We start from the raw sequence: 69,551 nt of genomic DNA on the forward strand, positions 1-69,551 counted from the left end.
TATTATAATTAAATACCTACCTAAATATTTTAATTAAGGTCAAATATATATTTTTCAAGGCATCTTAGAAAATTAATAAAAAATATACATTTAAATTAGGATTTTGTCAATACAAAGAATATATAAAAATATTTCATTTATTATAACATATAGATAATATGAAACCATTAAGCATATCATAATAATATTTTTCTATACAAAACACAAACTATGGTATATCAATATTATGATTACCCTGTCGGAGAAAGTAATGATTTATATATAATTTGAGTTCCATTTATAAATACGTTGTTACACGATATCTTATTTAAAGGTGGGTGAACAAAAATATTGACGAAATATGTATAGAAGCTTGTACGTATGGTAGTATCGCATAATCCAAACACCCATCGTACATACATCATACAGAATCTGATTTCAAAGATTATGTTCAAGTGAAAATGGTTCACATGTCACAATATGCACCTGAATTATTATAATTATATTAAAGAAATATTTTTTTATGTGCGTGCGTAAATGGGTTTTTAACAAAAAATACATATTATGCAGTGGTATTTTAAAAAAATATTTCGGTGGAAATTATCTTTTTAATTTAAAGTAATTGTAATAACTGATTATAAATATTTAATTGATTAAATGTTTTTCTTGTTTCTAATTTGGCCATGACTTTAATTATGATTTTAAGGTCGAAACAATATATGATTATGAAAAAATTATAGTGTTCATGTATCTTGTTAAAAAAATCATTTTGCCCTATCGGCTTAGTGTGAAAAAATGGACTGGTATGATCTAATTCATATATTTATTTTATTTTAATCTTGTATTTGGTGAAAGGATTTCAATAATCTCAACAAATTAAAATACCTAATAATTAAATTGTAATTTAATTATCTGAAATTGAATTCTCTTTATATTTTAAATAATTGAAATATTTTATATTTTAATTTTTTTTGTTTTGATAAAACAATTTTATTTATATTTTATGACGTACTTAACTTTATATTTGAGTCTAACTTAACTTAACTCGAACTTAGGTAATTTGATATAGGTCGATTCAAATTGATTAGACCTCGACACAATTTGAATCGATTCAAACTAATTCAATCCAAGTTCACCTTGTGTCTAAGCCAACTCAACTCGACTTTCATCTCCGGCCAACCTGGTTCAAATTTTGGTCAGGTTTGACTCAGCTCAAAACCATAACTTATATACCTTCAATCCGAGATGACTCAGCTTGAACTTTGGAACTCAACTCAACATTTGACTCGAACTGACTCGACTCGGCCTTTAGCCCAAACTTACTCGACTCGACCTACAACACGATCGACTAGGCTCGACCTTCAACTTGGGTCGGCTCAGCTCAACCTTACACCTGAACTCGACTCGGTATGACCTTCGGTCTAAGCTGACTCAACTCGATTTTTGGCTTAAGCTGGCTCAACTTCACCTTTGGCCCAAATTGACTTGGCTCGACCTTCGACCTTGGTCGACTCTGCTCGACTTTCCTCCTAGGACTGACTGTACTCAACCTTTGGCTTAGCCAACTCTTCTTGACCTTCAGCTCGTCCTTTGGCTCGGATAGACTCGACTCGACCTTTAGCCTGCACCGAGTCATCTAGACTTTCTACCTGACCCGAGTCGACTTTTTGGACCTGTAGACTTTTTTGGTCCTAAGTAATGACCAATTCCACAACTTGAGAAATTTCAATTTCCTTCTTTTTTAGTGAATTTCAAATTCTACTAGTTACTTAAATGATTCCCACTTCAGTGTGAGTGTGTCAGTTTGGTACTCTCTCTTGATAAAGAGGCAATTGTGTCCTAACTTTTGAAGAGTGTCTCAATTAAGTATCTTTAAGAAAAAAATAATAATTAAACTCCGGTATGCTACATGTGATCTCTCATTTTTTTTTTAATTTTTTTTTTTTGTAATTTTTTTGGTTGTCACGTGTCAAGTTCCTAGTGTTACACGTGTCAATATCAGTGTCTTAATTCCAATTTAGTCCCCATATATATTTTCTTGATTCGATTTAATCCTTACTTTTGTGTTTTTAATTCAATTTTGTTCCAATTTTTTTTTAATAATTAGAATATATATTTTTAATTTATTTTTTATAAAATCAAAACTAATTAAGTATAAATATTTTTCCAACTATATAAGTAAATTATATTTTTTATTTCTAATAGATAATAAAAATATAACTATGATTAATTATCTGTCTGAGGTATAATAAGTATTTTACGATACCGTCATTAATTGTTTAGTATGTTAATGAAAAAAAAAATCTTATCATTTTGTCTTGCTAATTCATTTCTTATTATCATGCTAATGTGTGTGAGTAAAAGAGTAGTAATATAAGTTAACTTACTTTTACTATCATTTTATTTTTGTCACTACTTTTGTATACCTCACTTTTGATCATAATTATTCTCTCCATTACTTATCTTATCATTATTGTTACTACCATTGATATTATAATCTCATTGTAACATAACATAATACTATTCAATCTCGGTCATAGTACATACGAAACATAGAATATAATTAATATTTATTTTTATTATATCATATCATATAATCTTTTAATCATATCTAATCCTGAACGAGTGTTTAAATAATTAAAAACATCAGGTGTATAGTATTTTTAATGAAAAAGGTAAGATGTAATAAAATGAAAAATACAAACATCGGAAACATAAATTGTACACTTTACTGAAACTATTTATATTCCCCGAAGACACTCTTGTAATATGAATAATAATATTTTGAGATAGGTATGTTTGTGAGAAGTAAAAAATCCGTTGGTGTTGACGTTGTGTGATGAAGATCTCACACAGTAGATTCACTTCAGAAGCCTTAGTCGACATTGCTGACCTTAAGACAAAACTTGATTTTGACCCACATGTCCTCCCACCTCTTGCTACTCACTGATATTGATGGATCAGGCTTCAACCATTTCATCACTGAGATTTTCTCATTTCATCAACTTTAACGTTTCTCACACACATCTAAAACATTCAAATCTCACAATGCAATCAACAATATTTAACAAATTTATACAATTATTAAAAATCCAATTATGAATTTAAATTTCATATTCATTATTAGTGGACTATCCGTCTCTGTCCTCTTAGGGTATACGACCCTAGAGGTTATTGAAGATTACCTAGTTGAAGAGGATATTGAGTACAAAATTTGGTCGGACACATATTGACCCTGTAAGACGACATGTGTTTGGCTTGTCCGACAAAGCCAAATCAGCTTAATCACTAAACAAGGTTACATAGCCTGTTATAATTAGTATGTATTTAAGCCAACTAAACCAAAACCTAACCAAGAAAGGCCCATGAACCCTAATATAAAAGTAACGTTTTACAAAGTACATGCTTAAGTTTTTACTTTAACATTTGACCCCTTATCTCGGACTGACTTTGGTATCAAAGTGTATTTTACATGCACTTCCCTGATTCGATAGTTGAGGATGAGATACCCTTGAAGTGAAGATTGTGGATGACCTCTTTAGAAACTTTGCAAAATATAAATTGTTTCGTAAGAACAATTAGATAATTATTACAAATTAATGAGGACACAAAATATGTTGTTAATTATCGATGGTCGCAAATCCATTGGTCATATTCATTAGTAGTTATTGAAGGATTTTGACCGTTAATAAATGTCATGATTGAGTTTTTTTCTTCTTCTTCTTTTTTGTTTTTATTTTCTTTTTCCTCCTCTCACCCTCTACTAGATCGTTGTCATCGTCGCGTTTGTCGCCTTCGACTCTCTTTTTCCTTTTTTCTTCTCCTCTTCCTCCTCCTCCAACGTTGGCCCCACCTTGTCATGGCCTCCACCATTGCTCCATCCTTGCATTGTTGTCACCGAAAAATATTTACATCAATAGTTGTAAATCTATAAAATTTATAGGTAAAATTCATGGATAAATTTGACTTTACAATACATTTGTTTTTTGTCAGTCAAATTTCGTTGGTAAAAAAATCTTGTAGTGAGCAGAAATAAAAAAAGTTGAATATATTATAAGAAACAAGATTCACAAGCTCATTGAGTTAGAAGTAGTATTATTCTCTTATATGAGTTAAACTCAAGTTTCATTGGTATTGCATCTCTTGTGCGAATCTCTTCAAAATATACCTTTCACCCATTAATGTAAAAGATTAAAAGTTACCATGCAGTAAAAATGAAAGTACAAATAAGCCATTATTGAACACACTAAACCAGAAAGTTTTGTTGAATGATGTAACTTTGGCAAGGCTTAAGGGGGGTGGAAGATGACAATGGGAAAAGTCCAAATGGTTGAAATTGAAATTGCAAAATGTTGTGTTGGGGTTGAAGAACCGAGGGGACAGTGGTTCCTCCTTGGTCCTCGCCGGTTATCTTGTTGAAGTGGTGGAGCCTGGTGGCGTGGGTGTTGTGTTGTAGCATGCTCTAGTACAACAAAGTGAGAGAGAAAGTTGGCGATAGATTGATGAGATACATGTTTTGTCTTTGCTTTTAAAGCTAACTTGCTTGCACCATGTTTTTGGACTTTGCTAACACCATTTTCACTTTTCTACTTACTCCTTCGTCTTTTTCCTATCAAGTGCAAATAATTCTCTCTCTTCTTCTTCTTCTTCCTCTTCATGTCACTTCTTCTTCTTCTTCTTCTTCTTCTTCTACCACCTTTTAAATAAACAAATAAATAATATACCTTCTTCATATATCCTCCACAACCCATGTTAAAACAATGTGTTCTACCAAACATATCAATGAAACCATCTTCATCATGTCACATGTCAATATATTCAATCATATAAAAAAAATTCATTATTTGATAAGGGTTCCTCAAGATTGTAGACTACATTTTGAAACTAGAATGGAAAGCTTAATAATCTTAATTTTATGTTTTATATTATAAGATGAATTAACTTTTTTTATTTTTAACGTGTGTTGATTAATATATGAGCTATTAATGGATGAAATTCTAATTTGATCAATTAAAGATATAAATTAATCAATTCGATCGATGTTACATGAGTTTTATCACTCATATATATCTAGTTCGTTATTTTTAGGTAATAATGGATTATATGCATCTATTTAAGTTTTTAATAGTTTTTCTGCTTGAGATAATTGATTCATAAATTAATTCAATATGATGTTACGGTTTATTTCTTTGATGTATGGAATGAGTGGCAAGTGAATATTAAGTCGATCGGAAGTTATATTATTTAAGATTAAGTTAACATTTACATTATGAGATTAATTACTAATCACGAAAAAAGGAATAAACTCATTATCGTAATTAACACATTATTATTCAAAGAAAATTTATCACTTTATGTAATTTTACCTTGTCATTTCTTTGTTGTTGTATAATCTACTTTAGTCCTTAAGAATATAAAGAATTTAGAAGTCAACTTTGTCAAAAGATGGAATAACAAAATAGAAGATGCATGAATGACACTGTCCAACAAATAATTGTGGTTTTAGATAAAATTGTCTATTCATTAATCATATCCAAATATCTTTTGGTTCTTGTCTATTGATTAATCGTGTTTGAAGAAATTTTTTTTGAAGTATATGTATTTTTTCGTATGAACCAAGTTTATTCCGAAAGGAGTTCTATATGTTTCGGAAAGTTTGATTATAGAAAACTAATTTCGAAATACATTTCATGAATCCTGAAAATTATTCCAGAAATTTTATTTTGAAAATCTTGTTCTAAATATCTTGTTCCAAAAATTCTGAAAAGCTTATTAGAAAATTTTTCAAAATATATACTCCGAAAGTTACTTTTACAGGTAAAATAGTTTTTTGAAAATTTGAGAGGGTGCACGAAGAAATTGTGGATACAGGAAGAAAAAACTCTTTGTTATAGTTAGTAGCGCCTTTGGTAAGTTTTTTGTAGTTTTTACAAGTTGTTTACCATTTTTAAATGAATATGATTTTCTTTTGGTTGAACGTGTCCTTAACTGGTTTTTGTTCAATTATAATGTTTAAGATTTTGTTTTTTGGAAACCTGGAATAATGTAAATGTTATGTTAGTCATATGCAAATAGTTTTCGCACTTTATGGAAAGTTTAGAAAATTTGTGTGATGAGAAATCTTAATACTACCATTATGATTTTTTATCACAAATTTTAATAAATTATTCAACATTTTTTTTTTAATTTTGAATATGGAAGTTGTTTTATGAAAACGTGAATAAATAAATAGAAAAATGATCTTCATGGTTTTAAATAACTATTGACAAAATGACATATCTGGTACTTATCAAGTTTTTAAGTCTAATATACTTTTTTTTAGAACTTATAACGAATAAATTTTAGTAGTTAGAAATATTAGACTATATTTTCCAGAAAGGTAAGATAAGCTTATCTAAATTAAAAATATTATTTCTAAGTTAGTTATGAGTGACTTAGAATGGATGTGCATATTTTTAAGGTTTTCTAAGTTAGTTTACCATATCTAAGATTACAAAAAAAAAACTTGTGTTCATTGCGTGAAAATCATTGTCTTATTTTATTATAGATGAATCATTATGCTTAATTAAGTGTTAAAAGTTTTAAATTCCATTATTCCTATATGACAACATTATTTAAAAAAGAACAAAAAAAACTTTTGATTACTTTTAAATTTTATCATGGCATATTACTCCCATTAAACTATTAAAAATATTTCTTATATTAAAAAATATTCTCTCTCGCACAAACAATACAATACATAAAAAAATAGATTTAAGCATATAGTCTCTGAAATATTTTTAATTTAAACTTTGTATATTATATTTATCCAAATAATTTAAACTTTGTCAAACAACTTAAAAGAAAAACATTAACTTATGAAATTATATTTAAATAATAAAAGTTTTAATTAAGACGTATTTTTACATTCAAAATTTATAAATTTAATCAATAATTTTATTACACATAACCATTTATTGACATAATTCAAAAGTCTCAATAACATAATTAACCCTAATTTATATCTTATAGAATGTCATATCTTGATTTTAAGAGGCAATGCAATGGTAAAATGTCTTGACCAAGGTTTGTTAAGAGCGACGAAGAAAAGCCCATGGGCTATAATTGGGCCTATATTTGTACCCTGAACGCAAAAAGACTATTATTTCCTGCACCTAACAACTGTTAACTGCACTCTACGACAAGAAAAAAGATTCAAACACCTTTTCCACTAGTTTACAACACCATTGCTCCTGTCGCTATTATCACCGCTGTTATCTCTATCACTTCCATCATCACCGCTACCGCAAAGAAAGAAGAAGGGAATACAAAAGAAAAAGAAAAGAGAAAATGCAGAAAAAAAAATTGTTCCAGAACATATTTTATGAATTATGAAAACACATTTAAAGTAGGGAAAACTCATTTTTAAAAACATTATATATCTGTTTAAAAATGTATTTCGAAAATTCTATTCTAAAATACTTATTTTGGAATGTACTTTTTGTATTCCAGAAATTTTGTTCTAAAAATCACATTCCAAAAAAATTATTTTAAAAATTATATTCTGAAAATATTGTTTCCAAATTTTTAAAAAAATTGTTCTAAAAGTTTCTGAAACATCTAATCTGATACTGAAGAGATTGTGGAGGTGCAGAAAGTAAAATCAATATTGATAATTTTTAAATAAGAAAAGACAAACCATGGGCTGTGTCTCGAACATGTCGGTTCGGTTTGAACAAATACCCAAACCCGACATTTGGCCCAGTTTTACGGAATCTTAGAATTAGAATTGTCGCACCAGTGCCGAATATTTTGCTTTCGCAATTCCAATTCGCTACGCTTTTCATTCCATTCCATTCCATTTGTGTGTGGTGCTACGAATGAGGAAGGAGAAGAAGCGGTGATACACAGACATCGGCATCGAGAGAGGGAGAAAGAGAGAGAGAGAGAGGGAAAATGGGTAGTTACGAGGCGGTGACCGAGAAGCCGGCGACGGCGACGAAATGGGTGGTGACGTGCATGGTGGGAGGGGTGATCGTGGGGGTGTCACTGTTGGGTGCATACTCTAGCCAGCTTGGAATGTTCTGGAAGAGCCGGAGACGCAACAAGAAACCCGTTCGTGTCTACATGGATGGTTGCTTTGACATGATGCATTATGGGCACTGCAATGCCCTTCGCCAAGCTCGTGCACTGGGTGACCAGTTGATTGTGGGGGTTGTTAGTGACGCCGAGATCATTGCCAACAAGGGTCCTCCCGTTACCCCTCTTCACGAAAGGTTTCATCTTTGAGTTCCCTTTTGTAATTTAATTTACTGTTTCTTTTGGGGTGGTGATCTTGTAGGTTGCGATTTTGGCATTGTTTTGAATGCCGTTTAGTTGTTTGTTTATTTTTGGGATCCGGTTCCTCTAATGTCCGCAATTTGAGTAATAAAATTAGTGATCTCAGTGGTTGATGAAACGGTCTATGTCATAGGCGTGAGTATAACGAATCACAGATGTGTTAAAATCAGAGTTTTACAGTGTGGTCACGGATTTTCACCTTCTTCATGGTTTGAAGTAGCTACAACGAGGTGGAATTGGCGGAAGCCCTTGACGTTGAGCGCAATGTTTGTGGACCCTTTTTTAAAAACCTTGGTTAAAGTATTCACAGTTGATTTTCTTATTAATGCCTCATATTACTCATAGTAATCTTGCCTACCTTAGAGGAGCCGGATTCTTAGTTTTTTATTGAAATTTGGTTGTTTGTTTGTTTTAATCTTGATGTGGCGTTTAGTGTGTTTTTGTTGTGTTAGGTTGATGATGGTGAATGCGGTGAAGTGGGTGGATGAGGTTATTCCTGAAGCTCCCTATGCGATAACTGAGGAGTTCATGAAGAAGCTTTTTGATGAGTACAAGATAGATTTCATTATTCATGGGGACGATCCTTGCGTTCTTCCGGATGGAACCGATGCTTATGCTCATGCTAAGAAGGCTGGTCGGTATAAGCAGATAAAGCGCACTGAAGGGGTTTCAAGCACTGATATTGTTGGTTAGACTTATACTGCTTTACATTTTTTCTTTGGTTATCATGCGACTGCTCATGCTAATTGTCTCTACTGTAGAGTTTCCATTAAATAATTGGATACAAATACTTTCGAATATGCTTTTTGTCGATTGTGTTAAAGAGATTGTGACTTTTAGATGTATGCATTGACCATTGACAGTATTCACGTGTATAAATCTAAACTGTTGATGATGTAACTAAATCTTACAGTTTATATTACTTTGACCAAAAATTATAAATAGTTAAGAAAAGTCACGTTAGGCTGGGGCCTTTCCCTTCTGCATGAACCTGGGCAAAACTAAAAGTTACTAGCAATCCCATGTAAAGGATGAATTTCAGACAGTGGCCTAGTCGAAGAAGGGTACACACTGCAGCTCCTCCTTCTGAACTGCTGCAGTGCTTTTTCTAATCTGCCAATGTGGATTTGCCGCAGGATGCTGCAACCATCAACTAGCCGTTGGATCTTCCATCATTTTTATCCCACTCCACTTGTCAGTTCGGTCTCGCTTTGTTTAAAACCAAATTTGTATTTTTGCAGGAATTTGTAATTGGCAAGAGCTGTTCTTGCATAAATTACAGTTAATAATTTATTTTTATTACAAATCAATCCATCTCAATTTCATCTATTCCAGTTCTGTTTCTGCTAATACTGCAAATCTTACTCAATGCTTGAAATCTTTTATCTGAAAATAAAACCACTATCTTTGCTGTGCTCTGGTTGGTTAGTCATGCTAAAAAAATTAAATGTTTGGAAAACACTTTCATTTTTTGTGAACTGTTTTCAGATGAATGTAACTATTTAATTTATTGTGAAGATTTCATTACCATTGGGGGTTTATTATTGCTTCCCCGGTATTGGTGGGAGCATATGGGGCAATGGAAGCAAAAAGAAGGGACAAAGATATGCTTTAAAACAAATCACATGCTATCTTTTCTTTTAATTTTTTTGTTCAAGTATTTTTGGGCCATTACATCTTTTGATATTGACAGTTAATATTTGGTACAAGTCTTTAATCTTATACCAAGAGATCCTATCCCATATATATCCGTCCATCCATTACATCTTTTTTCTGGTTTGATGGACAATAAGTTATCATCACTCCTTAAACTTTATATTCCTTTTCTTCTCTCGAATATATTTTTTCAATCTATATAAGCAAAATGTTAAATGGACCTTGAATTTAACATATTTTCCTTCCATTTGGGTTTGTTTTTCCGTGAAGCTTAATTTGGAAATTTTGGTGAATGGGTGAATCTTTGTTCTCAAATTATCTAATTATGCAACACATTTCCTTCTCACAAATTGACTAAATTTTTTAGAAGACTTTTCAGATCTTACCCTTTCTTTAGACTGCTTTCCTTACTCTGCATTGTTCCATGGACTGTGGTTATGCCCACCTAGTGTGATGAAACCTCTAGGCCATTCTCATGGTACCAGCAACTATTGTTACTAATTGTTCCATTCTAAATGATTTTTTGTTTATGTTTACTTTATGCAAGCATACATTTACACTTTAGCTGGTGTTAATGTTTTTCCTTTTAAGGTTATATTTCTTTCTGATAGGTTTCACTTATAGTCTTCACATATATTAAAAGTTGAAGTATTTAATAATTTCTTACCCAGGTCGCATGCTTCTCTGTGTGAGAGAAAGGTCTATAAGCGACAGTCACAATCATTCTTCTTTACAAAGACAGTTCAGTAACGGCCACAGTCCAAAGTTTGAAGCTGGTTCACCTGCAGCAACTGCAAGTGGAACTCGAATATCTCATTTTCTGCCAACATCTCGTAGAATTGTTCAGTTCTCAAATGGGAGGGTATGTTCATGCAAAATCTTCATTCTGATTTCTTACTACTCTTAGCTTGCTATCAACTTCCTTAGTTCTCTACAATATTTCTGAAGCCTTTAGTCTTTGCGATGCTTGAATCATGTATTTCACTTCACACCACGATTTTGGTCTATAAGACGAGTCTTTGATCATGACAAATGCATTTTTTTTTTCTTATTTCCTTCTCATGTACATTACTTTTAAGAATTTAATTTGGCTTTAGACTTGTGTATAGAAACGTGTGGCCTGGAAGAGCTAGCAATATTTTTTTTACCTGAAAATCAACTGACAGGAAAACTGGCCTGAGAATTATACAAAATTAATGTTGTTGCTAAAGGGATTTGGCGTTGTTCACTTCTCAATTTTTGGTGTAAATGGTTTGAGAAAAGTGCTAGAATTTAAATGGGTGGTTCCATTTAATTTGAGATCAAGTCGATCGCTTGGCTTCTTTTTGGTGTTCTGCCAAGTTTCTTAGTGTGTGCGTCTAGCTCTTTTTCAAGCCAGTGTTTTTTCGAAAGAGCTCAAGCAGACAGGGTTAGCTCTTTTGAGCTCGTCTCTGTTTTTTCTCCTATTCCATTTGCTGAGAGTTATGGCAGTAACTATCACATATCTCTTTGTACAAGTTGCTGATTTGGTCTTCTGATTAATATTATGGTTGGTTTATTTCTCCCCATTGCTTATAGAAATATATGTTATTGTGGTACTTTGAGATCGTGTAACATTTTTCTCCAAATAACTTTAAGTAGATCCATGCTTTGTGTTGGCTGTACCTGTATTTAGTAATTTCTTCGTGTCACTTGATAATTTATTCACGCTGTTCCAGGGTCCAGGACCTGATTCTCGCATTGTATATATAGATGGTGCTTTTGATCTCTTTCATGCTGGACATGTGGAGGTATAATTTAAAGACTCTGGTATTACATACATATACCTAAAAGCAGCCTCTTATTCAAAATCTCTCTCAGCTTAGTAATATATTGATTGTAAGCTGTTTTTATTGCTAAGTAATCCAAACAAGAACCTGTGTCAAATCAAATGCCTGTGTCTCAACATTGAGTGGTGGGTAGTGAGAAAGAAACATAAGATAACTAATATCCTGTTTTGTGGTCTTGCTCTTATTGGATAATATATTGTCATTTTCCTAACTGTTATATCTTGCAAAATAAACACCTATGTATTAGATGGAGGTTATTTTGGGAGGGTGTAATGTGGTAAATTATATACTGGGACCTTGCAATACTTTTTACTTATATGCTACTACTTCCATTTGGATTGTTTTAATGTATATCTGACTGGATATTTTGACTGACCTTTATCTTATCTAGATCTTGAGGCTTGCTAGGGATCTTGGAGATTTTCTTCTTGTTGGAATACACACCGATCAGACAGTCAGGTTGTTAACCTTTATATCTCCTTTTTCACCTTCTTTATTTATTTTTTGAAATTTTAATTTTATACCTACTATCAGTGTTATCAATGGTGCATAGAGGCAACCAGGAAATTCACCATGGAAGTTAGCTGGATGGATAATTGGTGAATGTCAGATGCATTTGGCCATACTAAATATCAGATGCATAAAAAATTTCTAAAGTGAAGCAATTAAACTATTTTTTGACATATCAAATTCATGAAAAGTATAACATTCTTGATATTTAAAGAAAGGTAAAAACAGAAAGACCAATACTAGAAAAAATTAATATATGATGATTGTGTGATCATGAAGTGTCATCTAAATGATGTGAGCAGGCTGGAAAAAACTTGTACAAAGTAGCATTTCATGGGGGCCTGACATATTAGATGACTGCGGGTGGGCGGGCAGGTTGAATTTAGTCATTGGGTTGCTATGACACTATGATGTCGTTGATGTGGAGGTGTTATTGTCAGTTGGGAGGAGGCTTATAATTAGTTAGTCTGCTATATAGCAGGCAAGAAATGATTCGGGAAGTAAGCTGATGAAAATTAATATTGGGTGGAATGGAACTATGAGAGAGACAGGGCTTTGAACTCCTATGTGTTTTTTCAGTAATTGTATATTTTCCCCTTGTCCATTCTACTATCATACTGGTACTTATTGGAAATTAGGGATTTGATTAATAAATTTTCATTCCAGTCTAGTTTCTGATCTAGTGTCTGTCAGGTGGTTGTCATGGAGCCACCCTTGTGAGGTTGCATTGCCATAGTGCTAGTGCGACGGTGGTTTATGTAAAATCTGCCATGGGGGACTTCGTATTGAAATTATAAGGGGGTGATACAGTTATTTTGGGGCCTGTTCTTGGGAGTTGTTTGCACCATTTTAATTGCAACTTTAAATGCATCTATTGTACTACGAAGGAAGTCTCAATTAAAAAAAGGTTAATGGTACTTTTGTCACCTTGTGTGTAGATATGATGCAAGTAATTGCTTAATTTCAAGCCTGTTCAGAATTATAGGGTGATATAAAATTCTAAACACAAGGTTTTATGTATGTTGTTGGCTTCTATTTGATCATTTGAGCTAACGATTTTCTCATGTGGTTGTCTTGTCTCTGAAATGCTGAAGGATTATGATCATTTTGTTTTATGTGAAATATTTGTCTGTTCTTATGTCTAACTTTGTATTAAAGATTAATGTATCTTTTCTATTTATTTGTTGCATTGTTATGGTGTTTGAGTGAGGCTCCATAGTTATTGGGCTTGCATCATTACGAAAAACTGTTTTACAGTAATAGAAACTCTTTTTGCGTTCAATTGTAAGTTTTAAATTTGAATTAGTAAAATTTCAGCATCTAATTTTGGTTGTTTATATTTCATACAGGGTGGTAATGTTTGGGAATTTTATATTGTAATTTCTTTCTTTGTAGTGCAACCAGAGGATCACATCGTCCTATCATGAACCTTCATGAAAGAAGTCTGAGTGTTTTAGCATGTCGCTATGTGGATGAGGTCATAATTGGTGCACCATGGGAGGTGTCCAAAGATATGGTTAGTCTCACTTTAGCATATTTAATTTTTCATTAATTTTTTGCATGGTGATTATTTCTTTTCTATTGCTGTAAACGTTCTTGAGACACTAGATTTATTAATATATGTTGAAATGCCAGTGCTAGTAACTAACGCAAATTTATTCACCCTTATTTATTTTGAAATTGTGAAGTAAGTAAATGGTCACTACACATGATGTCTCTCCTTTGAATTGGTCTTCTTTTAGGTGATGTTCACTATTTGATAAAAGAAGGAAACTTGGGCATTCCCTGAACCATCACTGTTTATCCTTTTAGATAAATGGTTCCTAGTTGCACTTAAATTATTTATAGAACAAGACTTTACTTATAGCTTCTATCAGGATTCTGCTTATAACTGTTTTGCATTAGTAATGATTTTTATTTCGTTAATACATAGAGATCTGGCAGTGTTGGTTTACTAATAAATTTCTTTTGTTTACCTTTTTTGCACTGGCTTTATGTTAGTTTTGATCATTCTAACAAATATTATCTGTGTAACCCTTTTATATTACACTGCATAAGTTGGTTGAGTTCATGGCATTCAAAATCTCTTGTTTCTCTCACAATTTGGTTTTCTGTGCATCTATCTAATTGTTACTTTAGTTATAAGTGCGGCAACATAGCCAGCCTACTTATTGGGATAAGGTTTTTTATTGACTATTTCTTGGTTGGTTGGTTCAGTTTGGAACATGTTCCATTTTACATATTTTGCTATTAATTAAGTAATCACTTGGTTTAAATTCATTTGAGTGCAGATCACTACGTTTAACATTTCATTAGTTGTTCATGGAACCGTTGCAGAAAATAATGATTTTGAGAAGGTACATCGTGCTACTACTATTATTACTTTTTTTTTTTTATATATATCCAACTATCCCTCCTTTTATATATATGTTGGTTTCCACATATAGGAACAATGCAACCCATATGCTGTTCCTATTAGCATGGGCATCTTCAAAGTTTTGGAAAGCCCTTTAGATATAACAACTACTACAATAATTAAAAGAATTGTCTCAAATCACGAGGCATACCAGGTACTTTCAGACCTTTGTTTGGTTAGAAGCAATTGATTAATTATTTGGCTTATTATTTTTCAATTTTGTAACACTTGTTACTATTACAATGCTAGCATATTTAGTATGCTTATTATGATGGTCTGTAGCTACTCTAAATTATAAATTGCTATGTATAGTGTATAATGAGCATGCATATATAGTCGTAGTTGGGTTAACTTCTCTTTTGGGATTTGTTAGTTTGAGATTAGTATGCAGTATGAAATTTGTTGTCAAATTATGTCAGAATTCTACATTAGAAGAACCTGTCTCAATTATAATGAGCATGCATATATACTCGTAGTTGGGTTAACTTCTCTTTTGGATTTATTAGTTTGAGATTAGTATGCAGTATGAAATTTATTGTCGAAATATGTTAGAATTCTACATTTGAAGAACCTGTCTCAATTATAATTTGCATAGGGAAAATATGAAAAAAATATAGTAACATTTTAGAAGCAATCAATTAATAACTATCAAGACTAACCACTTCATAACAAAATCAGATATACACTTACTGGTGTCTTTTTATGGAGCTCATATCTTTTCTCTGTTCATCCTTTATATATATATATGTGTGTGTGTGTGTGTTTGTTGTTCACAAATATAAATGATAGCTTGCCCATTTTAACTTTTATGTCTTGTTTGGTAACTTGGTTTAGTAGTTTAGAAACCTTTTATTTTTTAAGGCCTTCCTTGGCGAATAAATGACTTTGGTATTGATCATCTGGAGGAAATTCATGTTATAAATATAATGGCAAAGGTGGGTGAACTACTCCCTTAAAGCAGAAGTAAAAGTATTTTTTTGAAGGGGTTGATTTGTATTTGATACACCTATTTTAATCAATTCTTTTTGGTAGGTTAGGAGTGAATTGATTTTCTCACTCCTATTGAAATGAGCTTTGAGTTCAAGAATTTTGAGGGTAACTTGACACTATAAAGTAGTTGGAGCAAGTAATATAGGCAAAAGTTCCTAATGGTGGGTTTGTTTGTGGAAATATTTTGTGTTTTCTCCACAAATGACAAGAATACTACGTTGTTTTCTGATTTCAAAGAAGCAGATTATTTGAAATTGTGTAAAAATATAAAATGAAAATAGCAAACATTATCGTAAACTAATGCTTGTCAGGTTTGGTTTGAAAGCGATCTTTTATCTCATTTGGGTTTCTTTGGTACGAAGTATCTTGAATCCATTTTAAATGAATGATGATATGGAGATTGGTAGTGATGTCATACATAGGATTCTAAATTATATGAATGAATGGTAGAAACTTTTGATGGCTAAAACGCCCCATCAAAATTGAAAATTCCCAAATAGGCTGTGTGAATTTGTATGTTAGTGAATGATGATGAGGGGAAAAGAGCCTTATTGGACAGAGATGAAGATTTCAATGTGGATGAATGGAGTGACAAAAATGTCTGGTTTTCATCCAACATATGGTGTGTTAGTTTGTTTGTGTTCTCATCACTGGTTTTTGGTTTTCTTTGGCATATGCAGAAACGAAATGAGAAGAAGGGGGAGAGTGAGAAAAGATACTATGAGGGCAAGGGTCATGTGTCTGGAGACTGATTTGTGTCTCGTTTGAAACACACACACATAATAGTCTTATCGAAAAATAGGTTTTTGTTCAGACTTGGTAAACTATGTTGGATATCGTGTTCTGCATCTCTACAAGTTAGCCGACACAGTTGACACGAGTATCAAAGAAGTGTTTCCCAATACCTTGGTGATGAACTAAATTATGCAGTTGAAGTTATACTTGAATGGACTCTTGAACCCAAATGTTCAACGCAAATTATTTTTCTTCATTTTTTTATCTTTGCAATAACCTATATTGTATTATTTGTGTGTGAGAATTTGATGGAGAGTTGTGTTGTCTGATTAAGTATTATTTATTTTTTTTATCAATTAGAGAAATTGTATTCAGTAAAAATGACAGATGAATAGTTTTAGATTTGAATTTCTGGTTGTTATAGGAATTAAGTTGTGGTGTGTATGATTAGGAGTGTATTTTATGGATATGGTTTTATTACATTACATGTTGATAGCATTTGTGCAAAGATTATAAAGATGATGGAATCTAAATGTGAAAAATGCAAATTAGTAATATTCAAGACAATAAAGAATATTTTAAGTTAAGATGTATATGTTAATTAAGTAATATATTTATAATTTATTGTCAATAAATTACTGAATGAAAGTTTGATTTATTCGAATGAACTGATCGGTATAATAATTAGCCTTCCAGTGGGCTCAAGACACGAAGTTGCTAATTCAATCTTCTTGTACTGCGTGGCGATTTTTTCTATAAAAACAAAATAATAAAATATGTTTGATTACTTTAAAAATAGTAGTTATAACATTAAAATTATATGTAATATTGAAAATAATCATTTTTGATTTATTTTGTCTATTCTTACATTTTTTAAAATTGATAAATTAGTTGGCTTAAATATAATTTAAACCCTGCAAATGTTATGTATTATTGACCTTTCGTGTTTTGTTAATAAATAAATAATTTTACAATCATTGAAAATTATGATATCGTAAGAACATATGAAAACTAAATTATAGGAATTTAAGTAAAAAAGTTTAAATTATTGGATTTATATATGCGCGCGTAAAAAAGTTAACTATCTTAATTGTAGATCTTCTATTACTAACTAGATAAATTAATATTCTCCATTTAGTGAAATTTAAGGATAAGAACTGGAAAATAATAAGAAAATTTCGGGAATTTGAAAATTACAAATATTTATGCAAGAAAATCAAAATTTGCAGAGGAAAAATATATTTAAACCTAATAATAATAATATTTAAATAGTAGTAATAAGAGAAATATTAAATTAATATGAAAACATGATAATTTGTATTAAATAAATAGATAAGTTTTAGAGTATTTATGTTTTACTTCTCTTTAATAAAGTATTTCTATTCAGTTAAGCAACCTTTATTTATACTATTTTCTGCAATTTCTCTTCTTTTTTCTTCCACTGCCTCTGCTTTTTTTTCTTTACCAGACGTATCCTTGAGGTTAATTATGTTGAATCTATAACAAATTTCATGTAACAAATTTAACCTGCACTTCTGAGGATGTTAATTTCATAATTTGACAATTAGTTATTTTTTTCGTACTTATTATATTTACGTTTAAATATATTTAATATGATAAGTTCAGATAAATATGAACAAGAAATCGACACATGATAACCACAAGTGAAATGTCTTACTCGGATGATGGACTAGTTTATAAAGTGATGCTTTAATTGGACTAAATTATACAATATTATTAGCTAATTTCTTTGTTTTTGTAAAGTTGAAAATGTTTTTCCTTTCCGGTGATGCAATTTGAGTAAAGTCGAAAATGCTGTAGAAAATGAAATAATTCTTAAAGAACCAGTTTGTTATATTAAGAGTTAAAAATTTAAAGTAACTAGATGTATTCATTCGTTCAGGCTGGGGTTGTTGAACAAACTGATTATTATATTATAGCAAAGATGGTATGAACTACAAAAAGTGGAGCAAGTTGCAAGAGTTGAATGTAGAAAGGTTACAAAAAACCTTAAAAAGGTTGAAAATGACCCTCCATCTTTATTTTTTTAAAATACGAATTAGTCACTTCAAGAGACAGGATGATATAGAAATGTTAACTATGATTGTCTCTTCTTACCCTCAGTTTCCCTAATAATCTCCAATAAAATACATCATTAGGTACTTGCGTGTTTGGGTAGTCTTTCTCTTCCACTGCTGATGATGTGAGGAGGAGCCAGTTACATTAGTTCTGATGCCACCATCATTACAACTACACAGATTTCCACACAATAATTTTCCCACCCACATTAACACAAGCCCAAACATCCATACAAAAATTATGCACCGGGCTAATTTCTTGTCACATTATCATATACAAAGCAACAAAAACAAGGATGCACCCACATTTTAACAACTACTATTTCTTGAGATAAGTGAAGGTTCGAGAAGCACACCAAGAAGACAGGGTTTTTATGATGCATGAGATTTATCATCTCACCCGTAGTGCTGCAGGGGCACCTGGTGAACAATTTGGGTTTGGAGATCGACACGTAGCACCAGGACCAACATTGTTTGAGAACCTTTGACGCATACGGTAGTCAGAGATTTTGTTCATGGCGAAAGGCCCAGCAGTCACACTATTTGATCCAGATAATGAGACTTCACCTGCACTAACTCTGGAACTTTGTAAGGGTTCTAATGTCTCAACCACATCGCTCATTAAGGGCCTCGCTTTGGGATTTTGACTTAAACAGTAATAAGCCAAGCTACACGCTTTTTGTGCAGCCCTCACTGAGTATTGATTCTCCAATCTAGGGTCAATTATCTGTAGCAGCTTTCTCTTGTCATTTAGCTTTGGCCTTGCCCAGTCTACCAAGCTCTGTTCCTTGCCAGGTCTGGTCTTGTCAACTGATTTCCTCCCCGTTAAGAGCTCCAAAAGAACAACACCAAAGCTATAGACATCACTCCTAGCCGTCAGGTGGCCTGAACATTTTCCAAATGCAAAATTTAGATGCGTCAATGCACGCTTAGACATGCACCCGTGAGAAGGAGAACAATGACAATAGCTCATTATATGCAACAATATAATGTAAAAATGCTTGCTTGCTTGCTTATTTCGAAAACATTAGGACACATAATGAGAAAATGGTCTTCAAATTATATTTAAAGGAAGGTATAGATCCTTTAGAATGAGTGGAAACAATTGGGATTGACCCCTAATGCGATGACAATAGCTTGATTCCAAAATAGCTATTTCATAAACCGTCTTTCTTGGTCCATTCAACAATTTTCACCTGGCTAATGCACGTTACAAAACACGTGAGTACAAAATTCTTTTATTCCAGTTCAAGTTTTTTAAAGCAATTGTAGTTTCCATTCTTTCTATCTAAAAATTGACCATATTTGAAAAACAAAGGTCATACCAGTCATTACATATTCAGGGGCAGCATAACCATATGTACCCATGACTCGAGTGGATACATGGGTTTCGTCACCTTGTGGTCCTGCTTTTGCTAGTCCAAAATCAGAAAGCTTTGCTGTATAATCCTATGGAGTCATTTGGTATCACAAGTGAAAAAAATAGTAATTCCTTTATTACAGCCATAAAATGCAACGGAGAGAGCGATAAATTAACTTTAAAATACCAGAAACTTACCGAGTCCAACAATATATTAGACGTTTTGAAGTCACGGTAGATAACCGGCCTTTCAGCATTGTGGAGAAATGCAAGTCCTTTTGCAGCTCCAAAAGCAATCATCATTCTTGTAGCCCATGATAAAGGGACAGTTGCCTCTGAAAGAATCAAGAAAGGTCATATCCACAAGTTGAAAAACACCCGGGAACAGAAGTCTGACCTTAACTTAGTATTACAACTGATAATGAACAAAAAATCAGAACACGTTATTGTTCATGATGATTTATCTAGTTACAAAGTGAATGAAATATACAGAAGCAGATCTGTAACAACGTTTCCAGGTTACTGCATTATAAGTGTACTGCACTCAGTGGCCTAGATTCTATTACGAAGTACTATAACACTTGTATAACAGCACAGAAATTAGGCTACTTTCAAATACTTCATTGATTTTCCAATCAACACCCATAACTTCTTCGCATCAGCAAAGCCAAATCCAATCCCAATAATGCATGTTACACTTTAAGGCCCGGTTTGGTTAAACTTCTAAGTAATCACTTACAAGGAAAAGAAAAAAGCAGATAAAACAAAATCAAACCCCTACCATGAGTTAAAATCTGCCTAACTTCTCCAAAAGCCAAGTTTGATTCATTTCGCTTTCTATTTTATTTCCCCTGAAAGTTCAGAAATCCATCCAAACATAACCTAATTAAATTACCCATTCGCTATGTATTCGTATTTACTTACCATAACTGTTTTACTCTTTAGTCAAAATACTAGAAAACTTTCTCCACTTAGATCCAAACCCATTCCCTTCCTAAACTAAGCAAGAACGAAAACAACAAATTTTCATTCCAAAAGCGTAAAACTGGCCGTACTTCGGAATAAGTGATTTTCCAAACTTCCTCGGAACATGAACTCGTACACAAGCAGCCTGTGATCATCTTCACAGCAGTACCCAATCAACTTCACCAGATTAGGATGCCTTAGCTGCCCCAAAAAATTCACCTCCGTCTGCAGACACACAAAAACACACAAATCACAAAATTAAACCAACAAATTAAACAAGTAAGTAAAAAAGAAGATGCAAAAAGCAAAACGCACAAGCCACTCTCGATGTCCTTGTAATCCTTCCTTGTTCAGAACCTTAACCGCTACAGGAAGCGATTTGAGTCCCACTCTGACGTTCTCATCAATGTAGCCTTTGTAAACGGTGCCGAACCCTCCCTCCCCGAGGATGTAGTCTCCGCGGAAGCTCTTCGTTATGGTCTCCAACTCGTAGAGCGTGAACGATATCACGTGCGTGTTGCTGCTACTGTTACCTCGCGGTGTCGAACAAGCTTCGCTCAGATCCGAAGCGCACTCACTCAGATTGTGCCTGTGACCGTGACCGTGACCGTGACCGTGCTTCTTCTCGCTACCGGCATTCTGACTCCTCGCACTGGCGCCCAAGGACGCCGCATGGTGAAGCTGCTGAACTGAAGCAACCAAAATACAAACAATGTGTGTGAGTGAGCGAGCGAGTTTCGGAGTTAACTCGGTGAAATTGAACTGAAGAGAATGCCGATTAGTAAATGATGTAACTAATTAATACGAAAATTGCGAGCCCTAGATCTGGAACCTTGGGCGTTGGAAACTACGGCAGATTCCTCTCTGGTTCCGCAGTTTCCCATTCATTCAAGTGGTGGAGCGGGGAAACGACGTCGTTGGAGCAATTGTTGTGGTGGTGGTTGCGGAGTAGCAGACGACGGCGCTGACGGTGGTGGTGGTGGTGTCCGGCAGGACCAGTTTTTCATGCTTCGCCTTCTCCCCCCGTTCTGTTTCTCTCGTAATTCTTTTCAGCTCACTCGCTCCCTCCTTAATGCCATATTTAATCGCTTTTTCTGATTTTGCTTTTCATCGTACTCCACTATTTATTTCTTTATCGCTTTGCTTTTTTGTTTTTCTTTTCTTTAATTCTAATATACTTTTTCAATTGCGTCTTTATAAATATTATTATTATTGCGTTTTAAATATACAATTAATGTTCACGCTCCTCTTCTCTGCAACATTTCTTTTCTTTTCTCTGTTATTATTAATGCATGCTCCCATTTCTATTGGTTATTTTACATTTTAAAAATGTTTTCAGAAATATTAAAATCTAATAATATTTCTCGTTACAGTATTGTTGGAAATGTTATTACCGGAAATTTAAAATAATATCTAAAATAATGTTACTATATAGTTTTTAATTCTTCTAAAATGTCTGAACATTTTACATTATTACGCAGATTATGCGAGTTAATCGAAAAAGAGTTGTTTCAGTTAGATTATGATTTCATGTTTAAATTCTAGATTTTAAGATTTGTTTTCGAAGGATAACTTTATCTTTCGTAATGATTATTATTGTTTTTTCGAAGAAGGCATGTTTAATACAAAATAATATTATCATGATAACAAATATTAATTTCCCATCCTACATTTTTACATTGCTGTGTCTACATTTATAATTAATAATGAATGGCTTACTTAATAAAATAGAGAATCCCGTATTAATTAATGATTACTCGAAATTAAAACAATTAAAAAAAAGGTATATGAATTAACAGCATCAAACTAAACTGTTAATAGAATAAATGCAGTGTATAGTGTTAACTAAGTATTATTAATAGTGGGTATTGCATTGCTTTCAAGTTAACCATTTTTAGTACTCAAGTCTTCGAAATTTGGTTAATGTGTCTAAACTCACATTTAGATTATATTGAGCTTGGTATTCATGAATCACGAGTTAGGTGGATACCATATTTTGATGAATTCATTTTATACTTAAAAAACTTGTCCTGTTTTTTAGGATTATTTTTCTTAGCTTTTTAAATCATTATATGCAATACTTACATAATTAAACTTTTCTTGATTCCATTGACCTTTCAAAACGTCATTATTGTTTACTCATTGCATATAACCTTTTTCTTTTTTTATGAATTATTTCTTCTCGCAATTACAAGCACACTTATCAGCACGTTAATGGGTACGTGACAAAAAAAAAAGGGTGCTGGTGAAACCTTATGTAAATTAAGTGTTCCTTATACTTAATTAGATTTGTTTAAAACTTAGTATAAGTATGCATGTTAAATTATTATTGCTTTCTTTATATATAAATCGCTTTGGTAAATACACGTGAGTATGTAAATGATTTTCATATATTTTTATTGATCTTAATACTTTGTTACTACATCATGATAAAAATAAGTCTAGATTTTACAACTTAACAATAAAGGAAATATTTGAATATTGATAAATGGATGCTATACACTAAACCTTAGTTACTTGATGATGTAAAAGAGGAAGAATATCAAGGATATCTTCATAATTGATTTGTACCATGATTATTTGTATATTATCATTGTGTAATTTTTGGAAATAGTTATAGATGATAATGAAATGTCTTTTACAGTTTAAAATTAGAAAATGTTAATGTATGTCTTTTTTTTATTATAATAATTGACGTTAAGATATGAAAAAATTAAATAAATAAAAAATATTTATTTAATATAAATGCAATTAAAAGAATTTTTATAGAAATTAATACAAAGAATTATGAGAAGGAGTAGTAGTAACTTAAGTGATCGATTATTTATTTGTTTTACTAAGTATAAGAAGTGGTTTAATTGAATGAGTTTAATGAATATTCTAAATTTTTATGCGATTTTGGGCAACACAGTAATAATAATAAATATAAGTTTGTATTTATTTTTATTTTATTTTATTTAAAATTAGTAATATTCGGTTTAGATGTTATGATTAGAACAGGGAATCACATTTTTTCAAAATTTTCTCATTTAAATTTTTATATATTTTTAAATATATATATATATATATATATATATAAGTTTTCTTGTATTTTTTTATATTATTTATATTAATTACTTCAATTATTATAGTTATTTTTATATTTAATAATAGTGTTTTATTGTTATTTTATCATATGGCCCTAAAGGATGGAGATATTATTTTGAATTTTACTATTATGTGTATTTATTTTAAGGATATAAAATAAAAATGAAAAATATTATTATTTTTAATTAAAAGTAATATTTTATATGTAAAATAATTAATTTATCATTTTTTAATTTTCTGTTCAAATTTCATCACTTATTATAATTTTTTTGACGAATAGAAATTTATAGACGATTATTGACTTGTGTCTTTATTTAGATTGTGTAAATAATTGTTATAATGAAAATTATTGGAATAAATCATTATTTTGTTTTGATAAGGTGTAAAATATGTATTGATTTTTTTTGGTGGTTAATTTTTAGTCGGAATCTTAGTTGATCACTTTTCAATTATAATTTTTATTCTTTTTCAAAACTAAAAGAAATTTTTTTATTCTCACAAATACAAATTGGTCATTTATACTTAAAAGATATATTGAAAAGTTGTTAAATTTATATTAGTAAATTAATTTGCATAATAATGTGAAAAAAATTTGTCAATTGCATTGCATATTTGTAAAGTAATTGTCAAATAAAAAACAATGGCAAATAGAAATACTATTCATGACCCTATTATTAAAACATAAACTACTATAAATTATCACATGCTTCAGTTTTATACGTCATTTATGCTTACATATAAAACTATTGCCATTTTTTTTTTTAAATCCATGACAATTTTTTTCACAAACAATTATTTTTTATTCATTTTAGTGAGGTTGGTTCAGAAACAGCGGTTGATGGTCAAGGTTTGGTAACTGAATTTTTTTAACACTTAATAAACCAATTCTAATGTGTTTAATTACTTTAATTTTTTAATATTGCTTTATTAATTTTGGATGCAATATGTTTAATGGTGTATTTTCCTTCCATTGTTTCCAAACCTATAACAATTTCTAAGTTAGTCAAAACATCACATTTTCTTGTTACTTTTTTCTAAAACACGAATTTCATTATCATAAATAATAATAATAATGAAAAGATACTTAGAAGATCATCAACAATATCATTGGACTCATAAGGATCTCCATTTTTTTTCTTACAACAATCTCCAATATCATAACTCTAAATTTGTAAACATTTAACTTACTAAAAATTTGTCCAAATATAACATATTTTGACGAATTATATCCGGTGAAAAATTGGAAGTAAGAAAATAATTAAAGATTAGTTGAAGTGTATGATGTAAAAGACATAAAACATGAGAATGATTATTCATTCAAACTTATTAAGTTCCAATCATTTTGTTTGTATTTTCTTTTTGTTGATCTATTTCAACAATTCTTACCAAACCAAAATATTTTTTTATTCATATTTTCGTTTAATATCATGTCACCATATATATAATTTTAAGTCAAAAAATATTTATGTAAGTAAAGAATTCTCTAAGCAATCACTCGCACTTTTGTAACACTTGGCCTTATAACTAGGCATCTACCAAATAAATAAATTAGCAAATAGATATATTTAAGTTGTGCATATCTCGCAATTAAGATAGATCAACATAAATACAAGATCCACGAATGTTAACTTTTTAAAATACATATAGAGATAAAAAAAATATATCAAACCAAATAAGAAGTCATCCAAATTTTTGTTTGACATATGTTTGTAGAAGAGTATTTTATTCTTTTAAGGCAAAATTCCATGATTAAAATTGAAAGAGACAAAATTATTTTATTTTAATAAAAACTAAAACTAAATTGAACAAAATATAGGAAATATAAGATTTGAATTAGACAAAAATAATAAAAGATACTAGGAAAAAATTAAACAAAAAAAATAACACAATCATAATCTCTAACCCATAATACTAATATCGACACATATCTCAATGATGTATTAATACGTAGATAATTTTTAAAATTTAAAAATTAAAAAAAAAATTGACATGTAACATGTATTATTAATTGACATTAACCATCATTTAAACATTATTAACCAAAAATAACTAAATTGTGACGAAAATTTAAATCTAATTAAACACAAAATAAAAATAAAAATAAAGACCAAATTTAAGAAACATAACAAAAATATACCAAAAGAGTGTTTAATCATATATTTTGTCACGCAATTAATTGAAAGATAAACATTAGTATAATTTTAAACACTCTTTTTAATGTTATTTATGATGGAAAATGCTAGAACAGTAAAAAAGAATACCGAATAATATGCATTAGGTGAAGTGTATCAGACTGAAAGTGTGCAGTTAGTTATTCCGTCACAACTCATCCCAAGAAACACTGTAACGTGCCTTTTAATGGCGTCTCCGTTGAAAAGCATGTGAAGTTTAAATCTACGCATTCCCCTTCAACTGTTTTTCTGCTTTCGCATCTATATATTTTTTCTTTTTCTCGTCATTCTCGTGTTGTCCACAGCCATTTGACAACGTATCCTTTCAAGGTACATTTAGGGTTTTGAATTTTTTATTGGTTAGAGATTTGAATGCTTTGATATAGGTCTTGATGTTGACTTGAATTAGGATTGCATTTTGAGGGGTTTCATCTTCCACGAGCAGATTCAGTTTACACAGATAACCTCAATTCCAAGGTATTTCAATTTTTGTCTTTCTTGTATTTTGAGTCATAATATCCCCAAGTGTTTTAAAGTTTTTTTTTTTTTTTCAAGTTCTAAATGAATAGGGAATGATCTGCTGACAAAGAAACTGAATATAGGAAAGTTATGGTCTTTTTTCGTTTGTTAGAAAATATCTATGTCAAAGAAATGATAATTGAAAAACCAAGAAACTAAACTGTGGCTCTTTTTTCTGAATAATAATTGAGCATGTCACTGGAGAGGACAACCCTGCAAGTTATGGTATATTTTCTCTCCAAAAACTCACTATACTCTCATAAGAAACAGAATTTAAAAGTTGATGCCCCAAAGATACTTTGTAGTTAGTATGTTATCAATAATAGGTATGTCATGAGTCATTGTTTATATTTTTAACTAAAGCTACGCATTTGCTTGACTGTAAGAAGGAAACACAATGAAGGCAGGACCTGGTAAAGGGAGAAAAGTGTGCTTGATAGTGACAGGTGTTGTTATTGCACTTGTACTGCTAATTGTGATACTAGCTTTGACTGTTTTCAAAGCCAAGCATCCTACTATCATTGTGGACTCAACGAAGCTAGAGGATTTTCACATGAGTTTGGATATAGCAAGGCTAAGGGTAGATTTGAATGTGACTCTGAGCACGGATGTCTCAGTGAAGAACCCAAACAAGGTTGGATTCAAGTATTCAGATAGCATCGCCCACCTCAATTACAGAGGACAGCTTATAGGTGAAGTTCCTATCCCTGCTGGAGACATTTCGTCCGGTGAGACCAAAGGATTCAACCTCACCCTCACCGTTATGGCTGACCGTTTGCTCTCCAATTCCCAACTTTTCTCTGATGTCACATCTGGTACATTGCCCCTAAATACTTTTGTGAGGATTTCTGGCAAAGTCAACATCTTAGGCTTTATCAAAGTCCATGTTGTTTCCTCCACGTCTTGTGATGTTGCAATTAATCTTTCTAATAGAACAGTTGGGAACCAAGAGTGCCAATACAAAACAAAACTTTGATTAACAGTTTTTAATTTGGGAGTGAAACTATACTCTAGATAAGTAGACCATGTTTATTGCTTAATGTTCATATTTCACTTTGTTTTATTCGTAATTGTGGTTGATCCTACTCGCCCCTTTCCCTCTCAAGCTACTTCTGGGAATTTATTTGGTACTAATTTTCCCATTTTGGTTACTTCATAATAATGCTTACTTTCAAGTTAACCTCCATATTTATGTTATTTGTAGTTTAATCATTAGGTGATTACAATTTCTTTCCTGTCATCTTTAATCTTAATATAAGGTGTTGGCAGTACCCTAATAGATTTGAAGGTCTATGATATAAATGGAAATCATGAAGTGCATTTTTTCCAACTGAAAGAGAGGTTAAGATGATGAGAGATAGAAATCTTTCTGATCCCAAACCAGTAGACGGGGCTTTATCTTTGGCTGTAGTAAGGTTGGCATCCGATGAACCTCCATCACAATGCATTGCCCATTTTTGGGACGAGAGAACCACAATCTTATATTGGTCCATTGGCTGCACAACAGATTGAATGTGAACTCATCAGAGAAAGAAAAATGATTGCAAGGGATAGGTGTAATTCATGAAAGTCTAAACCGTGTCTCCCTCTGTGTACTGATCATGCAAATGATTTGTACAATAGGGAGAATCACACTTCAAGATATTGACTTTTGCTGCTAATATGTATTTACTCAAGTTAGAATCAATGATGAGTCCTTTATACCTTCATGAATTTAAAAAGTTTTGGCATGTTTGTTGTTTTTCCTTCGTTTATTTTGATTCAATTTGTCTACCTCCTTATCTGATTCAATTTGCAAGCAGTTCTTGTGATGGTGAATTGGTTTCAGCATGTGTTTGGAGGAGATAGAGTCTCTCATAGGTTTTTGCAGCTGGATTGGTGGAAGGAACTGTGTTGATGGTTAGTGTAAGTGTAGGTGTGATGACTGGTGTAGTTGATGTTGGTTTTGTGGGGGAAAACTGTGGTAGGGGAGTTGTCTTTATCTTGTAGGCTCCGGCCGTAGACTTTGTTTGTACATGATTTATCCGGGTTAGGCACTTTGCTGCGCACGTAATCTTACATTTGTGTCCTATGTTCTGATGTTTTTTCAATATTTATTCAATAGGTCCCTTCCCATGTTCTCAGACTTTTGCTAGTAGCTATAGACTTGCGAATTCCTTTAAAGTCTATCGTATAATATCCCTCGTAAAGGCTTGATGCAATATAGCTCTCTTTCAAATTGTCCATATTCTGCTTGATTTGTTAATCTTGATTGATAATTTTTGCCCATATTTCAACAAAAGAAATCCCAACAATATGTGACGGCGACCATACCACCCCATCGATCATACAATGCAGGTTTCGCTAAAATTGTATTGGGTGATGAAATTTCGACGTTATAAGGATATCAATTTGATATCAATAATCACACAAACCATATAAGAATAGATTATATGAAATTGGGAGGAACATAACGATTTCGGAGGGAAAGTATCATTCAAGCTTGAACCATCATTTACAATACTCAATTGTGGTAAAATTGAATCAGACCAACTTGACAAAGAAATTAAAACTACAGAATAATTCATTGTAAAATAAACTAACGTCAAAAGTTTACTATACAATGTAGTTGCTAGATGTATCATCTTAGTCAGATTCAAAAAGCGTTCTGTAAAAAACATTTTCCCTGAACAAGTTATGCTGCAAAGTAGAGATACATCGCCAAAATGCAGTTGCGAATGAATTGTTATGTATTTGGTTTAAGTTTACATCTAGATGAATCAGGGTGGATTGAGTCCGAGACAGAATTCAAGCTTCCGGCACAACCTCGGATCAATGTTTCATACGTGGAGCCGCTGGCTTCTTAGGAGCACCATGTTGGGTGCAAAGGGGTCAAAAACACCACCGTCAGGAGTAGTTCAGGGGCTATATCAATACTACCATTACCAAATATCTTTTAAGCATTAAATTATCAAAGGTATTAATAAAAAAATAATTAGTTAAAAATTGTGTAAAAGTTAATATTATATATTTATAATTTTTTATTTAGAAGTGAAGCAGGGGCAGAAGTATCAAGACAGTACCCGCTCAATTACCGAAAACACAAAAGGGAGACTTCAAAGGATAAAAGGAAGTGAACAGGTGTGATCCATGTTCAGAAAAGTGTAAGAATCGAAACTTTGATTTAGAACAAACAAAATTTGTTGGCGAACCAAGAAAAGAATACAGCAAGAAATCACTTACCCTGTCAATTGGGTCTTAACTCCCCCAACCCCTCCAAAATATAAAATTCCTCTAATAGCAGGTCACTTTTCCTTTACTAATTAAATGTCTAGAGCTTCAGATATTCTATTTGCCTTTTCTTCTTTTACCATTTTTACCAAACTTTTTACCCTTGGTCGACTTGCTCTTGATATAAGAAGTCCTATTGGCTTTTTTCTGCCTTTCCTTTCGAATTTGATCCATATCTTTGATTTCTGAACGCACATGAGCATTGGGAACTGAATGCTGCTTCTTGCTGCCTTTAAAATTCCTGCGACCTCTTTGGTAAGATCCTGTATAACAAGAATTCATAGAGTTTCAAGTTTAGCTTTTATACTAAACAAAAATATCCTTCAACAATACATCATCTTTGACATTAGCAAACAACAGTTACAACACAACTATTTACTACAAAGTTGACAAACATGCACAAATGTGACATTCAAAGGTGAGATTAATGATTTTTGATGAACCAGATTAGTTTAAAGAAGAAAATAAAACAATCAAGACCAATGACGACTGCAGCCCAGAGATCCTGAAGCATTACACCAATACAGTATCCAAATTTCAAATGTTGTATAGGAACAGCTGACAAGTGTGTAAAACAAAGATAAAATCAATTTATGGCTGTGAAAATGATTTTCAATGTAATCTCAATATAGTATAACAAGACCAATTACGTACTTAATAAGCTTGATCCTTATTCCGATTGAATAGCAAAACAAAGTACATAACGTAAACAATGTTTTGGTTCGCATACAAGTTTATTCAATTTATATATTTCATAAAGTCTAGTAAACTTCAAATCAATAATTAAAATTTTCTCAAGACAAAAACAAATATGGGCATTTTACATGCAAATGCCCAGAAAATTCTTAATTCTGTAAATAAGAGAACTCATGCAGCTTTCTACAGTATTTATCTCTTGTATGATAAATAGTAGTTACTAGCATAACAGAGTTCATCATCAAACATAAAATAAAAAAGAAGCAAACTATGTACAGTACCTGCCAAACTTGTTGATTCATGAGAATCACCATCATTTGTCCCTCTAAGTGATATCTTACCGTGTGAGCGCTCTTTCCACTTCTTATACAAACCAGTCTTGGTGGCCTTTGTTTTTGCACCACTCTCTGTCTTTATCTACACTCAACGGAAATTTTATATTTATGCTCTAATTCTTCAAGGTAGGTGAATATAAGAACCTCATCTTGCAGAGTATCAATATAAACTATGGGGTTATAAATATTGTACCTTTCCGTTTGCAGCAACTCGGTCACCATTGTTTAACTTGATGTACTTTTTACTCCTCTGGTACCAAAAGGTTTACATGAGAAACATGACACGTTTTTCTAAAAACTTAAAAAAAATTTAAAAAATAACTGACTTCTTTATATCAATCACAACTTCAGTATTACCTTATCCCAGTGATACATAGATCTTTGTTTCTGAATGCCAGTACCATCATCTGCGACTAGATCAAGGACCGCAGAGTCCAATCTAAAAATATTGAGTATCATTAGAACCAAAACCAAACAAACAAAAACTAAAAACATTAGAAAGAATGGGATTGCATAAATAAGCTGAATCATACATGTTGAAAGTCACAACACAATATACAGGCAAAAAATTAAACAACAAAGCACAGACATAATGAACTAATGATTTAGAAATGGTTGGCAATAAAATTCCCCCAAATAGCATAATAAAGGGGACTGCTACCTATTTGAAGCAAAGTCGTCATTGGCTTTTACTGAAAGGCCAGCCTCCATATGCTGAAAATCATAGTAAGATTAGTAGCAAGATTTTTTGTTTCAGAACCATAACCACCACGAATATCATAGTATGATGAAGTATGTAATTCGGATAGAAACTTACTTGATTTTTTGGTATTGAACTTATATAGTGATCCTCATCCTTGAAACTTTGGGTCTTTCTCTTAGAACCACGTGCTGCTAAAACTCAAGTTAACAGAATCAGAAACTAGTCATCATATTTTTCTGACTTAACTCTTCTAGTCTTCTTTCACTCAAATCCTAATAAAGCATATCTAAGCAAAAGTAATCCATGAAATTTTCTATCAAATTTAACCTACAAATTCTTACAATAACACAGGAAAGACATTTGCTGGATGCAACAGGGAAAGAAAATTGCATATCAAAAACTATGGCAGAGCAGGCAGATTCCACAATTTTAAATCAATTCATACAAATATAGAGTATATTCTGGGGTGCCATGTGCCTTTTTAGTGAGATATACTTGGAAGAACGTAGTTATATAACCACCACAGAATATTTAGTATAAGTTCGAGTAGCCAACTACTTTGTTCCAAAGGCATAAGGCACTAGGGGGAAGTACATCCTGATGAAGATCATTCACTTTAAAAGTTGAAAAATACAATGACAAAACTCAAAGAATATTCAACAACAATATAAATGAAATACAACCTTTTTTCCCTTTCTCCATGGAAGGACTGATTTCTGATTCGATTTCCTCCTGCAAAGGGGATACATAGAAATGAATACATGAAAAAGAAAATCTACAATAAAATTAGCTAGATGGATTCCAATTAGTCAGCAGAATATGACAGGTATTTAAAAAAATAAAAAATAAAAGGAAGTTGAATTGTCCAATCCAAGCTTCAGCAGTAGCCACATACCTTTTCCTTGTTATCCTTAGACTTCTGTTGTTCATGGACCAAATTTATAATATTCTCATGAATGGCTCTTTTCCTTTTCATCACATCGCCCCATTCCTGCAATTATTGACCATCAATTTCAATAGGAAAAGTACAAAGACATCAATATAGACATGCACATCATAACACATTTCAAGGGGGCATTTTTGGTCGCATGCAACATAAACTTTGATATCATATATAACAGAACATGAATGAAACAATGATGGACATTCAATATTGTAAATGAGAACCCAATCAGGAATACAACATACCAAAATTTTAAAAAATAATAAGAACATGCCTGGACATTGGCATAGAACATCAAACAATAAGAATGTGATAGGAGATTGGGAAATTTACATCAAAGATAAATGCTGAAATAATGGCTATGACATTGTAACACAACACATAATAAGATGCATGTGAAGTAAAAAAAAAAAATCAGAGAGAAAAGAATCTTCAAACGTTTATGAACAGATATAATGTGAGTCTTACATAGTGCATATTTTTAGGTGTTTTATGTAAAAAGGCACCAAATCATGTATGCAATTATATTTAACTGGAAAATGTTATGTTGTACAAGAGAAGCGTTGATTTTAATCACTGGAAGGGGGCAACAACAACAATGTTACTCTACATACCAAATCAAACAATGAAATTATGGAATTAGACCAGAATAAGGAACTCTACATTAGACACAATGTGGGTAAGTATCTAAACTAAAGAATTAATTCACCTGTTGATGCTTTGATTTAGCTGCTTCTCCTTCAGCTTCCAAAATGGTTTGTTTTGGCCTGAAATTGATTTAGTAAAGCAATGTAACTGTAGAATCTACAGAAAGAATGCGGGTAGAAAGGACACCTGCTTAACATAATCTTACACTCACCTAAACTTTTTCAAATGCTCAGAAAATGCAAGTGCTGTTAACTCCCCCGTTTCCAACACCTTCATGAACATTGGATGCAGCCCTTCACGAGGTAAATCCTTTACTCTTCTGATGGACTCCTTGGCAGGTAAGGGTTTTGTTTTTGAATATAAACGAAATGCATTTTTACAGGTCCTCTGCAACAATTCCAGTTCTGCAGAAGTATCAATAACTTCCCTAATTCTGTCTGAAACAAGGTCAATAACTTTTTGTGGGAAGCGACCATAAATGGTTTCTTTATTTGCCATTGCCTGGTCACATCTAGACATTACTCCATCCATATCCTGCAAGAGCTCTTCTTCAGAGGGAGCAGGTTTGATGGGTTTGGAAAGAAACAAATGAAGATCCAAGAGGTAGGCCATATCCTCAGGAGTCACAAAAGAATATGCAGTACCAGTTCGACCAGCCCTTGCAGCCCTTCCAACACGATGGACAAATATTTTAGGCTTGGGAGGGAAGTCCCAATTGACAACATTATCAAGCAATGGAATGTCAATGCCACGAGCTGCCACGTCGGTGACAATCAACAACATGGTCTTTCTAGCCCTAAACTTGGATACATGGATTTTGCGAGCATCCTGATCCATGTCGCCATAACACACAGACGGCTCAATACCCTCTTGGCGAAACAAAACATTGAGAAACTCCACATGATGTTTGGTGGACACAAAAATCAATGTCTGCTCATCAGAGCCAATATGTTCCCTGATCAAGTACAGCAGGGCGGGGTACTTCTCCTCTTGCCTCAAGGTGAAGAAGGCGAGCTTCAAGTCAGGGCTGATCCTAGTCTCCAGGTCGAGACGAACGAGCTGAGGATCTCTCAAACCAGCCTTGGCAAATTCAGCAAGAGCACTGGGTAGTGTGGCACTGAAAAGCAAGGTCTGGCGATTCTCCCCGAGCTGAGAAAGAATCTTATGCAACTGCTCGGCAAAACCCATTCCAAACAAACAATCGGCCTCGTCGAAAACAACGTACTCGACGCTGCGCAAGGACATGTCATCAACCTCTGACAAATGGTGCATGAGCCTACCAGGAGTGGCAATTATAATGTCAGGACTCTGAGCCAACTCCTCAAACTGACTCTCCATGCTATCGCCGCCAACTAACAAACTCACACGAAGGTCTGCAAACAAAACCAAAATCAATATAAAAATAAAAATAAAAATCCATTCGAAAAGTTGCATCAAAGAAAAAAAGAAGCGAACCTGTGAAGTGGGCAAGCTCTTTGGTGAACTTCAGAGTCTGAAGGGCGAGGTCCCTAGTGGGGGACAGGATCAGGGCTCTGACTCCAGACTGAGGAACGTGCTGGTTGAGGCGGTGAATCATGGGGACAAGAAACGCGGCCGTTTTGCCGGAGCCGGTGCGAGCCATGGCAACGACGTCGGAGCCAGAGAGGATGAGGGGCATGGTCTTGCGCTGAATGGGAGTGGGTACTTTGTACCCTTTGCGCTTGATTCCCTTGAACACATTCGGACTCAGACCCAGTGACTCAAAGCCCCCAGATTTTGCGTTCTTCTTCTTCTTCATCGCCGCACTTCGTTCGCCTCCCATCTTTCCCCTTCGGAACACCGCACTCTTTCCGTTCTCTCCTCTTCCTTCCAACAATTAGGGTTTTATTCACTGCTATATAATACAGGAAAATGTTTAGCTTCGGCAATTACAAATGCATTCACCTAAGTTTTCTGGATCGATGACGAGCTCAAGTCATCAACGCGAGCAGACTGATTAACAGTGATGGCGTTTTCAGAGAATAGATCCTTCTGGGGGATTTGGGATTTCTTCGGAGTGATATTGATTAGGGCTTTGGTTTCTCACAAGCATTTTCAAGTTGCAGAGGGATTGGGATTTTCGTTTTGGCTGAAGGCATTTTGGGCAACGTGTTGTGTTAATTTTTTAGGGTAAAATTTTCAATTTTTGACAAATTTTTTATTTTTTGTTTTTTTTTAACACGATTTAAATTATGAATAAGGTTACAAAGTGATTGATATATGTTACTTCCTGATTTTCTTTAAACTTTTTAATTTATTTTTTATATGTTTAATTTTTTTTAAAATATTTATATGTGAATTCAACTGTATGTCAATGTTTTATATTTAAGTTGGTCTTTGTATCGATAATATGAATTATTATCCAAATTTAAAACTAAATTTAATTTTTATATTAAAATTTACATTTTTTTATTAAATATTTTTATTTAATATATTAAAATTTATTATATAAAAATTAAATTTAATCTTATTTTTGATAAGGATAAAATTGCTTAATTTTAAACAAAATTGTTTAATTTTAAATAAAATTGGAACTAAATTAAATAAAAATAATAAATATAGAAATAAAATAGGATATAAAACATTGACTCTCACATGTAATTGTGGTACATTGTTGGGTTGACATATATACATTCAAAAAAAAAGTTAACAAATTAAAAAGAAAATACAAAATACATGTATCAGTTACTGTTTATAGTCATTAATTATTTAGACTATTTTATCAAAAAAATGACCAAATTAAACAAGACAAAAATTTTGATTTATTTGAACAGAAAAACAAAATTACGACTGATTTGACAAAATTTAATAAAAATTGAGACTAAAAAATTATTTTAATTTTTTTTAATTAAATTCGTTCTCAGTATATTATATTAAAAAGTGTTTTAAAATAATAATTAGACATAGCTTCCGTCAATAATAAAATATTTTAATATACTTTACTATTATTAAAATTTGTGATAAACTGTGAAAAATATTTATTTAATCAAGTTAACTCAAAATTTTATAATTTAAAATAAAATTAACTATATTATTATTTAATAAAATCAATTTTAATTATATTTTCTATTATCTGTAAAACGTTGGTTAATACTACTAATTCTAATATTCAACAAATGAACATTTTAAATATGTTCTTAGAACAAAAAAAGGGGTCTGTAGTCATTAAATAAAAAATAACACTCATGTTAGAGAAGAGTTTTTTTAAATTGAAATTAATGATATGGACCAAATGAAACAATGCTTTATTGTATGCGAGTAATTGTTCTAATATTAAATAAATAAAATAAGAGTAATTTTCGTTTTACCTGCAATATTTGTTGATGACGAGGAATCAGTACAACATGTTTATAATTTGGCAACATGAAAATATTAGGACTATAATAACTTCTCACATTTGTATTTACAAAATTATTTCAAGAACGTAGACTTTTTAACTCGTTTGGTTAGGACATTTTTTACCAAACTTTATGTCAAATATTCATGTCGAAAGGTAATAGCTTTTTTCTTTTTTTTTTATTGTTATGAGATCCTACAGATAAAGAAAAATAATGAGTGAAATATAAAGTATAAGAACAGGTATTAATTGAAGTTAGACTCCATATAATAGTGTGCTCTTTTTTAGGCTTATAAACTATTGTTTTTAAGGTAAATGATATAATAATATACTAATAATCATTCAAATAATTATTATAATTAATATTACATTAAAGATATAAAAAAATATATTACGGAGTTTTTTATATATTTTAAGATTAAATATATTTTTAATCCTTAAAATATAACGCAAAATTAAATTTATGTTCAAAACTTGATTAGTGTTTTGTTCTAAATTTTAAAAATGAACGAATATCCTCCTCACTAACTACGATAAGGATTCGTTGATGTGATTAATGATATTGTATGTCCATGTTCTCACATGTATTCACTAATGGTTAGAAACATCACCATATATGGTTATAATTGTTTTGATGATCACCATCATGTACGGCGTATATAAAATGTACTATTATATATAAACATTTTTATTTATTTTATTTATTTATGAAAACATATAATGATAGTTCATTACAAGAATGTAAGGAAATAACATGGATCAAAAGCAGACACAAGGAAGTCAAAGTCGACACTATAATTATTGATCTAACGTAAAAATGGAACAACGAAGAAATGTTTAAAAACTAAGTCCTCTTAATATTTGATTAAATATGGACTTCACTTCGGTCGGAACTAACATAAGCTAGACCAACACTACTATATTGAACTATAAAGTAAAATAATTTATTTTAATATATTCTTATTTTAAAATATAACTTATATATATAATTATAATAAATTTAAAATTCTTTTAATTTTTTTATTTTTCAAAAAAAAATTATATTAACTACATTTACAAATATTTAATAAATATTTTTAAAATGTATTAATGTATTGCTAAATTTATTTGATTACCTCAAATAAGTTAATTACAAATTTTTCGCTCATTTTTTTTAAATTCAAACCATCTCACCTATAATTTCTTTTTATTCTTTTCTTTATTTCAATGAATCCAAGAAACTATATTAAAGTTGTCACTAGGCATGTCAAAGCAAGCCAGGTCTGCCAGCCCGTCAAGTAAAAGGTAGGCCGGGTTGGAGTTTTCAACCAGCTGTGGTCCGGCCCGCCTAACTCGCCAAAGTGGCGGGCCATTCTACCTTGACCTGTCAACCTGCCCTGCCTATGGCCCGCCAAAAGCAGATCGGGTCGGGCTGGCCCATTACAACAAAATTGGTTGAATTTTGTAACCTACCATGTCCCAAGACAGGCCAACTCGCAATTTTTTTTTATTTTCTTTTAAGTTTTTTTTAATTTTTGTTTATAAATGTTTTTTATATATAAATTTGTTTATATAATATAAAAAATTATTTATATTATTATTTTTAATTTTTAAATTTAAAAAGAATGGGTTGGCAAGCCAAGGCGGGCTGGCCCGCCTTTGGCCCACCACTTTGGCGGGTTGGAAACTCCAATCTAGCCCGCCCTTTGCTTGGCGGGCTGGTTGGCTGGCCCGACGGGCCTGACCAACTTTGATAGGCCTAATGACAAATGAAAAAATAGGAATGAGAGGAGTAGAGTCTATGCATCTAATGTTCAATTTTTTTTAATAAAACAGGTTGCAGGCTAACCCGACTTGACCCGTAGGTTGGCTCAACAGGTTTGCGGGTTTAGCAGGTTAGGTTGGATCAGGTTCACAAGCTAAAAACATTATTCCAACCCATTTCCTTTTTGCGGGCTGGCCCATCGGGCCTAATCCATTTTTCCATTCCTACACTCACCTCCATTGCGAAGGTCACATTGACCACTGAAAAAAAAAACAAACTATTGGTGTACATCTTTTTGTGATGTGGGAGGTAGTCTCGGTACACCACTTGTTAGCAAAAATATAGCTACACATTTATATTTATGATGGATAGACCTGGTAGTTTGTTGGAAAAGGTATCCATGAAATTGAATTGTTGTTTCTCTTGCCGCTGTCATACACATTAACAAAACCATGGCTCCAAGTTCCTCCGACTTTGTCTTTCTTCCTTTATCACAGAGAGACACCAATGTTTGTCTCCTCTTCTTCAGTTATGTCTCTTAATATAACAATGGTTGAATTAATTTAGCATACTATCAAACAATGTTGTATCTTGTTTTCCATTATCTATGAACAACAAAAATCCCATCCAACTGCCATATCAGAGTATTGTGGAAGATGAACTAATTTATTTATGATTATGTTACAAACAAGAGGTTGGACTTCTTCTTATTTGATAAGATGCTTTACACATATTTTATTTTTATTAATTTAGCATTAGTGAATTGTGTATTCATGATATTTAATGAATTGTATCTTAAACTAATTCAGAAATTTACCAAACACATGTATCACTTACATATATAATGATTGTTTTTAATAGATATTAAACAGGAACAAGTTTTAAATTGGAGTGAGTGTCACAAAATCATAAGTGAAATTACTCGAGGAATTGTATATTTACGTGAACATTCCCGACTTAAAGTTATTCATCGTGATCTTAAACTTAGTAATTTACAACTAGACGAAAATATGAATCCCAAAATTTCAGATTTTGGACTTGTTAGAATTGTTGAAATAGATCAAGAAGAGGAAAGTACAAATAGAATTATTGGAACATAGTACGTTTTTTATTCTATTTCACACATTAATCATCCTTTGCATAATATTTTTGAGATTTGTTTGATTTTTTGTTGATTATGTAGTGATTACATGTCTCCAGAGTATGCTATGTTTGAACAATTTTTTGAGAAATATGATGTTTACAGTTTTGGTGTTATGATTCTCGAGATTATTAGTGGAAAAAAGAATATAGGTTCACATGAATCACATCATGTTGCTAACGGTCTTCTAAATTTTGTGAGTGCTAAAATTTTGCTATTTATCTTACTTAATTATTTTTCATGGATAATGTATAAATAAAACAATTATTATAAACGTGAGAGTGTAATTACACATGCAAGTATAGAAATGTGTTATAGGTTTGGGACATTTGAGGGATCAAACAACATTGAACACATTGGATCCAAAATTAAAAGAAAATTATTCTAACATTGAAGTCATGAGATGCGTTCAAATTGGTCTATTGTGTGTTCAAGAAAATCCAAATGCTAGACATACAATGGTAAAAATTGTCTCATATCTTAGTAGTCACACAATTTAGTTGCCATCTCCACAAGAACCGACATTTTTGGCAAACCATAAAATAAATCCAATTGTTGTATATGAATCGCGAAGACAACAACAATTCTATATTATCTTCTACTAATGTCATATCTATAAGTGAATTTTATGTTCACTTTTTTATATACTATTTATTTATGTTAACATATGTCACATAGTTTAACATATAGTTTAAATCATGAAGTTTGTTTTGTCATGTGTTTTCTTAGATAGTGTAAGACTTTTTTACTTAACTTAGAATACTTCAACTTTATGTCTTTAGTGTTCGTAACTTTCTTTATTAGTTTGATTTATGTTGACATATGACATGTTTTATGTTTTATTATTGGTTAAATTACTCTTTTGATCTCTCTATTTGTCATGAAATTTCAGTTTGATTCTCAAGTTTTTCGTTGTCTCAATTTAGTCCTCATTTTCTTAAAAATGACTCAATTTGGTCATCACCGTTAACTTTGATCATACGGTGTTAAAGTCAACGACACGTATCAATTTTTGATTTTTTTGAATTTTTTTAATATTTTTTTTGAATTTTTTATTTTTGGCACGTGTCACAGTTGTGTCACGTGTCAAAATGACTTAATTTGGTCCATATATTTATTTTTAGTTTCAATTTAGTCTCAATTTTTGTAAAAATGAAGTAATATTGTCTCTCCTTAGATTGACACTCAATTTAATCTTTGTATACAACTTATGATGATATTCTTAATATTCTTAATAAAATTGACGTTTTTATTAAATATTTGTAAAAAAATTTAAATAAGTTTTTTTTTTAGTTTTATTATTAAACTTAAACCCCAAACTTAATTTCAAAAATTAACAATTTTGTCATCATATATAAAGGTATCAAGTGTATCATATTATACAAACTTAGTGAAGATTAAAAATCAAATCACTTGTCACACATAAGTTTAGGAACTAAATTTCAAGTTTAAAACAAAACCAAAGTCTAATGTTTTGTGTAGAATTTAAAATTAATTTAAAATATCTATAGAAATATTTAATAAAAACGTTAATTTTAGTAAGAATATCACCATAAAATTTATAAAAAAGTAAATTTAGTGTCAATTTAAAGAAGGACAATATTACTTCATTTTTACAAAAATGGGACTAAATTGAAACTAAAAATAAATATAGGGACCAAATTGAGTCACTTTGACACATGATACAACTATGAAGTGACACGTGTCAAAAAAAATTTAAAATTTAAAAAATATATTAAAAAAATATAAAAAAATCATAAAAAACTAAAAATTGACACGTGACGTTGATTTTAACACCGTCTGGTCAAAGTTAACGGTGAATATCAAATTGAGTCATTTTTAAAAAAATGATGATTAAATTGAGACAACGAAAAACTTGAAGACCAAACTGAAATTTCATGACAAATAAAGGGACAAAAAAATAATTTTAACCTTTATTATTTAAGTGATAAAACTCGCAGTATTTAAAAAGAATATAAATATAGAAAACTTATAACAAGTAGTTTATTTTTGTTTCAATTTTTAAAATATCACGTTAAAAATTGGTGACTAATTTGATACAAAATAAATTGAATTTGGACTGCAAAACAAAAACAAAACATTCTGATTGATGAAGTAATGGATAGAATCAAAGGCTAATTGTACTTTTGATCTACTAGATTTGTTTAAAAGCAGGTGATCATAACGTAAATGCGTAATAGAATGTCATCGTAAAAGATATTATTTTTTCTTTCGATTGCCAACACTCGTCTTTATCTTATTCAACAAAGGAAGACAGTTTTTCTATTAGTGCATTTATTTTCCAATTGCAAATATGTCTAGCATGAAGCTCTGTAAGATATGCATTCATATGTTCCTAATATGTTGTAGAAAAAATAATAATGAAATTAGGGTTTCGTAGAAAATTTGAAAATGGAATATGAAACTTTTTATGATGGTTGTAGCATAATTGACATAAAAAGTAAAATTACAAATTACAAATTTTTATTTCATAGTTAACTTAACTAAATTCTTTAAAAAAATGAAATTTATATATTTTATTTTAACTTTATTTCTAAATATTATGGGGTTACTGAAATGAAAGAATATTGTCCTACAATTCTATACATCGGTATTGTAGATGTTGTGTTTATACAAACACAATATAGTACAATTATAATTTTTGTAATAAAATCATCATTAAATAGAATAAATAATATAAAAAATAAAAAATAATAATGATTGTACATGCACAAATAAAATATAAAAAATATTGAAGTAATATTATCAATATAATATCTCTAATATTAATTTTAATAATTAAAATTACTACTTTTACCGGCACCTGGAAGCTTCTGGTGGGAAATACAGGAGTTTGAACTTTCTTTCTTCTTGGCATGAGAAGCATTACATTTTGAGTTGAACACGGCAGTGAAAAATAAATGCAAACAAAGTCATTGAAGTAGGTGAGTCAATCATTCGTGGATATTTCCCTGTATTTAATGCATTTGTAATGTTAGTTTTGATAGCAATTTCGAGGAAAAATTCATGGGCAACAAGTATATAAATGAGAACTAAATTTAATTCATATAAGAAATTAACAGAAAGAATGATAAAACCATAAAATAACTTTAAAAATATAATAATACTGACATTTATTAATACTGAATCGATATTTAAAATTCAATTTTATTTTCGGACAAAAAGTTGCTAAGGCCATTAAGGTGTATGTAATATTAACCGATAAAAACACACAAAAATGGAGTCTGGCATTAGATTTTAATTCTTTTAGCTTTAAAATTATTTTTTTATTAATTTGAAATTGATTTTGACATTTTAAGTCTCTATAATTTAAAAATATTTGTTTTATTTTTTTATTTAAATTACGTCGAAAGTTTTGTTTATACAAATAATAACTAATGATTACATGTTGATGAAATAACACATTTCTTATATTTTCATCATAAGTACATCTACATATCTGTTACACTTTTTTTTTTCAAACAATTTAGTGTGTACTATTTAAGTAGTGGAAATGAAGTAGAAAAATCAATTTAAAATTTAAATCACTAAAATTAAACTTAACTCAATTGAAAAAAACAATATTTATTTTATCAGAAATTGTGCAAGGTCCTTTGTATTTATGTTCTCAGTCCGTGTTTGGTTTTGGATAGGTGGAATCTTGATGAGGATTAAGTTTGGAAATGTAATTTGACACTCAAATAAATTAATATTTTATTATAATATAATATTTTATTGAGAAAAATAAGTATTAAATGGGAGTTATTCGTGAACAATCAGCATAATTTTTTTCATTCAATTTTAAATTTGATTTTTTGACAAATATTTTATTAATAAAATTGACAAAGTTATTAAATAAAATGATTTTTTACTTTTTTTAATGAAAGTTACATAAATAAAGTAGTAAAATAATAAAGTTTGATTTTTTTTTTTTTTACCAAAAAATGAAATTTTGTAAAACTATCATTTCCCATTAAATTTATACATAAAATGGAATGCAGGGCAATTAAAGATGGATATATATTATGGCAAAAACATCTTAAACCGTTAAGATGGTATAATTTTAAAATTGTGATAACTGGCACAATTTTAGTTTGTTGCAGATTTTTTCTTTTAATTTTAATTGAAATTGTATTAATTTGGTAGGATTTATGACTTTGACATGTTATAATAAAATCTGAAATTATATAAATTTGATACGATTTTAGTTTGGCGTAATTTCATTTTAATTTTAATTAAAGTCGTGGAGTATATTATGTATAAATATCCGGCCAGTTTAATACAACTTTCGATTTGTTATAGTACTTTTTGAATTTTAATTAAAGTAAGTGAGGTTAACATGACTTAAAAATCACATAATTTTAAGTTTAATTTAATGCAGTTATCTCTCACTTTTCTTTATTATATTGGATGAAAATTAGATTGAAAGAAAAAATATATAACAGTGGTCGATTTAACTTGTCACATTTGTGTGGAGGAGGATGGGTGTCATACTTTTCAAACAATTTTCTTCAAAATATCACTGTCCCATTATTAAGGTTGTATCTTATTTTCCAAGAAAACTAGGAACAACAAAAATCCATCCAACCAGCAATTGAGAGCGTGGTGGAAGATGAACAGAAGCATGAGCTGGAATCCCTTCAAGCTCATCCTCCTTTGTGTTACCATCTTCCATTTCGTAACTGGTAAAGCAAAGGGCGCCGACGTTGATTATATTGGCCGCGTTTGCAGTGATCAAGAAAGAAGCAGTGACAACAGCCCGTATCAGACGAACCTCAACACCCTCCTCTCTTCCTTATCTTCCAACGCTACAGCCAATGCCAACGGATTCTACAAAAACACAATCCTTCCCACAAGCTCCTCTGATACAGTATATGGTCTTTTCATGTGCAGGGGTGATGTTCTTTCTGACGCCTGCAAAGATTGTGTCGCAAACGCAACCCACACTCTGTCCTCAGACACAAACTGTTCCTTGTCCAAATCGGGTGTGATTTGGTACGGAGACTGCATGGTTCGGTATTCCAACCGCTCTTTCTTCTCCACTGTGGACACATCTCCCGCATATTGGATGTGGAACGTCGCCAATATCTCCTCAAACCTATCAAGCTTCAACACTTTGTTAGCCGACACCATACGAGAAACTGCTCGTGAAGCAGCCAATTCTAATGAAAGGTATTCCGCGAAGCAACAAAACTTACCGGAATTTCAGACTCTTTACTGTCTAACTCAGTGCACTCAAGACCTTTCACCCCAACAATGCTCAGACTGTCTTGATTCAGCAATATCAGATATTCCATCTTGCTGTGATGGAAAGCAAGGAGGAAGAGTTCTGTATCCCAGTTGTAACATCAGGTATGAATTGTACCCTTTCTACCGCGTCACCGATGAGGGACCGAAAGGACTCGTCCCAGAAACAAAATATGGAAACACAGATTCTGAGTATTCAGAAGATCCTGGCTATATTTCTCACAACTGCTCAAACGACAAAACTGACGCTGCTTTGGAATCAAATCTCAGAACCCTCCTCTCTGGCTTGTCTTCCAACGCCACCTCTAGATATGGATTCCAGACGCAAGAGGGAACAGCGTACGGCCTCTTCAGGTGCCGTATCGACATTCCTGCTCGCCTCTGTCAGCAATGCATCCGAAACGCAACCGACAGAATAACCTCGGAGTGTGGTTTGGCTTCTGCGGAGGCTGTAATATGGTACAATCACTGCTGGCTTCGCTATTCCGACAGAAATTTCTTCTCCAGCTACGAAACAAGTCCGAGATTTAGGAATCTTAATATCAGCAACAGCAGTCCGATACAGTCCTCTGTTGCTTCTGAGTTATCGAACCAGTTAGCTAAGGTGGCCAACATGACAGGGAACACTGATAACAAATTCCTAACAGATGAATCTCTGAGATTGAACGATGAGCAAAGAGTGTATATTCTTGGTCAGTGCTCATCGGGTCTATCAACCGATGGTTGCAGTGGGTGCCTCAATGATGTGATTGGAACGGCAATTCCATGGAGCAGTTTGGGAAGCTTGGGTGGACGAGTTCTGTATCCTAGCTGTATTCTTCGCTTTGAATTGTTCCAGTTCTACGATCTCAAGCCTCCTCCTCCACCATCCCCACCAGGTTTTTCTATTTTTGTTCACGTCTCTAAAACTTCACAATGATTCCCATGCTAATAATAGGAAGGACAATGATATATATCCATAATCCAACAAATTTATCTCGTCGCTTAACACCCTTATTTTACTCCTTTTCCTTGTAAAATGATAAAAGTTTATCTTTTCTAATGAACAAGTTCTTCTTAAAATCATGATTTTCCTTCCTAACAGAAAAGCTTCTTATGCTAAGAGTAAATAATATAGCAGAAAATTATAAAATTAGCAGGGTATTTTTTTGTATACAAACACACGTTTTATATGTCATTATGAAAATTTGGAATTGGAAATAGATTGACTTTACAATCTCAACAATTATAAGTTATCATATATGTAAATAAAAGATACAAAAACATGAGGCCAAACTAGATTCATGTCAAATAATACGATCTAAAAAATTCGAAAAAATATCAGGAGCACAGCATATCCTTTTGTAATCGATTATGCACTTTGGAATACGAGTTTTGTGGCTTTTGTTCTACAATATTATAAATCTTGCATCAAATTATCTATGTTCTTAGCATATAGTGTGGTTCGAATCAAGGTTGATTTTCTTCACCAATATTTTTTTTTTAGTTTATGCAACTAGTTTTTTTTTTTTATCAAGTTACTATGACTTATTGACATGTGTTTCTATAATGTAGGTGAAAGTCGGTCAAGAACAATTATCTTGATCATTACTTCCAGCATAGTAGTATCAGGAATACTTTTCACCTTTTGTTATTATTTTATACGAAGAAAGAACAGAAAAGATAATAGAACTATTCTTCAAGAAAATTGTGAGTATGATTTTTTTTACTATCTTTTCAATAAAATAGTTTTAAAACATAGTTTAAAAATTGAAATATATTTTTATTTAGTTGGACAACAAAGTTCAACTATAGAATCTTTGCAATTCAATATGCCAATAATCGAAGCGGCAACAAATAACTTCTCACATGACAACAAAATCGGAAAAGGTGGATTTGGAGAAGTTTACAAGGTAGAAAGCTTGTTAAATTTTATTTCTTATAAGTTTCTACATTTTTAATAAATACTTATTTATACTTTAGGGAATTCTTTATGATGGACGATCCATCGCTGTGAAGAGACTTTCAAAAAATTCTAGACAAGGCATACAAGAGTTTAAAAATGAGGTTCTATTGATAGCCAAACTTCAACATAGAAATTTAGTGGCTTTCATAGGATTTTGTCTTGATGAACAAGAAAAAATACTTATCTATGAATATGTACCAAACAAGAGTCTAGACTACTTCTTATTTGGTAAGATGCTTTATACCTACTTTATTTTTTCTTAATTTAGCATTAATTAATTTTGTTTTATGATATTTAATATATTGTATCTTGAACCAATTCAAGAAATTTACCAAAATCATGTATTACTTACACATATAATGATTATTTTTTGTAGATACTAAACAAGAAAAAGTTTTAAGCTGGAGTGAGCGTCACAAAATCATAGGTGGAATTGCTCGAGGAATTGTATATTTACACGAACATTCCCGACTTAAAGTTATACATCGTGATCTTAAACCTAGTAACATACTACTAGATGAAAATATGAATCCCAAAATTTCGGATTTTGGACTTGCTAGAATTGTTGAAATAGATCAAGAAGAGGAAAGTACAAATAGAATTATTGGAACATAGTAAGTTTTAAATACTGTGTCCCACACTTCTCATCCTTTGCATAATATTTTTAAGATGATTTTTTAAACTTTTTGTTGAATATGCAGTGGCTATATGTCTCCAGAGTATGCTATGTTTGGACAATTTTCTGAGAAATCTGATGTTTACAGTTTTGGTGTTATGACTCTCGAGATTATCAGTGGGAAAAAGAATATAGGTTCATATGAATCACATCGTGTTGCTGATGGCCTTCTAAATTTTGTGAGTGCTAAAATTTTGTTATTTATCTTACTTAATCATTATTCATGGGTAATGTATAAAGAAAATAACTATTAAAATTACAAAAGTGTAATGACACATACAAGTTTAAAAATTTGTTATAGGTTTGGAGACATTGGAGGGATGAAACAACATTGAACACATTGGACCCAAAATTAAAAGAAAATTATTCTAACATTGAAGTCATGAGATGCATTCAAATTGGTTTATTGTGTGTTCAAGAAGATCCAGACGTTAGACCTACAATGGTAGAAATTGTTTCATATCTTAGTAGTCACACAATTGAGTTGCCATCTCCACAAGAACCAACATTTTTATTGAACCATAGAATAAATTCAATTGTTGTCCTTGAATCGAGTTCGGGCCAAGATGGCAGCAGTTCCATACCATCTTCTACCAACAACATATCCATAAGTGAATTTTATCCTAGATAGTTTACTTTTTTTATATATACTACTTATTTATTTTAATATATTTTAATATATGTCATACAATTCAAACTATGAAATTTGTTTCACGATGTTTATTTTCTTAGATAGGGTAAAAAATTTCCACTTAATTTGTAATACTTTAATTTTATGCCTTTAGTGATTGTAACTTTCTTTATTAGTTTACTTTATGTTGACATATGACATGTTTTATTATTTAAGTGATAAAACTCGTGCTTAAAAAGAGTACAAATGTAGAAAAGCTATAGGAAATTTTTTTTTTTTCAAATTTGAAGATATTACGTTAAAAATTAGTGAATAATTTGACAGAAAATAAAATAAATTTTATTGCAAAACAAAAACAAAAACATTTTGATTTATGAACTAGTGGACATAATCAAAGTCTAATTATACTTTTGAACTACTAGAGTTGTTTAAAAGAAAGTGATAATTATGTAAAGGACAATGATATTTTGACTCTTATAATTTGATTCTCATTTTTTACTTTTTAGCGTTGTTTAATTTTGGACATTGATCCTTCAAAGAAAAAAAATATACATTAATCAATGTTTTACACTAAATCATATCAAGAAGTACAATATAAAAATCAAATTATGGAAGTCAAAATATGATTTTCTTAATATAAATGCTTGCGTCATCCTAAGAAATTTGAACCAAAATACAATGATGACTAAAGCATGACCAGCTAATTTTTCTTCCCATTTATAACACCTATGTCATCACCTATTAAGGCATTTTCATTTCAATTGCATCACCCAACGTGTCTAGCTTAGTTGTAAGCTTGTCTAATTGGATAGAGTTGTTGTTTTGTAAAAGAAAAGTTGTTACTGGGTATGTGAAAAACGAGTTCGATTTCAATGCTGAGTTTTTTTATGTTGTTTTATGCTAAATATTAAAAACACATTGTTTTGATACTTTAAAGATAATTTTAATATATTTTAAAATTAATGATCATTCATGTATTTTGAAGGCACAATATAGGAATAACAGAAAAAAAACCAATAGATAATCTAAACGAGTGACTCTGTGACATCCCATTTAAATAGATTAAATCTACTAAATTTAGTCATCGCATAATTATAGTAATCAACGAGTAATCAGAGGAACATGACACATAAAGATTCATTATTACAGTCATCCAAGAAGGTTACTGGAAATACTAGGGCATACAAAACATAGTGCCATAAACTAGACATGAATCTAAAAATTAACTGTTTTGCAAAAGAAGTTGTTCATACAGCAGGGGATTTCCAAGGCATTATAGCCTTAAAACTACTCCTAAGATCCACACACAATGAGCCATCTAAACTGCACCGCTGCCACCGTCACGTCTACCTTCAACATTCCCTCCATCTGCTCCCACCAACCAGGTGATCATCGCAAAAGAGAAAACAAGACAAGAACATACACAAAATGGAAGGGTAAGCTAGTGCAAGTTAAATTTAACATATCATAGTAGATGAATACTTAGAACAATCCAAACATGCAAACACAGTAGGCACACATAATCATATTATAGCAAACATATAAGACACTAAGACTCAATATCCGGATAAATATATTAAAATCGGATTCACTGGACAGTTGCACTTGTGGTGGTCTCTACTGCTCTACAGAGCCATTGCCAATGGGTTTCACCCTACCACACACAAGGTTAGCCTTCAAGCGTCTAAGGTCATTATCCTGCCACAGACTAGGGCCTCTCGCTACTCTCACCACTTGGATCAGTTTGCTCTACATGAGACTCACTGACCCTTTAGAGTTTCGGGATGCGGTCCTTACTTGAATCCTTATCTTAATATATACACTACACACCACCATGAGATCTCCCCACGAGACTCATGGAATTATGCCTATCTCACAACCAAAATCATGTTTCTCATACTAGTTCCATCACTTTTATTTCATCATCAAACTCTCATGTTAAAACACCACCAACCCACAATTCCGTGATCAATCTCATACCAAGCATGCAAACTTCATTCATAGGATTCTAACAACCAAGTATATTCACGTACATCATGTTTGGGAGGAGTAAAACAAACAAAACATGCTACAAATCATCCAACCATTTAAGAAAACAGTGTCAGAACGCACCACTGCACTAGCCTCGCTCAAGCTAGGAGCCCTTGCTTAGGCGAGGGAAGTTGCCTCGCTTAAGCTGCAGGCTCTCGCTTAGGCGAGACTGCAACAATGGCCCTTGGGAGATTTTCACGAATTCTCGCTTAGGCGAGACCTTCTCGCCTGAGCCCTTCTCGCCTGAGCGAGACAGGGTGTTGCTCAAAACGCGAATGAGCCGCCTAGGCGAGCGCTCGAGGCAGAACCTTAGACGAGCCTCTGATATTCTCGTCTAGGCGAGACAAGCTCACTTGGGCGAGAATATTAGTTCCCCCCACTGTTCCACGCATCCAAGGCAGAAAACAACACAGAGCAACATCTAGAATGTAAGCCAACCATTTGCACACGATTTAAAACACCATTCAAGCGCCCACAACATATAGCAGAACATAAACATGAAATAACAACTTTAAACTTAAAACCTAACTTCCCTTACCTTGCTTAGATGCTAACAAAACGCAACAGACCCACAACTAAGGAGTACCACAACTCCAAGGGTGAGAGTAGTGAGCTTAAACATAGAACGAAGATAAACTAGGGTATGAGACTAAACCCTAACCCGACCAACATGCTCAAACAGTGAAAAAGGGAAGAAATAGACCAGAAAGCTCTAAAGTTCAACTTACTAGGAGGTACAAGATGGGTTTTGTTAGCTTGGAGATGGAAGAAGGTCGTGCCCTAGCAGAGCCCCTAGCAGAAGACTATAGAGAGAGGGAAGGGAGCTGTTTCTAAAAAGGTGACAAATGAATACTGAGTTAGCTGGAAGGGGTATTGGGTCCTCTGGAGGGCTGGTCCTAGACCTACGAAAAGACCAGGCCCAGACCTTTAGAAGCTGAAAAAGGAGCTTACGGACTCATAATAACATTTAATTGGTGGAATAAATCAATATGATATTATTTCATACTCGAGTTTGATTGAAGAAAATGATAGTTATTAATTTTTTATTACAAAATTCGTTAAAGATTACATTGCACCCGAAAATAAACGTAAGAGAAATGTTCGGATAAAAAATATCTAAAAGACAATAAATTTATTGAACTAAAACTATATGTTTTTGAAATAAAAAAAATTATTGACAAAAAATTCAGCACAATAAATAAAATATTTTGATATTCTTTTAAAACAAATATAATATATAAGAATAATAAAAGTATTTTTAACAATATAATTAATTATTTTAAAAACTATTAAATTACATATAAATGTATAATTAATTATATACACACAAAATTAGATTCAATTGTATTTTTATGCATAATCAATTTTTTTTTTTATATTAATTTACTTTACATAATGAAGAATGTCTGCAGCAGCGTTGTAATGTTTCTGTTCTTGGTGTTTATAATATTTTATCTTAATTTTTTATTTTATTTTTCACTTGTAATCTTTCCAGTTTTTTTTTTAATATTATTAGTAGATAAAAATTGAAAATATATAATATTTATTAATTATATTATATTGCATGTTTATTTTGGGTCTTGCTGTTTCGAGGAGATTTGGGAGAGAAAATTATTATTTTACCACTCTGTCCCCCTTATTATATTAGAAAATCTCATACTATTCCACCATTGATTATCCTTCATGGAGATACATGTCTATTATGAAGAAGTAATGGAATACATACACTAAATTTGTATCCGATTCCAACTTGATACACTTCATACATTTTTTCTCCATTTATCCAAATACATCTGTGATTATATCCGATTCCAACTTCCGTAATTTTTTTCCACTTACCCGATTACATTTGTGATGTATTTGGTTATAATGTGCTTGAATATTTTATCTACATCCGTTTTTGCTTTAATGAACAAAATTTAAATATTTTATTTTTCAATTAAAATATATTATTATTATTTTTTTTCAATTGATAAATATTCTTAATATTTTTATTTATGAAGAAAAAAATTCAAAATTAATTACAACTTATTTAATTATTATTTTATACTACATTTAACACCAAGGACAATTTGGTAATATAATTTTTTCATAAATTAAATTTATTAGTTACACCACTCAAATTCCACACAAACTTTCACAAAATTTATTCTCAAATCCATTCTACCATTATCTCCAAATCTTTTAACAAAAACAACATAAACTTCACTCTCAAATTCACTTAAATTAATCCTCTCTCTCAAATCTTTTCACTCATAAGAACACACCCTTAACCACTTCACAGTATGCTTTTAAAAGAAATGTCGTCATTAAAAAAAGGGTAAAATTCTCTAATTATGATAAAAAGGAAGAAACAAAATAGTAAATTAATGTAAAGGATATGTTGTTCTTACTTTTTTTTATTAATATTGTGGGGTTAGACTATAAAAATATATAATTTTAACTTTTGATAATATTAAATATTTAATTTTATAATTTATTTATTTATTATTTAACATATTTATCAAATTTTGAGTAATATATTCTTTTATTATATATAATTTAAGAAAATGATAAGAGAGAGTAAATCTTCGGTGAAATGAAAAAAAAACTATAAATTAAAAATCACAAAAATCAGTTTAAATCAAACAAAACTACATATATTTTATTAAATTTTATTTTTCTAAATTATCAATGAGCGAGTTGAACTCACATCCTGTTTTATCTCTTCTAATTTTAATTAACCAACCTTATAACTCTTAGACCAACTTCTGGATTTAATATACATCATCAATTAAAAATATTACATATTTATACTTAAGAATTACCTTATTAATCGACACCTCTAAATTGAAAAAAACTCACAATTATTATCAAATGACAATCAAATAATAACATTATGTGAAAATTTATACAATATATGGACTACCCTTTCATGAGTTTGACCTTAGATATACTCATATTCCTCGAAACAAAAATTCAACCAAACCTCACAACACTATATCACAGTAACATAAAAAAATCGATTATAAACTTAAAGTATCTTTGAGTGAGACAAAATAACTATCAACTTAGAATTCATTGAATATTTCTCAACATCCACTATCTGACTTATCTTGATGTGAGATTTTTTAAAATATATTATTTTTATCATCTTAACACATATCTCATCATGAACACCTTTACATTATTTTACTATTTTTGTTTCTTTCTTTTTTCATAATACATAAATATATTTTTTTAATAATCACATTACTTTTAAAAAGCAGATTATCAAGTTGTCAAGTGGTCAAATAATTGTCGGAACATCATTTTCATAGAAGGAAAGGTATCTAAATGAAAAAAAATATTAAAAAATTAAATAGATATTTTATTGGTTAAAAGTTCGAAAACATAGACAAAAGTCACGTGCCAATGGTTTATTTAACTTATCACATGTCTAGTGAAAGATGAATTTCATACTTTTCAAACAATTTTCTTTAAAATATGAGTCGTATGATTATTAAGGTTGGATCTTATTTTCCATTACTACGCACAATAAAAAACTATGAACAACAAAAATCTACCCACCGTATGACAGGGTGTTGGAAGATGAACAGAAGCATGACCTGGAATCCCTTCATGCTCATCTTTCTTTTTCTTTCTATTACCTTCTTCCATTTCGCAACTGCTGATCTTGTTTTTCTTCACCGATCTTGTAGTCACGAAAGAAGCAGTGACAACAGCCCCTATCAGACCAAGCTCAAGACCCTCCTCTCTTCCTTATCTTCCAATGCCACACCCAACGCCAACGGATTCTACAACAACACAATCCTCGGCACAAACTCCTCCGACACAGTTTATGGTCTTTTCATGTGCAGAGGTGATGTTCTTTTTGACGAGTGCAGAGATTGCGTTGCAAACGCAACCCACACTCTGTCTTCAGACACAAACTGTTCCTTGTCCAAATCGGGTGTGATTTGGTACGATGAGTGCATGGTTCGGTTTTCCAACAACTCTTTCTTCTCCACTGTGGACACATATCCCAGATATTACAGATGGAACCAGGCCAATATCTCCTCCAACCCATTAAGCTTCAACTATTTGTTAGCCAACACCATGAGAGAAACTGCTCATGAAGCAGCCAATTCAAGTAACAGGTATTCCACAAAGAAAGAAAGCTTATCGGAATTTAATACTCTTTACTGTCTAACTCAGTGCACACAAGACCTTTCACCCCAACAATGCTCAGACTGTCTTGAATCGGCAATATCAGATATTCCATCTTGCTGCGATGGAAAGCAAGGAGGAAGAGTTGTGTATCCCAGTTGTAACATCAGGTATGAATTGTACCCTTTCTACCGTGCCACCGATGAGGGACCAAAAGGACTCGTCCCAGAAACAAAATATGCACAGAGAGATTCTGAATATTCAGAAAATCCTGCTTATATTTCTCACAATTGCTCAAACAACAAAGCTGGCATTGCTTTCCAATCAAACCTCAGAACCCTCCTCTCTGCTTTCTCTTCCAAGGCCACCTCTAGATATGGATTCCAGACGCAAGAGGGAACAGCGTACGGCCTCTTCAGGTGCCGTATCGACATTCCTGCTCGCCTCTGTCAACAATGCATCCAAAACGCAACCGACAGAATAACCTCGGAGTGTGGTTTGGCTTCTGCGGAGGCTGTAATATGGTACAATCACTGCTGGCTTCGCTATTCCGCAAGAAATTTCTTCTCCAGCTACGAAACAAGTCCGAGATTTGGGAATCTTAATATCAGCAACAGCAGTCCGATACAGTCCTCTGTTGCTTCTGAGTTATCGAACCAGTTAGCTAAGGTGGCCAACATGACAGGGAACACTGATAACAAATTCCTAACAGATGAATCTCTGAGATTGAACGATGAGCAAAGAGTGTATATTCTTGGTCAGTGCTCAACGGATCTATCAACCGATGGTTGCAGTGGGTGCCTCAATGATGTGATTGGAACGGCAATTCCATGGAGCAGTTTGGGAAGCGTGGGTGGACGAGTTCTGTATCCTAGCTGTATTCTTCGCTTTGAATTGTTCCAGTTCTACAATCTCACACCTCCTCCTCCACCATCCCCACCAGGTTTTTCTATTTTGTTCACGTCTCTAAAACTTCACCATGCTAATAAAATGAAGATCAGCGATATAACGAAAATCCAACAAATATTGGATTAATCCTATACAACTTGATGCATCTGATACAAGTTTACTGTAGGTGGTCAAGGAACAAGTTGGAAATTCGAGAAAACTTGTCAAACTAGAAATGAGTCATATTCCAGTCAAAGTTGTCTGAACCACTAACAAAGCTACTAACTCAACACAATATTATGAAAACTTTCTATCATAAGGAAGGACAAGACCTTATGAGAATTTAACCTCATAAACATTAACAAATTTTCTCCGGTACTTTAATTTTTTAGCAGTATGTGATGACATTTTTATTTGTGACCTTAGTATTTTGGAGTATATGCGTTGTGTAAGTTTTGTTCTACAATATTATCAATTTTGTATCAAATTATCTATGACTTTAACGTAACTTGTTTAAATCGAGGTTAGTTTTCTTCAGTTCTAATTTTTTTAGTTTATACAAAAATAGCTTTTTTTATTGACATATGTTATTTTTGTAATACAGGGCAAATGCACTCAAAAACGATTATCTTGATTATTACTTCCAGCATAGTTGTATCAGGGGTATTTTTCACCCTTTGTTACTATTTGATACGAAGGAAACCCAGAAAAAATAGTAGAACTATTCTTCAAGAAAATTGTGAGTATGGAAACTTGTTTTGCTGTATTTCCAATAAAAAAAAGTTTAGAAACATAATTTAACAAGTGAAATACTTTTTATTTAGTTGGACAAGAAAGTTCCACTATAGAGTCATTGCAATTCAATCTGCCAACAATTGAAACAGCAACAAATAATTTCTCGTACGAGAACAAAATTGGCAAAGGTGGATTTGGTGAAGTTTACAAGGTATACAAAATATGTTAAATTTTATTTCTTATATGTTTTTAATTTTTTTAATGAATACTTATTAATATTTTAGGGCATTCTTTATGATGGACGATCAATTGCTGTAAAAAGACTTTCAAGAAATTCTAAGCAAGGCATAGAAGAGTTCAAAAATGAAGTTCTATTAATAGCCAAACTTCAACATAGGAATCTAGTAGCATTCATAGGATTTTATCTCGATGAACAAGAAAAAATACTTATCTATGAATATGTGCCAAACAAGAGTCTCGACTACTTTTTATTTGGTAAGATACTTTTGACCTTTTTTTTAATTTAATATTAGTTAATTATGTATTTATGATATTTAATGTATCTTATATTAAACCAATTTGAGTAATTTACTAAAACATTATCACTTAAATATATAATGATTATTTTGTAGATACTAAACAAGAAAAAGTTTTGAGCTGGAGTGAGCGTCACAATATCATAGGTGGAATTGCTCGAGGAATTCTATATTTACACGAACATTCACGACTTAAAGTTATACATCGTGATCTTAAACCTAGTAATGTACTACTAGATGAAAATATGAACCCTAACATTTCAGATTTTGGACTTGCTAGAATTGTTGAAATAGATCAAGAGGAGGAAAGTACCAATAGAATTATTGGAACATAGTAAGCTTTTTAATACTCTTCCCAACTCTTCTAATCTTTTGCATAGTATTTTCAAGATTATTTTGTAACTTCTTCGTTGATTTTGCAGTGGGTATATGTCTCCAGAGTATGCTCTCTTTGGACAATTTTCTGAGAAATCTGATGTTTACAGTTTTGGTGTTATGATTCTCGAGATTATTACTGGAAAAAAGAATATAGGTTCATATGAATCACATCGTGTTGCTGATGGTCTTCTAAATTTTGTGAGTGCTGGCATCTTGTTATTTTACTCAATACTTATCCATTGATAATGCATAAAGAAATCAATTACCAAAAGTATGAAAGAGTAATGATGCAAACAAGTTTACAAATTTTCTATAGGTTTGGAGAAATTGGAGGGATGAAGCAACACTGAACATATTGGACCCAAAATTAAAAGAAAATTATTCTAATGTTGAAGTCATGAGATGCATTCAAATTGGTCTATTATGTGTTCAAGAAAACTCGGACTCGAGACCTACAATGGTAACAATTGCTTCATATCTTAGTAGTCACACTATTGAGTTGCCTTCCCCACAAGAACCAACATTTTTCTTGAACCATATAATGAATCCAATTGTTGCACATGAGTCAAGTTCAGGCCAAGATATCAACTCCATACCATCCTCTATCAATGACATATCTATAAGTGAATTTTATCCTCGATAATTTACTTTTGTATATCATTATTTATTTTATGTTTTAATGTAGTGTAAAGTATTACTTTAAACTATGTCAAATGAGAAATTGTGAAGTTTGTTTTGTGATATATGTTTTCTTAGATTGTGTAAGGCTTTTTGGTCAAGAGACTTCAACTTTATGTGTTTATTGGTTATAAATCTCTTTATTAGATTGGTTTATGTTGACATGTGACATGTCTTATGCTAATTTTATGTTTTATTGTTAAAGTAATAAAATTCATAGAGCTTATAAAAGATAATATATCTTTGTTTCACATTTTAATATACTACATAAAAAATTCGGTGAATAATTTGATAATGAAAATAAATTTAATTTGGATTACAAAAGCTGTGATCCGCTTGTATAATATCTGGACTACCTTTCTATTTGTAGCTATAGATTGAATAACAACTTCTATCTTCATGGATCTAATACGATATGAAAAATTATAAAATCTAAAGATAATTTAAATTATATTTCTTAAAGATATAATTGTTTTATCTTTTCTTATAATACTAGTATGTGATTCGTGCATACGCACGATTTTTTTTATTTATGTTTTTAGAAAAATAATATAAGTAATATTATATTTATTGTTTATTGAAAAATTTGTAACTATTTTTTTAGTAAAAACTTTCAAAAAAAAGTTAGTAAGAAATATATATTTTTTAGTGATAACGTATACGTACCTTTTTTTTATTTATTTAAATATGGTATAAAGTTATCTCATAAAAATATGATATTATATTTTTATAAAATTGATAATAATATGATTAATAATATTTGTAGTTTATGGTCATTGTAATAGAAATATTCAAATAAAACAAAAATAAAGATTATCAATTTTGATTAAATAAATATTTAAAATTATTAATATTGTTAAAATCCTTTACATGTTTAAAATATTTATTTTTCCAGTAGTGTATTAAAATATTGTTGATATTATAATTATGATAACTTTTCAATAAATATAAATTTATAGAAAAATTTATAAAATAATATAAGTTTGTTGTGAATTAAAACTTTGTATGGAAAAAAAATTTGAATAATAAATAATTTTCCAATAATATTTGCATGAAAATCCTGCGAAAAAATAAAATGAAAATCGGCAAAAAATTTAGTAGTTTCTGTTAATGGTCCGCTCCCATGAAAGGTCCAATTTTTTAAGCAAGTATACTGGGTCAGTTGTAGTGTAACAAGGTTGCATTCACAGGGAGGAGGTTTGACAATGGAACAATATATGAGTTCTGGTTTTTATATTGATAAGGATAAACCAAATAAATATATTAGAGATGTGATGTTGATTAGGACGCTGAGATTAAACTTGGCCTATTAACTTCAATTGTATTGTCCTATAATTATCTATATATTGTGTTCTTTATCTTCCTGTTATGAAAGTACGCTTACTTGTAGAACTAATCACATGTTTGTGCGTTAAACCCAAAGGATGCCAGACGTAGGATTTCCCAATCCAGGTGGAGGAACCCTTGCTTGGAGAACAAGACTCTTTAAACCAACTAAGCCTACATATTCATGTCTGGTATATGTCAAGGGTCAAGATACTTGATTCCATCAAAACATCAGACCAAATGTCTCCACATCTAGTGTTGATGAGGTGCGATGATTGGTCAAATCACCACGAAGTGAAATACAAACCATGTAACCAACACGTAAAATAAGAACACAATAGATATATAATCAAGTGCAATACAGAGAGAGTTTAGAAATTATATTTAATCCCAACTATGGGGAATTAGGTGCTCACGATGATGAATACAAGATGAACATGGATAAGCATCCTTCCTTTCATTGTCTTACAAGATATTTACTACGAACTATACTAATATAAGTGTATCTCTCTCTAAATTATATTACAAAACTAACATATAAGATAACATCCAAAATCAACATGAAAATAACAATGGTCATGCCCTATATTTATAGGTTTAATGTGGTGCTATAGCTTCCAAGAATTGATGTATAAAGACCTCAAACTTTGTGGTGTGCAACTACCTCTAAAGACCATTATCTTAGAAGAAGAATTGCCTAAATTGAAAAATTAAATATGCAAGTCACTTATGATGTCATATAAATTCTTCATATTACTTCAACCTTAAGTGATTTTTGTTTGATCTAAATTCATGTTATATGTCAATGTAGTAGTGTTACCATTCTCATCTACCAACTATCATTGTAGACCTAATTCATGTGCATAAGCAACAACAAAGTATTGGTCGAGGTATACAAATGTCTACAAATTAATGAACTCACTACAATAGAGAAGTTTTAGAATTAGAATTTGTGTTTTCATTCGCGGAATAGCTTGAAAAAATAAAAGACAAAAATAAAACTATAAAATTAATAATATAAAATATTATGATGTAATATAATCATGTTTTAATATAATTAATTTTTTGTAATGCAATAATTTGTGATTAATATTATATTTCTAAATATACAAATAATTAATTAAAGTAATAAATAAAATTAATTAAGTTAAATTTAGATCTGTAAAATGCTCCTTGAAATGGGAGAGTAGACCAACTAGAAAGACGTTAAAAAGGAATTGAATAAATAAATAGAAATGAAATTGTCATACAAGTTAACACAGAGAAGTGGTCTTTTCGCAACCTTCCGACTTTCTTTGTCGAAGAGAGAGACACGAGTTTTGACTCCTCTCTTCGTTTCACTTGCTTCACCCTTTCCATCATTTCATCATGTGCCAAGTCAAATACGAGATGGTGATGGCAAAAACATATATAGGTTTCAACTTTACCCTAACTATTTTAACAAAAATAATATTATACAGTCCAAAATGTTATGCAAGAAATGCACCTACCCCACATTATTTTATTGGTTAAAAGTTGAAAAACATGTATATAGATAGAAAAGTCATGCAAGAAAGGGTTTGATTATTTATTATGTTATTTAACTCAGCACTTTTGGTGGAAGATGACTTTTCAAACAATTTTCTTAAAAATAACAGGTGCCTGATCATTAAGGTTGTATCTTATTTTCCATTACTACACACGAACACGACAACAAAAATCAATCCAACCAGCATATGAGAGTGTTGTTGAAGATGAACAGAAGCATGGCTTGGAATCCCTTCAAGCTCATCCTCCTTTTTATTACCTTCTTCCATTTCGCAACTCGTAAAGCAACGGGTGCTGGTTATCTTACCCGGTCGTGTAGTGAAGAAAGAAGCAGTGACAACAGCCCGTATCAGACGAACCTCAAGACCCTCCTCTCTTCCTTATCTTCCAACGCTACAGCCAATGCCAACGGATTCTATAACAACACAGTCCCTCCCACAAACTCCTCTGATACAGTTTATGGTCTTTTCATGTGCAGAGGTGATGTTCTTTCTGACGCCTGCAAAGATTGTGTCGCAAACGCAACCCACACTCTGTCCTCAGACACAAACTGTTCCTCGTCCAAATCGAGTGTGATTTGGTACGAAGACTGCATGGTTCGGTATTCCAACAGCTCTTTCTTCTCCACTGTGAACACATCTCCCGCATATTGGATTTGGAACTCGGCCAATATCTCCTCCAACTCCTCAAACTTCATGAGTTTGTTGGAGAAGACCATGAGAGAAACTACACGCGAAGCAGCCAATTCTAGTAACAGGTATTCCGCAAAGCAACAAAACTTGACGGAATTTCGGACTCTTTACTGTCTAACTCAGTGCACGCAAGACCTTTCACCCCAACAATGCTCAAACTGTCTTGATTCAGCAATGTCAGATATTCCATCTTGCTGTGATGGAAAGCAAGGAGGAAGAGTTCTGTATCCCAGTTGTAACATCAGGTATGAATTGTTCCCTTTCTACCGCGTCACCGATGAGGGACCGAAAGGACTCGTCCCAGAAACAAATTATGCAAACACAGATTCTGAATATTCAGAAGATCCCGGTTATATTTCTCACAACTGCTCAAACGACAAAACTAACGCTGCTTTGGAATCAAACCTCAGAACCCTCCTCTCTGGCTTGTCTTCCAACGCCACCTCTAGATATGGATTCCAGACGCAAGAGGGAACAGCGTACGGCCTCTTCAGGTGCCGTATCGACATTCCTGCTCGCCTCTGTCAGCAATGCATCCGAAACGCAACCGACAGAATAACCTCGGAGTGTGGTTTGGCTTCTGCGGAGGCTGTAATATGGTACAATCACTGCTGGCTTCGCTATTCCGACAGAAATTTCTTCTCCAGCTACGAAACAAGTCCGAGATTTAGGAATCTGAATATCAGCAACAGCAGTCCGATACAGTCCTCTGTTGCTTCTGAGTTATCGAACCAGTTAGCTAGGGTGGCCAACATGACAGGGGACACTGATAACAAATTCTTGACAGATGAATCTCTGAGATTGAACGATGAGCAAAGAGTGTATATTCTTGGTCAATGCTCGTCGGATCTATCAAGCAGTGGTTGCAGTGGGTGCCTGAGTGATGTGATTGGAACGGCAATTCCATGGAGCAGTTTGGGAAGCTTGGGTGGACGAGTTCTCTATCCTAGCTGTGTTCTTCGCTTTGAATTGTTCCAGTTTTACAATCTCACGCCAACCACTCCATCTACTCCTCCTACCTCATCAGGTTTTCTATTTTCATTCACATCTCTAAAACTTCACCATGATTCGCATGCTAATTATAGGAAGCACAATCGTATACCGAAAATCAAACAAATTTATACAGGTAGAAAAATCAAATATAAGAAGAAAAAAAAGTGATATTTTGATCTCTTGTTGTTCATGACTCATAATCTATGTTGTTTAAGAACTTCGCATATAGAATCACTTGATAACTACTCTTTTAGGGATATCTAGAATGGTCAAAATTTGATAAAAAACCGACATAAATAACTTACAACAAATTGGTTTGGTTTGGTTCAAAATTTTTTTTTTTCTTTTAAACAAAACTGCAATATTGTTCATGCTTGGTTTGGATGTATTTATAACCAAAATTCAAACCCAATCTCACAGGACCTTTACATTATTGTAGTATTTTTTTTTCTCTTCTTTCATAATTACAGAAGTTTACTTTTTTCTACTGACCACATTACTCTTAAAAGCACATTGTCAAGTGGTTAAATGACTGCCAAAACATCATTTTCCTAAAAGACTGAAAAGGACGAGTGGTTTCTATATATACACGTCTTAGATTATGAGCCCATAGAGGAACAAGTTAGAAATTAGAGAAAGCTTGACAAATTACGAAAGTCACATTTCAACCGAAGTTATTTAATTTGGAAGAACAATACCTCATGAAGACATACCATCATCAGTATTAACATGTTTTCTACAGTACTTTAATTTCTTAGCAATTGGGATACCATTTTATTTTATTTTTTTACCTTAGCATTTTGGTGCATATGGGTTGTGCAGCTTTTGTATCGAATTTATCAATGTCTTTAATATATCTTGTTACTATACCTTATGGTTCAAATCAAGGTTGGTTTTCTTCACCAATAATCACTACTAAAAATTTTCATATTACATATGAGAATTTGCTTGTAAATTTGTTAAAAAAATTTGCAAAAAAAGAATTTTTCATGCTATTTCTTTTAAGGATCTAGATTGGCAGATAATTTTTTCGTAGATAATTATTTCCTACAAAATTATAAAATTCGTGAGTATTTCCTATAAAATTTGTTGCAAAAAGTGTTTTATACAAAATATTTTGCAAAAGAATTGGCAGCAATTTACCGTAAATTGTTTTTTCATAACAAAGTTTATAAGTATTTCCTACAAAAAAATATTCCAAAACAAAATTGGCAGGAAATATGAATTTTTTTAGTAGTGAATGTTTTTACTTACAAAGAAGTGAGCCTTGTTTTATCAATTCACCACAAGTTATTTTGACATGTGTTACTCTTGTAATGTAGGAGGAAGTCAGACAACAACAATTATCTTGATCATTACTTTCAGCATAGTTGTATCTGGGATATTTTTTGCCTTTTGTTATTATTTGATACGAAGGAAAAGCAGAAAAAAAATAGAGCTATTCTTCAAGAAAATTGTGAGTATGGAAACAATTTACTTTTCTATAAGAATAAAAATGTTTAGAAACATAGTTTAACAATTGAAATATTTTTATTTAGTTGGACAAGAAAGTTCCGCTATAAAGTCATTGCAATTCAACATGTCAATAATTGAAGCAGCAACAAGTAATTTTTCGCAAGAGAACAAAATTGGCAAAGGTGGATTTGGTGAAGTCTATAAGGTATAAGAAATATGTTAAATTTTATTTCTTATATATTTCTATTCTTTATAATAAATACTTATATTAATATTTTTAGGGCACTCTCTTTGATGGGCGATCAATTGCTGTGAAGAGACTCTCAAGAAATTCTAAGCAAGGCATAGAAGAGTTCAAAAATGAAGTTCTATTAATAGCCAAACTTCAACATAGAAATCTAGTGGCATTTATAGGATTTTGTCTCAATGAACAAGAAAAAATACTTATATACGAATATGTGCCCAACAAGAGTCTAGACTACTTTTTATTTGGTAAGATGTTTCTTACCTTATTTTATTTTTTAAAAGTTAACATTAACAACTTATGTATTTGCTATTGTATCACTTACATTTATAATGTTTATTTTTTGTAGATACTAAACTAGAAAAAGTATTGAGGTGGACTGAGCGTCACAAGATCATAGGTGGCATTGCTCGAGGAATTTTATATTTACATGAACATTCTCGACTTAAAGTTATACATCGTGATCTTAAACCTAGTAATGTACTACTAGACGAAAATATGAACCCTAAAATTTCAGATTTTGGACTTGCTAGAATTGTTGAAATAGATCAAGAGGATGGAAGTACAAATAGAATCATTGGAACATAGTAAGTTTTTAATACTCTTTCTTTATCCTTTGCATAATACTTTTAACATTATTTGTAACTTTTTGTTGATTTTGCAGTGGGTATATGTCTCCAGAATATGCTATGTTTGGACAATTCTCTGAAAAATCTGATGTTTATAGTTTTGGTGTTATGATTCTTGAGATTATTAGTGGCAAAAAGAATATAAGTTCACATGAATCACATTGTGTTGCTGATGGTCTTCTAAAATTTGTGAGTGCTAAAATCTTTCTATTTATTTTATTTACTCACTACTCATAAGTAATGTACAAAAATTAATTTATAAGTATGAAAGTGTAATGACACAAACAAATTTGAAAAATTGTTATAGGTTTGGAGACATTGGAGGGATGGAACAACATTGAACACATTGGACCCAAAATTAGAAGAAAATTATTCTAATGTTGAAGTCACGAGATGCATTCAAATTGGTTTATTATGTGTTCAAGAAAATCCAGATGTTAGACCTACAATGGTAACAATTGTTTCATATCTTACTAGCCACTCAATTGAGCTACCATCTCCAGAAGAGCCAATATTTTTCTTAAACCATAGAATGAATCCAATTATTGCACATGAATCAAGTTCAAGCCAAGATGTCAACTCCATACCATCTTCTATCAATGACATGTCTAAAAGTGAATTTTATCCTCGATAATTGATTTTTTTATTCATTATTATATTTTGTGTTTTAATGTACAATACAATATCACTTGAAACTATGTTAGAGTTGAAATTGTGAAGGTTGATTTTAGGATGTACATCTTCTTTGATTAAGTAAGGTTTTTTTGTCAAGAGACTTCAAATTTATTCCTTTATAGATTATAACTTTCTTTATTGGATTGGTTTAAGTTGGCATGTGACATGCCTTGTGCTGATTTTATATTTTATTATTAAAGTAATAAAACTCGTTATACCACTTGTAAAATTTGGTGAATAATTTGTTAAAAAAATAAATTTAATTTAGACTACAAAACAAGGATAAAACATTATGATCCTCATATATAATATTACTACTTATTAATAGATATTGTGATCCTCACTTAAAATAATTATGATCCTCATATATAATATTATTACTCATTAATATATATATTGTGATCCTCACTTAAAATAAAGTGATCATAATGTGAATGTGCAATATCATCCTAGCAAATTGAAATGAAAATACAATGATAATCGAAGTATATCCTAAATTGTAACATACTTTTTGATTCCTTATAATGCCCAAGGTTTGGAGTTTCTTGTGAATTAATTGTCCTTCCTTCTAAATAACTCTAATTTGATCAATATCCACTTAAATAAATGAGACAAGTCAACTTTACTACCTATTTTTCACATATTAGAGAAGTTTAAAATCCCAAACAAATTTCTCATATGTGATTTGTTCTTGATAATGCCTAAGTTATCTTATGAACTCCATTATCATTAACATGAATATTGCTAACTCTAACAACATAACAAAATAAAAATTTACTGCCCAATGGTACTTCACATTAGTATACTTAGATTATGAATAGAAAGTTGAATTATTGTGAAGACAATTTTTAAATAACACTTTGATTCACTATAAATAGTAGGTACTTGTGCAAATATTTCTTCGCCTATAACATCTCCTTACATACAAAATTACACATCTTTGCATCTTTGATTGTCATGTCACAACTCTCCTTGCAAGAATAATGAAATAGTCCACACGGACTTTCTAAAATTAATGTCTATAATCATATGTCAATTTAAGTATCCTACGAAATAGGCTTATCATCATCATAAACAATCTCATATTAACATCACCGTGAAGATACTCAAAACCCATTTCATAGTATTTCAATGTTTTCTACTTATGTTTGTAAAAAAAAAAATATACTCACATTATCATGATACAATCAATAAATTTCTATTAAATTCATCAATGTGTTATATTTAGTTTTATGTACATCATTAATTTAGAAAAACACCACAAAGTAAAACAATACTAGCTTCTCATACTTGACAAGGTGGTTCAACGGGCCCAAACACAACATCAACAGACTCAAGGAACACCAAAACACCTTTAGCTTCACAAGACGTTCTATCTATACCTAGGAACAACACAAAAACGATCAAGACCTACTATTATGATCACTGACCAACAAAGACTCATATTGATGATTAAAACGTCACATGCAACCAAAGCATGGTCACATGCAACCAACGTATCGTTGCATGCAAGCCAGAACATAGAAGACCCACAAGAAAACGAGTAGAAGTTCAACTTACACAATTGAAGAAATTGATCAGATAGAAAGGAAGAGCTCGCCAAGAGGATCACCCTAGCGGTCTCCGATCTTCAAACAAATGAACCGGAGGTGAGAACTTCTAGACAGAAGTCAGAGAACTTTAGAGTAGTGATTTCTAGAGAAATTGTATGTTTTAAAATAATGAAATTCGTTTATAACAAAACTATTTATATTAAAAATAATTAATATTAAAATATTCGAATTCCACTATTTTTAGGCCACTATCAATTCTAAAACACTATTTTCTAGGGTTTTATAGGGTTTTACAAAAGAACTTAAAATTTTATTTGTTATTATCTAATATTATATTCTATTTTTCATCATCTAATAGTTTAAACAAATTATAAACTTATTTATTTGTTTTTTTATTGTAAAAAAATAGAAAGAGATTTTTTAGTCACTAAGCTCATTTTAGATGCCGATAAAAAAAAAGAAGCCCATTTTATATATTAAATTAAAAAATGTTACAGACTTTTTTTCCTCTAACAACATAATTAAACTTTTCATTTATTGATTATTAGAATTAGTAATATTAACCAATATTTTATAAATAATAAAAAATATAAGTAAAATTGATTTTTATTAAATAATAATACAGTTAAGTTTATTTTAAATTATGAAATATTAGCAAACTTAAAATAAATAGTTTCACAATTTACCCTAAATTTTAATAGTAATAATAAAATATATTAAAACATTTAATTGTTGACAGACGCTATGCTTAATTATTATTTTCAAAACATTTTTTAATATAAGAACGAATTTTGATTTTAAAAAAGCAACAAGTTGTGCCAACAAAATGTCTCCCGCGAAAACGAAATCCCCGATCCATCTGAAAATGGTCGTGCTTGCGAAAAACCAAATCCCTAATCAATATTATTAGGATTAAATAAGTTTTTAGTCCTTGAACTTTGACTTAAAATTGAAATTCGTCCTTGGTCAAAACTTTGATAAATTTTGGTTCTTAAATTTTAAAAAGGAATGAATATAATCCTTTTAACCCAATTTTATTAATATCGGAGTTGTTTATGTAGTTTGACACATTTTTAGCTCAATATTTATTCAGAAATGCGTTCAAAACCTCAAAAAAAGTTAACATTTTAGCTCATTTTTAAAGTTTAAAAACCAAAATTTATCAAAATTTTGACCAAAACGAATTTCAATTTTGAGTAAAAGTTCCGAGACTAAAACAATACTTAATCCATATCGCTGCGATGAATTCCCAACTCCCCCAAAAGCATTCGTTCTCTGAAAACGCTTCTGAAAGGCCATCACTATCAAACAATGAGCTTGTCGTCGCTGTTGCCAAATCTCTGAAAATTTAGGTGAATGTATTTGTAACTGTTGAAGATAATCCTGCCTAAGTATATCCTATTATAGTAGATAAGAAAAATAATCTTTGACATCTAAAACCCAAGGGTAATATGGTAGGTTTTTTTTTTTTTTTTTGTAATTGCAAAGAAACAGAAAAGAAGTGAAAATAATGGGTGTGGTGTGTTGGGTGTCAATGAACTCGGTAGATAAATCATTATCCATAAAAACTATTCATGTAGTTTGTTAAGAAATCACTTAGTGGAATGTTTATCTTGTTTGGAGTTTCCTTTCTTTCTCCTTGCAGTTATGAATGGTTTTGTAGTTTGTTTAAAATAGCTAAAACATGTTCCTTGTGATTTGGAGTTGGTACATATATGTGTAAAGCTGTTGAGCTGAGATGCTTGAAGGGTACTCTGTGTAGGTTGAGACAGTGCCATTTAGTTTGTTGATTCCTTTGGTGGCTTGGGTGCACCTTTCTGGTTTAGGCGATGTCTGCCTTTAGCACCTTATTGATAAAATTAAGAACTTCTAAACCTAGCTTGTTATGGTGCCTTTGGTGCCTTGGGTGCACCTCTTTTTTTTTTTTTTTTTAATAACAATTGATATGCTAATGTTTTAATGTTAATTCAATTTTTCATAGTGTATTTGTTCCATCAATCTATAGTTGATGGAAAATCAAAATTTAAGCAACCATGCAGAAACCCATGTTGAGAAAATTGAAGGGTACTAATGACGGTGAAGTTTTAAGTATGAACACTTCTAGCATTTGTTCCTGATGTTGAGTTCTCATGTCTATAAAAACATAGATGGGGTTGGGGTAACTGCATCAAGCTTTGGGTCTTCTTTTTGTTTAATGTTGAGATTTATATTTTTGTTTGGGAGTTCTTATTTTCAGGAGCTAAGCTTTTATACTTCTCACACCTCTTCCTTTTTAACTATATCAGCTTTATTCCATTTTTTCTCCAGTACTTCTCAATCTAAGAAGTGAGTTCTTTCTTATTACCACTGCCAACATATTATCCCCATCATTGCATTTTCATTAATGGTTGGTCTTTACGCTGAATACAAGTAGATTTTTGTGTTTATTTATAGTTGAATACTTCATTTTACTTAGTGTAGTGGATCTGGTGTTTTTCATTCATTGAAGGATTATAACAAATATTTCAAGGGCGCAGGCAACTTGCTTTGCATAACTGGGTGCTTCTTTGTTTATCTATTTTTGTGCCATGTGATTATTGTTTAATGATGTGATTTAGAGATTTTTTTCTTTATCTAATTTTTTATACGCCTGTGATGTATTTGCATCTTAGTAGTAGGATCTTATGATTCAAGTTATAATCCTGAGTTATTAATTTTCAGCCCTCCCGATCCTAGATAGAATCTGAAGTTTAACAACATTGCAGCCAACAATCCTAACAACTGATCAATTGGTTGGTGTTTTAAATTACAGCTTTTGATCTATGGAAAACAAGACATGGGGATGTTCTTCAAGTGAAGATAGTGATGATGAGGTCTATTTGCAAAATCCAAGTGATGAAGAGGAGCTTGGCTTCTCATCTGGTTCTATACCCAAGTTGCAGTTCAGGTCAAACATCTTAACATTGTAAATTAGTACTTACTAGTAAAGACATCTCTGTTTATTACCTGTTGATGGAAGTCTATTTAATCACGTACAACATGTATCTTCTGCTAGGGGTCATCCACCATCTAGAACAGAGATTGAAGCCCTTCAGAAACAATGTGGTGGCATTCCTTTGAAAATCTGCCTGGTCACTGAGGGAAGGGTCAGTTTCTTTTCCTTTGACAAGGTGGAA

The 69,551-nt window shown here is 31.5% G+C and overlaps 6 protein-coding genes and 1 pseudogene across 10 annotated transcripts; 5 read left to right on the forward strand and 2 right to left on the reverse strand.

The window, feature by feature from the left end:
• The first annotated feature begins 7,743 nt into the window (after positions 1 to 7,743).
• Positions 7,744 to 16,911, forward strand: LOC114185064 (ethanolamine-phosphate cytidylyltransferase). Its single transcript, XM_028072560.1, has 9 exons — positions 7,744 to 8,234; positions 8,751 to 8,986; positions 10,626 to 10,816; positions 11,652 to 11,723; positions 12,154 to 12,221; positions 13,668 to 13,788; positions 14,564 to 14,629; positions 14,720 to 14,842; positions 16,359 to 16,911. Exons 1-9 carry the CDS (start codon positions 7,915 to 7,917, stop codon positions 16,428 to 16,430), a joined length of 1,269 nt encoding a protein of 422 aa, XP_027928361.1. The 5' UTR covers positions 7,744 to 7,914; the 3' UTR covers positions 16,431 to 16,911.
• A 1,512-nt stretch (positions 16,912 to 18,423) lies between these two features.
• Positions 18,424 to 21,917, reverse strand: LOC114185063 (probable serine/threonine-protein kinase PBL8). Its single transcript, XM_028072559.1, has 6 exons — positions 21,650 to 21,917; positions 21,133 to 21,506; positions 20,907 to 21,042; positions 20,050 to 20,186; positions 19,817 to 19,940; positions 18,424 to 19,376 (listed from the first exon to the last, which is right to left on the reverse strand). The coding sequence occupies exons 1-6, from the start codon at positions 21,699 to 21,701 to the stop codon at positions 18,883 to 18,885; spliced, it is 1,317 nt and encodes a 438-aa protein (XP_027928360.1). The 5' UTR covers positions 21,702 to 21,917; the 3' UTR covers positions 18,424 to 18,882.
• A 4,265-nt stretch (positions 21,918 to 26,182) lies between these two features.
• LOC114185065 lies at positions 26,183 to 27,780 on the forward strand. Of its 2 annotated transcripts, none has more exons than XM_028072562.1 (3): positions 26,183 to 26,405; positions 26,485 to 26,552; positions 26,981 to 27,780. In XM_028072562.1, exon 3 carries the CDS (start codon positions 26,992 to 26,994, stop codon positions 27,568 to 27,570), a length of 579 nt encoding a protein of 192 aa, XP_027928363.1. In that variant the 5' UTR covers positions 26,183 to 26,405; positions 26,485 to 26,552; positions 26,981 to 26,991; the 3' UTR covers positions 27,571 to 27,780. The 2 variants fall into 2 exon arrangements, with proteins under 2 accessions (XP_027928363.1, XP_027928362.1); XM_028072561.1 differs by having other exon boundaries at positions 26,186 to 26,405; positions 26,984 to 27,780.
• A 1,917-nt stretch (positions 27,781 to 29,697) lies between these two features.
• Positions 29,698 to 35,312, reverse strand: LOC114184935 (putative DEAD-box ATP-dependent RNA helicase 29). Of its 2 annotated transcripts, none has more exons than XM_028072350.1 (11): positions 34,645 to 35,312; positions 33,401 to 34,562; positions 33,251 to 33,308; positions 32,494 to 32,589; positions 32,282 to 32,330; positions 31,713 to 31,786; positions 31,557 to 31,609; positions 31,253 to 31,334; positions 31,089 to 31,145; positions 30,842 to 30,977; positions 29,698 to 30,127 (listed from the first exon to the last, which is right to left on the reverse strand). In XM_028072350.1, the coding sequence occupies exons 1-11, from the start codon at positions 34,988 to 34,990 to the stop codon at positions 29,922 to 29,924; spliced, it is 2,319 nt and encodes a 772-aa protein (XP_027928151.1). In that variant the 5' UTR covers positions 34,991 to 35,312; the 3' UTR covers positions 29,698 to 29,921. The 2 variants fall into 2 exon arrangements, with proteins under 2 accessions (XP_027928151.1, XP_027928150.1); XM_028072349.1 differs by having other exon boundaries at positions 31,713 to 31,789.
• Positions 35,313 to 43,975: 8,663 nt separating this feature from the next.
• LOC114184020 (cysteine-rich receptor-like protein kinase 25) lies at positions 43,976 to 48,039 on the forward strand. Of its 2 annotated transcripts, XM_028071246.1 has the most exons (7): positions 43,976 to 45,554; positions 46,231 to 46,365; positions 46,447 to 46,568; positions 46,639 to 46,849; positions 46,998 to 47,235; positions 47,323 to 47,476; positions 47,599 to 48,039. In XM_028071246.1, exons 1-7 carry the CDS (start codon positions 44,042 to 44,044, stop codon positions 47,926 to 47,928), a joined length of 2,703 nt encoding a protein of 900 aa, XP_027927047.1. In that variant the 5' UTR covers positions 43,976 to 44,041; the 3' UTR covers positions 47,929 to 48,039. The 2 variants fall into 2 exon arrangements, with proteins under 2 accessions (XP_027927047.1, XP_027927048.1); XM_028071247.1 differs by lacking the exons at positions 46,231 to 46,365; positions 46,447 to 46,568; positions 46,639 to 46,849 and having other exon boundaries at positions 43,977 to 45,554.
• A 5,387-nt stretch (positions 48,040 to 53,426) lies between these two features.
• LOC114183112 (cysteine-rich receptor-like protein kinase 7) lies at positions 53,427 to 57,369 on the forward strand. 2 transcript variants are annotated; one of them, XM_028069994.1, is made up of 7 exons: positions 53,427 to 55,033; positions 55,580 to 55,714; positions 55,800 to 55,921; positions 55,995 to 56,205; positions 56,343 to 56,580; positions 56,669 to 56,822; positions 56,941 to 57,369. In XM_028069994.1, exons 1-7 carry the CDS (start codon positions 53,434 to 53,436, stop codon positions 57,265 to 57,267), a joined length of 2,787 nt encoding a protein of 928 aa, XP_027925795.1. In that variant the 5' UTR covers positions 53,427 to 53,433; the 3' UTR covers positions 57,268 to 57,369. The 2 variants fall into 2 exon arrangements, with proteins under 2 accessions (XP_027925795.1, XP_027925796.1); XM_028069995.1 differs by having other exon boundaries at positions 53,429 to 55,030.
• A 2,824-nt stretch (positions 57,370 to 60,193) lies between these two features.
• Positions 60,194 to 64,981, forward strand: LOC114183113 (annotated as a pseudogene).
• Positions 64,982 to 69,551: the final 4,570 nt, after the last annotated feature.

This window comes from Vigna unguiculata, chromosome 5 (assembly GCF_004118075.2).
Source record: "Vigna unguiculata cultivar IT97K-499-35 chromosome 5, ASM411807v1, whole genome shotgun sequence".
Classification (NCBI taxonomy): Eukaryota; Viridiplantae; Streptophyta; class Magnoliopsida; order Fabales; family Fabaceae; genus Vigna; species Vigna unguiculata.

Coding starts and splice junctions, on each gene's coding strand:
- LOC114183112 (XM_028069994.1), top strand. CDS start 53,434: ATGATTATTAAGGTTGGATCTTATTTTCCATTACTACGCACAATAAAA. Junction 55,922..55,994: donor GATTTGGTGAAGTTTACAAG/GTATACAAAATA, acceptor TTAATATTTTAG/GGCATTCTTTATGATGGACG. Junction 56,206..56,342: donor TCTCGACTACTTTTTATTTG/GTAAGATACTTT, acceptor ATTATTTTGTAG/ATACTAAACAAGAAAAAGTT.
- LOC114185064 (XM_028072560.1), top strand. CDS start 7,915: ATGGGTAGTTACGAGGCGGTGACCGAGAAGCCGGCGACGGCGACGAAA. Junction 8,235..8,750: donor GTTACCCCTCTTCACGAAAG/GTTTCATCTTTG, acceptor TTGTTGTGTTAG/GTTGATGATGGTGAATGCGG. Junction 13,789..14,563: donor GGGAGGTGTCCAAAGATATG/GTTAGTCTCACT, acceptor ATTTGAGTGCAG/ATCACTACGTTTAACATTTC.
- LOC114184020 (XM_028071246.1), top strand. CDS start 44,042: ATGAACAGAAGCATGAGCTGGAATCCCTTCAAGCTCATCCTCCTTTGT. Junction 45,555..46,230: donor TCCTCCACCATCCCCACCAG/GTTTTTCTATTT, acceptor TCTATAATGTAG/GTGAAAGTCGGTCAAGAACA. Junction 46,850..46,997: donor TCTAGACTACTTCTTATTTG/GTAAGATGCTTT, acceptor TATTTTTTGTAG/ATACTAAACAAGAAAAAGTT.
- LOC114185065 (XM_028072562.1), top strand. CDS start 26,992: ATGAAGGCAGGACCTGGTAAAGGGAGAAAAGTGTGCTTGATAGTGACA.
- LOC114184935 (XM_028072349.1), bottom strand. CDS start 34,990: ATGGGAGGCGAACGAAGTGCGGCGATGAAGAAGAAGAAGAACGCAAAA. Junction 33,309..33,400: donor GAGCATTTGAAAAAGTTTAG/GTGAGTGTAAGA, acceptor AATCAATTTCAG/GCCAAAACAAACCATTTTGG. Junction 32,590..33,250: donor CTAAATCAAAGCATCAACAG/GTGAATTAATTC, acceptor CAATAATTGCAG/GAATGGGGCGATGTGATGAA.
- LOC114185063 (XM_028072559.1), bottom strand. CDS start 21,701: ATGGGAAACTGCGGAACCAGAGAGGAATCTGCCGTAGTTTCCAACGCC. Junction 21,507..21,649: donor CGTAGTTTCCAACGCCCAAG/GTTCCAGATCTA, acceptor TGGTTGCTTCAG/TTCAGCAGCTTCACCATGCG. Junction 21,043..21,132: donor AAGGACATCGAGAGTGGCTT/GTGCGTTTTGCT, acceptor GTGTGTCTGCAG/ACGGAGGTGAATTTTTTGGG.